The sequence below is a fragment of the Apium graveolens genome, chromosome 3 (assembly GCF_009905375.1).
Source record: "Apium graveolens cultivar Ventura chromosome 3, ASM990537v1, whole genome shotgun sequence".
Classification (NCBI taxonomy): Eukaryota; Viridiplantae; Streptophyta; class Magnoliopsida; order Apiales; family Apiaceae; genus Apium; species Apium graveolens.
Window position 1 is genome coordinate 15934317 of NC_133649.1, and position 72089 is coordinate 16006405.

General features: G+C 34.6%; 3 protein-coding genes across 4 annotated transcripts; 2 read left to right on the top strand and 1 right to left on the bottom strand.

Moving 5' to 3' along the window:
* Window positions 1-27424: 27424 nt before the first annotated feature.
* Window positions 27425-33412, top strand: LOC141711821 (uncharacterized). Its single transcript, XM_074514506.1, has 3 exons — window positions 27425-28612; window positions 29698-30384; window positions 32541-33412. Exons 1-3 carry the CDS (start codon window positions 27605-27607, stop codon window positions 33123-33125), a joined length of 2280 nt encoding a protein of 759 aa, XP_074370607.1. The 5' UTR covers window positions 27425-27604; the 3' UTR covers window positions 33126-33412.
* A 1702-nt stretch (window positions 33413-35114) lies between these two features.
* LOC141711822 (histone deacetylase 19-like) lies at window positions 35115-45785 on the bottom strand. 2 transcript variants are annotated; one of them, XM_074514508.1, is made up of 8 exons: window positions 45633-45785; window positions 43940-44475; window positions 43276-43716; window positions 42806-43036; window positions 42647-42714; window positions 42482-42539; window positions 35565-35633; window positions 35115-35488 (listed from the first exon to the last, which is right to left on the bottom strand). In XM_074514508.1, exons 2-8 carry the CDS (start codon window positions 44465-44467, stop codon window positions 35378-35380), a joined length of 1506 nt encoding a protein of 501 aa, XP_074370609.1. In that variant the 5' UTR covers window positions 44468-44475; window positions 45633-45785; the 3' UTR covers window positions 35115-35377. The 2 variants fall into 2 exon arrangements, with proteins under 2 accessions (XP_074370609.1, XP_074370608.1); XM_074514507.1 differs by having other exon boundaries at window positions 43892-44475.
* Window positions 45786-52670: 6885 nt separating this feature from the next.
* Window positions 52671-53678, top strand: LOC141711823 (putative calcium-binding protein CML19). The gene has a single exon (XM_074514509.1). It carries the CDS (start codon window positions 52776-52778, stop codon window positions 53418-53420), a length of 645 nt encoding a protein of 214 aa, XP_074370610.1. The 5' UTR covers window positions 52671-52775; the 3' UTR covers window positions 53421-53678.
* The last annotated feature ends 18411 nt before the right edge of the window (window positions 53679-72089 follow it).

Here is a 72089-nt window from a genome sequence, read left to right on the forward strand (position 1 = left end):
CATGAGTAAGAATAAGAAATTTTATATATATATATACAATTTTATATATATATATAATATTAATATTTTAGTATTTTAAATTGTATCTTTTTTTACACTTACACGGATCACTAATTTAAAGGATATGATTTTTAAATTTTATTTATACAATCTTATTATAAATTTAATATATTTATAAGTATAAAAAAATTATAAATTTATATTAAATATAATAAAATAATAAGATGAAGTTGGGGTAACCGTGATAAGAGATGCACAAAAGATCTGATAGTCCTTTTGACTGGATCTTAAGAAACCCGGGATTTGACTTTGACCGTGCCTAGTTTTTGGAAAATTTATAAGCTTTTTAATATCCTCGAGACAGGCCGCGTCGGGCTTTCTTTTATGTCCAAACCGGGTCAGTCGTGCTTTTTCGATCCCGTACTGGAGCAACTCGATTTTTTTTGGGTTTTGTTAATTTTCATTTAATTTAAGTATCATAAATTAAATGTAAAATATACTTATTATATGATCCATCAATTTAAATATTGATAATGGTTTATTCGCTATGATTTTAATGATAAATTTATTGACTTTTTCGTGTGACTAATATATATTTTATTCATGTATAATAAATTTAAATTTATATTTATATTTTAAATGACGAACTTATAAATATATAAGGGTTGCAAGTATTTTTTTTATATGTTTTACATACATATACAATTATACATATAAATGTAAATATATAATAAAAATATAATTTTATTGAGTTCGATTAGCGTTTTTATCCGGGTACAGTCAAAGCCGGGGCTTTTATAAGGGAGGGTCGGGTTTGGTCAGATTTTATCAAAAAATACAGAATCAGTTAAAAGTGTTAAGCCCGGGTTCGACCTGACTAGATCAGGTCGGGTCAAATTTTCGTACGCATGATTTTTGTACATATCTGAACATAATTTAAAAGAATAAGGAGGTTATCCAATTTTTTAATTTTTAATTTTTTATATAACTTGAAATTAAATAATTAATTAATATTTTTGGCATTAATCGCTATGTTATGATATAGAAAATACAGAATATGGTGTTGCCTATTTTTATTATTTTAATAATAATAATTAATTAGTGGGTTACATATAAATATATAAATTATATTTGCTATTTATTATATTGAGTTAAATTAAGTGATCAAATCAGAAACCTAATTAGATTTAATTTATTGTATGGACTAAATAAGTGGATACCTAATACCAGACCCAATTTAATTATAATGGAAGATTTAATTAGGCGGTATATAAAATGGGTTATAGTTCACAATATATCAAGTACGTTACACGGCTTATCTTCTACCCATCAGAGAGAGCTATTGAGAAATCCTAAGGAGTACTTGGTTGAGTAAGACAATAATCAAGAACGATATACAGATTCAGATACCATCATAATTATCGCCTTATGGATTCAAGTACGCTCCCTCCTTCCGTTTGATCTCGATAATTAGGTATGATGATTACGGTCCTTATCTCTATTTTAGAGAATTATATGTTTATAGAAATATTAGATTCTATCAATTTGCATCAGAGCTTCTTCATATCTTTTTATTGTATATAAATTTTGGGATTTATATCCGTTAATGGATTTAGAAACATAGTTTATTGGGTGCGCATATGGCTCAATTTAGCGCAAATGATATTGTCTTTTCTTGATATTTAATTAATTAACTCTTTGGTTAAATTGATGGTTTGTTGTTGAAATTCGTGAATTGACTTCCTCGACTATTGATTCACTTTGAAAGTCTTGTAAGATTATGATTCACTTTGAAGGCAGTTTATTTATTAAAGTGGTTAATCCTTATGATCATGACATTATGCTTGTTAAATTATGTCATATATGTTCACTGTGCCATGTTCTTTTCTTATTATCCGTTTAGGTTTTCTTTTGACAACTTGACAAGTGTTGGTTAAAGTATATGCCTATAATATATTATTGTAGAAGGTAATTTTTCTTTGAGTGTGACCAATTCTTGTTTTGGTTTGGATGCAACAATTTTTTTAATGCCAATATAGTACCTAGCATGCGCCACATATTTACATAATTTGATCAGGTAGAGGTAAAACCGTGGGTATGTATTAGTGAATTTAGTTATTTTTTTATTGGAAAATTATATTAACCTATTAATTTAAGTGGTCAAATATTTTAAGTTAATTGATTGAAACAATATGTCGCCAAAGTGACCTCTTTTGTGTAGATTAATTAATTTTAAAAATATTATTGTGACAATAGAATATTTAATTTTATGCAAATTTTATCGGCCCAAAGGAAGGTAACGTTTGACCAAAATTAATATATTCTTGTGATAATAAGTATGTAACAATATTAAGTTTTTTTTTCATGTGAATAATAAGTCGGTCCAAAGAAAGACATATTATTTGACGGAAATTTATTGTTAATACTTGATTATTGCGTGGAGAGTACCAATTGTAAATTAAATATTCTGTCCAAAGACTAAAATTTAATGTTGCGCTAGGTATCTTGTGATGGTGTTGCCAATATTTAAAATTTATCACATTATTATATATATTAGTTTTGAGCATTTGTCGTATATTTGTTTTCTATTTCAGTTACTGCTTTTGTTAATTCTGCTTTCGCTCAATTGAGCATGATTTCAATGTTGAATGGGATAAACTATGTCACGTGAAAAGAGAATGTTGAAATCGTTCGTGGGTGTATGGATCTCGACCTTACGCTAAGGAAAGAGAAACCAATTCCCACTACGGATGATCCCAAAACGGATCAAATTGAGAATGGGAACGCTCTAATCGCATGTGTTTGGCGATCATGAAGCGAACGATTTCAAGTGGTTTTCGGGGCTCTATTGCTGAAAGCACAAGTGCCACGAAGTTCTTCTCCGAGATTGAGCAATATTTTGCTAAGAATGAGAAAGCGGAAACGAGTAATCTTCTGTCAAAACTCGTGACCATGAAGTATAAAGGAAAGGGGAACATAAGGAAGTACATCATCGGGATGTCTAATCTTGCCGGGAAACTCAAGAAACTCAAGTTAGAACTTTCGGATGAGTTACTTGTTCACTAGGTTCTTATTTCTCTGCCTCATCAGTTTGGACACTTTGTGGTGAGTTATAATACTCAAAAGGAAAAATAGATTCTTAATGAGCTCATTTCACACTGTGTGCAAGAGGAAGATAGGGTTTTGTGAGAGAAGACTGAGAGTGCTCACTTGGCATCAAGCTCTCATGATAAGAAGAGAAAGAGAGGTAAGGATATTGCAAGTGGAAAACCCAAGCATCAGTTGTAAGAGAAGCAGGATAAGGGAACAACCTGCTACTTTTGTAAGAAGGATGGACACATGAAGAAAGAGTGTTCCAAATATGCTACTTGGCGTGTGAAGAAGTGTTCCAGTATCGAGAGAAATTTCTTTTCCTGCTTCTGTCTTTGGTAAGTTACTCTAATATTATCTTCTATATACAACATAATTTTCTTTTTCTTACAATCAATATTTGCCATATGCTGGGACAACCAATTCATTCCTAGAATCACATCAAATTCTCATAGCTCAAAGGGTATTAGGTTCACCGAAAATGAATGCCCACCGATTTCTAATTGACACCTAGGGCAAAATTGACTTACTGAAACTTTATCCTGATTGGCCACTTCTATAGTCAAGGGCTCAGCTAAATCTTCCAACATCAAGTCCATATTACTTACACACTCTTTAGATATAAAAGACTTAGACGCTCCTGAGTCAAACAAAACTTTAACAGACACGGAATTAAGAGAAAGCGTACCTGCAACCACATCCGAATCCTGAGCATTAGATTTCTTGGTCATCTTGAAGGTTCTGGCTCTTGTTGTGCTAGTTGCCAGTCCTTGAGATACACTACCTCCTACGCTGCCCTGAGTAGCCATCTTGCAGTTTCTGGCAATGTGCCCAACCTTACCACACTTAAAGCAAGTGACTCCGAGGTTTCCTGAATTACATTCTGACGCATAATGGCCTTTTTGATCACACTTAAAGGACTGGACATCCTTTCTGCATTGACCACTATTCTTCTTACCACATGACTTACATTCCACAATTGGCTTGGTTGACTGAGCTGGGGAAGAAGCAACCGAGGTGACACCGGAACTCGTCTGGGAAAAACCTTGTCTCCTGAATCTCTTGTTTCTATTCCAACCAAATTTCCTTGGGAACTTCTGACTGGACTCTTCTCGATCCACCTTATCGGCACCACTTTCAAACTTCCTCTTCTTATCACTCCTCTCCTTGGAGGCCAACTTCTGATCAATTTCAATCACTAGGGCGGCCTGAACTACAGAGGTATACATCTTGAGCTGCAAAGCCACCACTCCACTACGAACTTCAGGCTTCAATCCTTGTTGAAACCTTCTAGCTTTCTGAATCTCGGTATTCACATATCCAGGGGCTAGTCGGGCCAATTCCGTAAACTTGGCCTCATACTCAACCACACTCTTCTCTCATTGCTTCAGTTCCAAAAACTCCACTTCCAACTGACTCTGCAAACAATCCGGAAAATACTTTTCTATGAACAAATCAGTAAATCTGGCCCAAGAGACAGGGCCCTCTCCTTCTAGTGCACGCGTAGATTCTTCACCTTTGAGAAAAAAACTAGCATAATCCGTCTTAGAACCATTACTGACCTGGATGAGGGTGAAGGCTTTCTCCATTTCCTTGAGCCAAACTCTAGCAACAATCGGGTCTAATTCACCCTTAAACTCTAGGGGTTTGATTGACTGAAAGGACTTGAAACTAACAGTTTGGTTTGGCTCTCTCGGATGGGGTTGCTGTTGAAGCTGCAACTGTTGTTGGATTTGTTGGTGCTGTTGTTGTATGAATTGCTGCTGTTGTTGTTGCTGTAACAGGAATTGTTGTTGTTGCTGCTGAAATTATTCTTGCTGCTGAGCCATCTGATTAGACTGTTGGCGCAGCAAATCTAGTAATTCATCCATGGCTGGGCCCCCATCAAAGTTCCTGCTGGAGGAATTGGACGGGATATTCTTCTTGGGAGGCATTCTCCTGAAACACAACAAAAAGGTTTTATATGAAAATTGTGCCCCCGGGTAGCAATATTTTTATGCATAAGGAGAATGCTGCCACAATAAAATATTCCCTTCCTTGTTTACTTTGGGGTCCATCCACGGTGCATAACTAAATTTAACAAAACCAGCAATAAATACAATAATAACAGTAATAGTAATAACAACAGTGCAAAGAGAATGAAACCAACAACAACTATATAATAGAAAGAACTACAGTACAACAACAGTACAAATCCATCCAACAACTACAGTACAACACTAGAAATAAACTGAGTACACAACAAAATTGGTTGTCATAACAGCCTCCGCCTAATACAAGCTACAGCAACATAAAATACATACATAAAGAAAACACCTACAGAACTCCTACAACCAACTTTGAGCTCTGTATCTCACTGCAACAACTCTGATTTAACCACTGCCACTGCCACCGATAGACCCTAATTCAAATACCAACCAGTTTACTAGATCCTGATACTGAACAGCCCTGAACTCTGAGCTAATGAAACGGTCAATGGTCCGAGCTCTCTCTACAACATCTTGAGTCAATGATCACACTTGCTCCTGAATATCGAGTAAAGGGGAAGGGATTCCCTGAAAAGGCCCAACCGGTATCTGGTCAAGTTGTGCCGCTAATCTCGGGCTCTACTCTCTGATAAAAGTCTGGTTCACCGTTCGGTGAACATGGTAGGGGATTGGGGAAGATGCACCTGAAGGAATAGATGAATGGACAGGTGGTCTCGAGGTGGAAGAACTGGGACCGCACCCTGGAGGGAAATCCCTAACAGCAGACACTGACCTTTGTACCCAACGAGGACGGGCACTAGGTCCTGACATGCCTCTCGGAGCAAATGGGGAACTGGTGGGGGGAGGCATGAGAGTCTCCTGAGCTATAACATCCATAGTCATCTCAGAGTCTGAATCATCTGAATCTGACCTGTTCTCCCGAGACGGAGAACTGGAAATCACTATGGGCCACTGTCAACAATATAATTATATAGGGAAGATACAACAAGGTTAAGGCAAGTCTATTAAAATATTAATAGATGTCAAGGTAACTTCGTCGGAATCCTCGACTAACACTTAGGGTTGCTCCTCTAAATGAGTTGTTGACTCATACTTTAGGACATACTTCTAAACCTTTTCGACTCAATCCTTAACCTAAATCAGGGACTTGAACCTGTAGCTCTGATACCAACTGTGACGGCCTCAACCCCGGGATCAGGGGCTGACATCACCAAAATATAACAAAATACGAATATAAATTACTAATTAAACTTTATTTTATAAACACGACCCCAAACCAGAATCTGATACAGGTTCAAGTATTATTTAGGTTACAACACAACATCTAATTTATTCCTCAACCCGACACTCTAACTTATTACAGCAACTCATCAAACCTCAGGGTCTGATACAAGTACCTCAGAGGAGCCGGGACCGGAGGGGGTTGACACGCTACTCTGCCCTGGTCTTCTAGACATCTGCAATAAATAGATACAAAACAAGCTACAAGGGTGAGCAATCAATTGCTCAACAGTACCACTATATGAATAACAAGTAAAACAGTGTATATAAAAATGGTATTGGAACAGATATCATAACTCGTTTATGAAAAACAAGTAAAACAGGTACAAACTGGATATCAAAACTAGCATGCTCTGAAAAACAATATCATATGTAGTGTGCTGTGTAAAAATACCATAGTCCAATTTTAGTATGCTATTTTCTTTCCAAAACCACTGTCCCATTACATGAACTATAAATCATCTGTCCTGTTACGGGGACCGCAAAACCGTTTATTCCGTTACGGGAACCACTAAACCAAAATCAGATATATAACTGGATGAATCCTAGGGATAGCTGATCAGTCTATCCCACCACAATCTATTCCGGAACTCAGAGACTAGCTAGGTCTCTGCTACGCTAGACTTAGCGGTTTAAATAGGGCGCCAAACTGACTTAGCCTCTTACGCAACCCCCTGGGCCGTTACGGGCCTCTTACGCAACCATCCAATATCTGATCCGTTTTATCCAGTTTTCAAAATCAATTACACCTATCTCTTTTTAAACAGTTATCTCACATCACACATTCTAAAATCTTTCCAATTTAATCATAATCTAGAGATAGGCATTTTCAGAAGTTACTTTTTCCCCAAAACATCAGTTAGTAAAACATATTTAAACACGGGAAATACTTAACTTAAAACATTCGGTTCCAGTACGTAATTTAAATAAACAATTATTTATATCTACTGAACTGTAAAAGATTTGTTCAGGGGTACTTGCCTTGCGAAGCTTTACACTAACACTGACTTGGCTCTAAACCGACTTCAACTACTGGGTCCTTCGACTCGAACTTACAGAATCGAAACAACCTAGTTAAACAACCGGTTATGCTTGACTTATCCTCACTAGACTAATTACCCAACGATACGATTCCCGACTCCTACATTTTCACATCCTAATAATATACACGTAATAATAGTACACTTAGCAATCAGGGTTCGATTTGTATTTATTCAGATATATATACAATCGATTCGTATTTAAAAGTAATTTTAGAAAAATTTGGACAGCGACTCCTCTATTTATATACCTACTCGTCGAAACATCAATCGACGTCAATTCCCAACAAATCTAATACGAATCGGCATGCAAATATTTATTTACTTCCGATAATAATTTTTACAAATCGTTTTATTTATTTAAAATATTTAGGACTCAGATACAGGTCATCACCATCCACCGTCCGCTCGTAAAAATTCATCGCAGACGGCGGCAAAATTCTCGGGGCACCCGATTATTCAGGTTCCAACACGAAAATTTCATAAATCCATCCAACTCGAATTATTAATAATATCACAAAATCACTCAAAATAATTCCTGCAAAAAATAATTAATTAGAATAATTCGAACCAAAAATCAAGAACCACAGCAAAACAACCACACAGAACCTCACACGCGCGTCACACGCGCCACCACCAAACACACACACTGATCACACACACACATGCCTGTATATATATACAAGAACAAGCACAAACAGAACCCACCGGAAAACCGAGGGCGGCGGCCGGAATCCGCGGAACAGCGGCAGAAGAGAAAGAAAACGGAGAAGGGAAGAAGAGAGGGAAGAAAAAGAGACAAGGAGAGAGTATTACAGAGAGAGAGAGGAAGAGATTTGAGAGAGAGTCAGAGAGATTTTCGAGAGAGAGAGAGAGAGATGAAACGGGGTCAAGAACAGGGGGTGGGGTTTCTTCTTTTCTTTTTTTTTTATTAATTCAACTGTCAGCCACGTATCACAAATTAAAGGATACGTGTCAATTCATATATGAAGTTGACACGTGTCCGAATATTATCCGGGGCCGAATTTTACACTTATCGAACCGCTGCGACATTAAAACGATCCCAGAAAATCATAAAATCATCTTGAAATATTATAAAAATCCCGAAGATCACGAAACTGTAAATTTCAAAATTTTTAAACAAACTTTGGGGCGCAACAAATACCCGTATTTTAACAAATAACGAAACAACGCGCGGTGAAATTACTTCCGTAAATTTCCAAAATAATTTTAAAATTCCCAGAACATTATAAACTTAATAAAATATGAGTCTCGTAATTTTTGAAGAATTCTGAAATTAAATATGGATTTTACAAATAAACACAATCAAAAAATCATTTAAAAATAAATAATTAACAAAATGTAAATTTGTAAATTTTATAAAATCCCAAAAATAATTATTGAAATTATAAAATCTTAAAAACAATTTTAAAGGTAATCCAAATATTTTTGAAAATAAAATTTTGCCATAAAACCACTTTAAAAAGCGAAACAAAATAATATGGTTCCACAACAATCATACGAACAATCCACACAATCCAACAATCACATATAAATAATAATAAATAAAACACAGAGATCATAGTCAACATACAATTCTTTATTTAATTAATTACGTAATAATTACACATTTAAATATCACAGAAATATATGAGTCGTTATAAGGACCCTTTGCTAACTTCCTAAAAAAATGTGGAATTGTCCCTCAATACACTATTCTAGGAAAACCAAATATGAATGATGTTGCTGAGAGGAGAAACCGTACTCTTAAAGATATGGTGAGAAGTATGATAAGTCATTCTTCTTTGCCTGAGTCACTTTGGGGAGATGCACTAAAGACTGCAATTTATATCCTTAACCGGGTTCCAACTAAAGCAGTGGCCGAAACTCCGTACAAACTTTGGACTAAGAAAACACTTAGTATTAAATATTTACATGTTTTTGGTTGTCCAGCTGAGGCAAGGCCATATCGGCCAAATGAAAAGAAACTGGACTCTAGGACGATCAATTGCTATTTTGTTAGGTATCTGGAACGTACTCACGGATTTAAATTTATGATCCCGCTACTAGAACCTTCTTTGACACTGATAATGCAAGATTTTTTGAGGATGTTGATTTTGGGAGGGAAGATATAGGTAAAAGTATTGTCTTTGAAGAAGATAGTCATGATCCTATTTATGAATCTGCCGAGAGCAATGATCAGATTATGATACCTATCATTGTTCAAGGCCCTCTGGTTCAAGACAACATCGAAATTCCCCATGAGGAACCAATTGAGCAAACTCAACAACCTCATGAATCACAAGAAGTGCCACTAAGGAGATCCACTAGAGAGCGAAAGAGCGCAATTCCAGATGATTATGTTATTTTTCTACAAGAACATGAAGATGGAATTGGCATTGGGGAAGATGATCATGTAAATATTCAACAAGCCATGCAGAGTCCTAACTCTCAAAAGTGGATTGATGCCATGAATGAAGAGATGCAATCTATGAAAGATAATGACGTTTGGGATCTTGTCGAGTTGCCTAAAGGCTCAAAGCCTATTGGTTGAAAATGGGTATTTAAAATCAAAAAGGATTCGAATGGTAACATCGAAAGATATAAGGCTCCTCTAGTCGCTAAAGGATTCAATCAAAAGAAAGGTATCGACTACAATGAGACTTTCTCTCCGGTTTCTACGAAAGACTCATTTAGAATTTTTATGGCACTTGTGGCTCATTATGATCTAGAGCTACATCAGATGGACGTAAATACGGCGTTTCTCAATGTAACCAGAAAACTTTGTCATTGGAGATCCAAAGACTGTGGTTTGCAAATTAAAGAAGTCCGTCTATGGTCTCAGGCAGGCTTCTCGTGAATGGTATCACAAATTTCATCATGTAATCACTTCATATGGTTTCGAAGTAAACTTGGTGGAACATTATGTATATCACAAGTTCAATGGGAGCAAATTTATCTTTCTTCTCTTATACGTTGATGACATATTATTTTCTACTAATGATGTAGGCTTATTGCACGATACCAAGTAATTTCTCACTAGTCAATTTGAGATGAAGGACCTTGGTAATGCCTCTTTTATATTAGGAATTCAAATATGTTAGATATATTTGATAATGTCATGGCTAATATGTTTTATGTTTAGCTTTCAGATCTTACTTGAACAGGATAAATCAGTACTTAACTGTTGATTAATACTTATACTGGAAGTCAGGACTTAAGGATATCAGTACTTATGTTATCAGGAGATAATCATCAGAAGATAGATATCAGAACTTAAGTGCTGAAGGACGATCAGATAAGGACAGTAGCTGATTAAAGGAAAGAAGATCATGATAAACATAAGAAGAGATATGCATGAAGAAGGAATTCTGTAAAGAATGGAATACTTGGAAGAAAAGATATCTGATTGATATATTTTAGGAAGCAGAATTATATTACATATCAATTAGCGATTATCTTGTAACTGTGTAGTATATAAACACAGACATAGGGTTTACACTATAAGTGTTAACATTATTAGAGAAGATTATTCATTGTAACCCTAGCAGCTCTCGTGATATTTGTTCATCACTAAGAGGTAACAGTTCCATACTGTAACAGAGTTTATTGTTTCAATAAAGTTTGTTTTCTGTTACTTAAGTTCTTAAAGTTCGATTTGAGTGTACTATACACTGTATTCACCCCCTCTACAGTGTGTGTGTGACCTAACAATTGGTATCAGAGCCTATCTGTTAACATACATACAGTTAAAGATCCAAACACAATCATGTCGGACACAGAAACTCCAACTAAGCCTACCAAAACTGAGGAACCACCAAAGACACAAATTCTGAGTCGGTATGAGAGCATCAGAGTTCCCATACTGAGACCATCTGAATATCCCATATGGAAGGTAAGGATGACCATGTTCCTGGAAGCAACAGATCCAGAATACCTTGATGGAATCAAGGAAGGCCCTCACAAACCAACCAAGCTCGCTGTTGCAGTTGCAGGTGAAGCAGCAAAGACCGTACCAAAGGAGAAGAGTGATTATACTGCTGAAGACATAGCATCAATTGCTAAGGATGCTAAGGTACGACACTTACTGCATAGTGCCATTGATAATTTAATGTCAAACAGGGTAATCAACTGCAAGACTGCTAAGGAGATATGGGATGCTCTGAAAACAAGGTGTCAGGGAACTGACACAATTAAGAAGAACAGGAAAACAATACTCACTCAAGAGTATGAACACTTTGACTCAAAGACTAATGAGTCATTGAATGATTTATATGATAGATTTGTCAAACTTTTGAATGATTTGTCATTGGTTGATAAAGAGTATTATCTTGAAGATTCAAACCTTAAGTTCCTGTTAGCTCTTCCTGAATGCTGGGATTTGAAGGCAACGACAATAAGAGACAACTACAATCTTGATAAAAACAACTCTTGATGAAATCTATGGAATGCTCAAGACTCGTGAGCTGGAGATGGAACAAAGAAGCAAGAGGAAAGGAGGAAAGTCAAGGACAGTTGCTCTTAAGGCTGAAGAAGAATTCCCCAAAGCAGCTTCCTCAAAGAAAGACAAGGGTAAAGCTCTTTTCATAAAGTCTGATACTGAGTCATCAAGTTCTGAGAGTGATGATGACTCAGATTCTGAAAGCTTGCCTGAGACTGATGCTGATGAGGAGATGATGAAGCTGTGTGCTCTTATGGTGAAAGGAATCACAAAGATTGCATACAGAAAGTTCAGGAAGGGAAAGAAGTTTTCCAGGAAAGGCATAAGTTCTGATAAGAAGAATTTCAGAAGATCTGAAGGCAGAGGAGGAAAGTCTGACAGAGGAGATTACACCAATGTTAAATGCTATAACTGTGGTGAGAAAGGCCACATATCTCCTGATTGCAAGAAGGTAAAGGGTGACAAAGGCAAGGCTCTTGTCACAAAGCAGAAAAGCTGGACAGATACCTCAGACTCTGAAAGTGAGGAAAACTATGCATTGATGGCAAATGCTGATAAAGAAAGTGCTGAGAGCAGTTCTGAAGCTGCTGAAACAAAGGTACCTCAGACTACTTATGCTTTTCATACTGATGATATTAATGAGTTGAGAAGATATCTTAAAACCATGTTTGTTAGTTATAGAGATCAAACTTTAACATGTGAAAGATTAACTTCTAAAAATCTTGCACTTAAGAAAAGAAATGATTTCTTAGAAAAAGAGTTAGTCATGTTCCATCAAACTCAGAAGGATAGAGATGATGCTTTTTATGTTAGGAATGAAGTGCTAAAAATAAATGAATCTCTAAAAACTGAGTTAGAAAAGGAAAGAGAGATTATCAGGACTTGGACTAACTCTAGCAAAACAACTCAAAATTTGCTAAGTAGTGGAAACTGGAAAGAGGGCTTAGGTTATGGAGAAGATAAGAATGATAAAGGAACTGAAGAAATTAAGTCTGTTGATAAGCAAAAGCCAAAGTTAAAACCTGTTAAGTTTGTAACTGTAAAGTCTGAAAATGAAAAATCAGAAGTTACAAAGAAATTAACTTCTGACAAACTAAAACAGGAAAAGACAGCTGAAGTGAACATAGGCTTAATGACAAAGAAGCAGCTTAAGCATAAGCTGAAAGATGTTAAGAATGCAAACAAGGTAAAATCACCTAGGAAAAATAGGAATGGAAAGGAAGGTGTGAATAAAAGCAATAATTATAAACCTGTTCCTGATGCTTCTAGGAAAACATGTCATAACTGTGGAAGTTCTAACCATCTGGCTTCTTTTTGCAGGAAGAATAAGAATATTAACTCCTTACCTTCAAAGTCAGGAGTTAAGAGTCAGTCTGTTAGATACAAACCACAAAATTCTTGTTTTTATTGTGGTAGTTTATGGCATTAAAGAATACCTAATAAGAGAAGAAAGAGGTTGACCCCCTCAACCCAGGCCTACTTGGTGTCCTGCACGGTTGCTTGATGTTCTTCTGAAGTAGAAGTAGCCATTTATACTTGTAAGGAATATCATAGCTTGTACTATGATTATTATCAAATAAAACCGTCTTTGAAGAAAGTTTCCATTGTTCCTTCTAGTGTAAATTTTGATTCAAAGTCTGATAGTGTAAGTTCTGATAAGAAAAATGTTAACATAAACTCTGATGCTAAATCCGCTGCAAATGTTAACAAACTTAATAAGGCCAAAGGATCCAAGCAAGTCTGGGTCCTTAAAACTAATAATTAGTGGTCTTTGTGATTGCAGGGCAACTGGAAAAAATATTCTAGTTCTGGACAGTGGATGTTCAGGACATATGACTGGAAATAAGGCCCTGCTATCAGACTTTGTGGAGAAAGCTGGCCCAAGTGTTTCTTATGGAGATGGCAACATTGGAAAAATATTGGGATATGGCAATATCAATCTTGGAAATGTCATAATTAAACAAGTAGCTCTGGTCTCAGGACTTAAACACAACCTACTGAGTATAAGTCAAATCTGTGACAGAGGTTATCATGTTGATTTCTTTGAAGAACACTGTGAAATTGTGAGTAAATCTAAAGGCAAAGTTGTTCTGAAAGGATACAAGCGTGGTAACATTTATGAAGCTAAGCTTTCAATAAGTACTGATGGTTCTGCAATCTGGCTGATGAGTAGAGCATCAATTGAAGAAAGCTGGAATTGGCATAAGAAACTCTCTCATTTAAATTTCAACAATATAAATGAACTGGTCAAGAAAGATCTTGTGAGAGGATTGCCAAACACAGTATTTGCTCCTGATGGTCTTTGTGATTCATGTCAGAAAGCCAAACAAAGAAAATCTTCATTCAAGAGCAAGACTGAATCATCAATTCTTGAGCCTTATCATCTACTACATGTTGATCTATTTGGTCCAGTAAATGTCATGTATATTGCAAAGAAGAAGTATGCGTTGGTCATAGTGGATGAGTTCACCAGATACACATGGGTGTATTTCTTGCATACAAAAAGTGAAACTGCATCAATCTTGATTGATCATGTCAAACATCTGGATAAAATGGTCAAAGATTCTGTGAAAGTTTTAAGGAGTGATTATGGCACTGAGTTCAAGAATTTGATAATGGAAGAGTTCTGCAAAAGCCGTGGAATAAAGCAGGAATTTTCTGCTCCTGGAACTCCACAGCAAAATGGAGTTGTTGAAAGGAAGAATAGAACTCTCATTGAAGCTGCACGTACAATGCTTGAAGAAGCAAAGCTTCCAACCTATTTCTGGGCTGAAGCTGTGCAGACTGCTTATTTTACTCAAAATGCAACACTCATTAACAAGCATGGAAAAACACCATATGAGATGGTGAAGAAAAAGAAGCCAAATCTGAAATACCTTCATGTATTTGGATGCAAGTGTTTTGTTCTCAAGACTCATACTGAACAACTATCAAAGTTTGATCTAAAAGCTGATGAAGGAATCTTTGTTGGATATCCACTTTCCACAAAAGCCTTCAGAGTCTATAATTTGAGAACAAAAGTAGTCATGGAATCTATCAATGTCTCTTTTGATGACAAGAAGATTACTAGTCTTGAAGATTTCATTGACCATGATCAGCTGAGATTTGAAAATGAAGACTCAAATTCTGATACTGAAAATCCTGAAAGTCTAAGTCCTGATACTGTAAACTCTGATGGAATAAACTCTGATGTTATTGAAACTGTGGTGGCTACGGCAAGGGAAGATGCACCGATGCAGGGGGAGCATACTCAAGATCCTACCACAGCTCAAGAAATATCAGAACATACATCTGGCTCATCAAATTCTGATTTGTCAAGTTCTGATAAGCCAAGTTCTGATAGTGCTGAAAATTTAAATACTGAAGACTCCAACTCGGAGAGCATAGTTTCAGGGGGAGCATCAGAAAATGAAAATGAAGATAGCATGGATCATGGGGGAGCATCCAGTTCTAGAGAAAACCTTCCATCTGCAAGGAAGTGGACAAAATCACATACACCTGATTTGATAATTGGAAATCCTGATGCAGGTGTCAGAACTAGAATAGGTACTTCAAATGAATGTCTTTACAATTCTTTTCTCTCTCAGACTGAGCCAAAGAAAGTGGAAGAAGTTCTTCAAGATGCTGATTGGGTGCAAGAAATGCAGGAAGAGTTGAATGAATTTGAAAGAAACAAAGTCTGGACCCGAGTGCCAAGACCAAAGAATAGATCTGTTGTTGGTACAAAGTGGGTATTCAGAAACAAAACTGACAGTGATGGCATAATTACAAGGAATAAGGCAAGGCTGGTTGCAAAAGGATATTCTCAACAGGAGGGAATTGATTATGATGAAACATTTGCACCAGTTGCTAGGTTAGAAGCCATAAGGATATTCTTGGCTTATGCTGCTCACAAAAAGTTTACTGTCTTTCAAATGGATGTGAAAAGTGCTTTTCTCAATGGAGAATTGGAGGAGGAGGTATATGTTGAACAACCTCCAGGTTTTGTAAATACCAAACATCCAGATTATGTCTACAGGCTTGATAAAGCACTTTATGGACTTAAGCAAGCTCCTAGAGCATGGTATGAGACTTTAGCTCAGTTTCTTCTGGAAAGTGGATTCAACAGAGGGACAATAGACAAAACACTGTTCTACCTCAACCATGGAAAGGACTTACTTCTGGTCCAGATTTATGTTGATGATATCATTTTTGGATCTACAAATGACAAACTTTGCAAAAAGTTTGCCAAACTAATGCAGTCAAGATATCAGATGAGTATGATGGGGGAACTTAGCTATTTTCTGGGCCTTCAAGTCAAGCAGAATGAGGAATGCACTTTTATTTGTCAAACCAAGTACACCAGAAACTTGCTGAAGAAATTTGGAATGCAAGATTGTTCAAGTGCATCCACTCCAATGGCCACTGCAACAAAACTGGATAAGGATACCGGTAAATCAGTAGATATTACTGACTACAGAGGTATGATTGGCTCTCTACTCTATCTAACTGCTAGTAGACCTGATATCATGTATGCTACCTGTCTTTGTGCAAGATTTCAAGCAGATCCAAGAGAACCTCACTTAACAGCTGTAAAAAGAATCTTTAAGTATCTTAAAGGAACAGCTGCTCTGGGATTATGGTATCCTAGAGAATCAGATTTTAAACTAATAGGTTACTCAGATGCAGATTTTGCAGGTTGCAAAATTGACTGGAAAAGCACAAGTGGAAGCTGTCAATTTCTTGGAGGCAGATTGGTTTCTTGGTACAACAAGAAACAAAAGTCAATTTCCACATCAACTGCAGAAGCAGAGTATATTGCTGCAGGAAGCTGTGTGCACAGATTCTTTGGATGAAGAATCAGTTACTGGATTATGGGTTAATATATTTCAAAATCCCTATTTACTGTGATAATCAAAGTGATATTGCTATGACAGGTAATCCAGTTCAACACTCTATGACAAAGCACATCAGCATCAGGTACCACTTCATCAGGGAACATATGGATGAAGGTACAGTGGAATTGCATTTTGTTCCCACAGATCAACAACTAGCAGATATCTTCACAAAACCACTGTGTGAAGCTACTTTTACAAGATTGGTAAATAAACTTGGAATGGTTTCAGGTTCTTTCTCTAAATCTGCTTAGTCTTGTTCTGTGTTATCTGACTTTATGCTCAGTATTTACAGAATTAATCTCATTGTGTATTCTGTGCTTAATTGATAAATGTCTTTAAGTATTGACGGTTGTCTGATATATGTTTCTAAACTCTGATAAGTGATATGTCTGTTCAAGTACCTATTCAATCCTATGAGGATAACTGTGCTAGATACTGACCTAGTAGTCTTCAATAAACAAATGATTCCATGTAAGAAGTAATTATTTCAGTGGAAATCTTATGACACTAGCAAATTCTGATAATTGAGCTTAGTTAAGTTTACTTTGTATATCTTATTACTAAGTCACAAATTAGAATAATGCTACTCATCTGTTAAGTTTTGATACTAGTAAAACTGCTGAATGTACTAAGTGCTGATAAACCTCACTTATCAAAAGAAAAAGCACAAAAATCAAAGAATAAAATCAGGTACTCCTTTGAGATCTAGAGTAAAAATGTGGAAGGGACGACCCAAGTGCATTGCTGGTATTAAGTAAATATGCATTAGAAAAGCAAAATATTTTCTTGGTGACTTTTCACACTCTATGATTACTGGAGAAATACTCTGATAATAGCATAAATTCTGATAAACAGTCGTGACTCACTTACACTGAAAAGCCACTGTAAAATAGAATTTCAAAAGATGCATAAAATTAGCACAAAACAGTTGAGGTGGACTCAAGCATGAACTCATTCATCAGTAGGTTTCAGGACAATGACAACTCTTTACCAAAATTTTAGTTATGCCTTATTTCTAAGATGTACTGAAGTGACTCAGACTTTACTCTTTGTCTGTTATTTAGCTTAATGCACACACTAATCACTCCATATGAATGATGAAAATTACTGTGGTGGTCTATGTTATTTTAGATAAACAGTCATTGTGTCACTTTGCACAAATTCTGAGGACAAGTTCTAGTTACACGTTCTAATGATTAAGTTCTGAAGTCTATAACTCAGAACTTGTATGAGGATTTACTAAGATGGGCATTCCTTTTTCGAGTTAAGAAATTATGTTCTGATGACTGTTAAGTTCTGATATAAGTCTAAGTTCTGATATTACAGTCTAATGTTTTACTTGACTTATCTGTGAATAAAATTTGATGACAGTCTCAGTTATTTTGTCTCTGAGTTATTTTATCTTGTGTTGATAAATCCTGATTGATATTCTGATGACCATATAAATTTTGTTTTATATTAAGTTCTGATTCGTTTTCAGCACTTACTTATCTAATTTATCTTGGTCATTTTCATGTGATGTATTTTTAGAATATTAATGATGCAGTGAAAAATAATTCAATCAGTGATAACGGTTTTAATTTTGAATTAAAACTGTTTCTCTTGATAAATGGAACGGTTTTTCCTTGAAACTAGGCAAATGGGTAAGTAATGATTCCTATTTTCTCGAGCCCAGTAACTGTCCGTTATTACTGCATGTCTGTTAGGTGTCCAACGGTAACATTTTTGTTCAGAGTATAAGTACAACAGAGAGAAGATTTCTTTAATCTTTTATTTTCTTCATATTTTATCTCTCTCCTTACTTTTACTCTCTTTCTCTTTATTTCTCACGTTGGTTTTTCATACACATTATATCAAACACCTAACAGGCATACTTGAATCTCAATTTTTTTTTCACATGGCACCAAAGGATTTAATCATTGATGGAGCTAAGTTTGTCCCCAACAACTATGCTGCAGTTCTTGATCACACTGAAGCTCCATCTGAATTGCACTTTGTGCAAGATCTTCTTGCACATAGTGAGGTTGGGTATGCATTAACACAGCCTGAATTCTTTTCAAGCCAACAAGTTCTGAGGTTTTGGAGGACTGGACTTTTTGATGATGGTGGTCAACGTGGAACTCCCAGTATTATCTTCCAAGTGGGTGATTCATCCTTTGTAGTCACTCCTGGTACAGTACGCAGGGCTTTACATCTTCCAGAAGATTGTACTTTCTCAATTCCAGAGGACTCAGCCCTTCGGGAGTTAATGGCTGAATTGGGATATGAAAAGAGTCTGACGAAACTTGGACAGTTAAAATGGGCTAATATCAGAAGAGAATGGAGTTTCTTCTTTGATTGCATCACCAAAGCTTTTGGGAATAAATGTTCGAATTTTGATGCTATTCCAATTATGAGTCAGCACATCGGGTATGCAATTATCAATCAAACTCATTTTGATTTTGCAACTGCTTTAATTGGTTTTATTGGGGATAGGATGACAGAGGATCGAGCTGTTGTTTATTTTGCTAGATTCTGTCAACTTATTTACACTTATTGTACTGATGAACCTCATTTAGTCAGCACCCAAACCCCACCTTTTAAGGTTGCAAAATGATACTTTAATGACCTAGTAAATGCTGATACTAAGAAAACAGTGGTTAGACCATTACAGATTCCTCAGTCTGTAAAACAGATCCTAGTAAATGCTGATCCTGATACTTATAGATCTGTTTACTCTGATGTCCAACCAACTCCAAACACCCAAAATCCATCAACCTCAGTACCTACCTCTCATTCTACTCAACCTACCCTCAGAACATATCTCAAATCCTATCTCTCCACTTCACAGACTGCTCAACCTTCATCTTCAGCACCTACTGTGAAATCTTCATCTTCCAAGCCAAAGAGGACAAAGAATGTTCCTCAAACACCTCAAAAGAGAAGGAGGATTGCATTGAGAGATGAATCTGATTCTGAGGAACCGGTTCCTGCTAGAGAACCTGTTGTAACTGAAGCTGAGAAAGAGATTTCTCAGAAGGATTCTGAAATTGGGGGTTCTAGGCTTCTCAAGAGGCTTAGACGAATGACAGTTCCTGAAACTCCCAAGGAATCCAAATCAATAAGGAAGTACAAGAAACAGAGGGCACAAAGGCCAGTTTCAGATGATGAAGAGGAAGCATCTAAGGAAGGGGATCAGGAATCTCTGATCTCACAAGACAAGGAATTTGCTCCAGTCACTTCTTCTCCATCAACTCCATCTCAGGAAGCTGTATCTGACAAGGCTAACTCACCATCCGTGTCTCTTGTTGATCCAGGCACAAGTGCTGATATTGATGTTCAACACTTGGTTGTGTCTGAAGTATTTCTCTTAGAAGCTCCAACAGCAAATAATCCTTCCACAACACCTGTTACTGATGCTGTTCAAACTCCAGAGTTATCAACAACACCTTCTCTGCATCAAGATGCTGATGATCAGACTTTAGGTGAGCATCAGGATATGGCTGTTGATCAGAACTTAGTATCAGATCAACAATTAGAGGATGCTGAAGCCTCCATTACTACTCACACTGTTGTTTTATCAGAAGATACTGATTTTTTAAGTTCTGATGCTGCAAATACTGGAGATACTGGTGATGCTGCTCCAACTGTAGATGCTGATGAAGCAGGTCCTTTAGGACATACTCCTCAACAGACTCTTCCTAAGTCTGAAATGGTAAAGAAGTTTGTTACCGGGGAAGCACCAGTACCTTGGAGTGAAAATCCTGCAGGTCAGGAGTGGACTAAGAAATGGAACTCAGTTTCATGTGTTCCAACTGAAAAACATCTTGCTGAGCACTTGACTAAAGCTGATGAAATGTTAAATTCTGATGATTTTAAAACCCAGCTTAGAGTCACTGCATTGAGTACTAAACATCTACAAGGTCTTCATTCGACTACTCATGCAGAGCTACACAAGATTCAGGAGAACTTTATCAAACAGGAACAAGTTTGGAAAATTGATAAGAAAAAGTTCTTTCAACCTACCATTGACAGGATTGCTTATATTGAGAAAACTCAAGAGAAACAACAAGCTCAGATTGATGAAATTCTGACAAATCAAGCTTCTCAGCAATCGCAACTTACTGAAATCCAATCCTCAGTGGAATTACTTATCTCTCTTTTACTACCTGCTGATGCCAAAAAGGGGGAGAAGGTAATTAAGTCCAAATGCAAAACTAATAAGACACTGCAAGGAAAGGATGATGGAAATGATGATCAAGGATACTCTGGAATGGGTAGCGGTCATAGTCAAGGTAGAAGGTTTACATCAAGACAAGCTATTCACAGGACAAGTTCTGATACTGGGAAAAGAATAAATTATGTTGTTGGTAAAAGGATAAGTTCTGATGAAATTCTAGATCTTGATGAGGAAATGTCAAGACAGTTATTTCTTCAAGAAAATCCAGGAATGGACTTGGAAAGTTTAAAGGAAGAAGAAGCCAGACTTAAATCAGAGAAAGTCACATCTAAATCTGAAGCTTCTGGTAAAAAATCACTTCCAAAACTCAAAGGCATTGTGATCAAAGAAAGGACACATACTGAAGCAACATTGGCTAGATCACAACCACAGATAGATCCAAGATCCAAGGGTAAAAAAAAGGTTGGTGAACCTATCAAGGTTTATGTACCTCCTGAGGAAGAAGAAATTACTGATGAAAAGGATGATCTTGCTCTGACTTCAAGAAAAGTTCTTAAAACAACCTCTGACATGGCTCAAGTTGTTCAGAGTCAAGAAATTGTAAGTTCTGATATTCAGGAGAAGCAAGTAACCTCTGACATAGCTCAAGTTAACTTGATATCAGAAAATAGATCAAAGACACTCCTACCAGGATTCACTAAAGCAAAACAGACTCAATCTTTGAAGACTACTGCAAGTGGTTTTGAAGCAAGAGTAGTTACTGGAAAGGAAGCTAGAAATAAAACTAGATTGGGAAGTGCTGATGAAAGAAGAGTACACAACACTACCAATGATCCAACTTCCTTGAGTGAACCAGGTATTGGAGCAACTCCTGAGAGATTGAATCAACTGAAATCTGTACAGATGGTTTACCATACCTACTTGAAAGAATATGTTAGATATATTTGATAATGTCATGGCTAATATGTTTTATGTTTAGCTTTCAGATCTTACGTGAACAGGATAAATCAGTACTTAACTGTTGATCAGTACTTATACTGGAAGTCAGGACTTAAGGATATCAGTACTTATATTATCAGGAGATAATCATCAGAAGATAGATATCAGAACTTAAGTGCTGAAGGACAATCAGATAAGGACAGTAGCTGATTAAAGGAAAGAAGATCGAGATAAACATAAGAAGAGATATGCATGAAGAAGGAATTCCGTGAAGAATGGAATACTTGGAAGAAAAGATATCTGATTGATATATTTTAGGAAGCAGAATTATATTCCATATCAATTAGCGATTATCTTGTAACTGTGTAGTATATAAACACAGGCATAGGGTTTACACTATAAGTGTTATCATTATCGAAGTTATTATTCTTAATAACCCTAGCAGCTCTCGTGATATTTGTTCATCACTGAGAGGTAACAGTTCCATACTGTAACAGAGTTTATTGTTTCAATAAAGTTTGTTTTCTGTTACTTAAGTTCTTAAAGTTCGATTTGAGTGTACTATACACTGTATTCACCCCCTCTACAGTGTGTGACCTAACAGAATACATCATGTTGTATTTCATGACAGATGGTAGGGTTTATCATATAAGACAAAATGCCATTCCATTGAAGTATTTTGAAGAATTGGAGCATGTACTTTTCTTACTTCAAGTGGATGACAGAATAACAGGGACTGCTGCAAACTACTTAAAAGAACAGATTCAGAGACAGAAAAGGCTTTATTCTGTTAAGTCTGACAGCATATATGTTCCAAAGTACAGAGATCACAATGGTGATATTGTTGATATGAAGCCTAATACTGCACAGATCAGAACATATCTTGGTATTAAGGGACTTGAATTCAATCTAGAGTCTGACAAAGCTTATGTCATAAGACTAGATCAGGAGTTGAGAAAAGCAAAGATCAATGATCTCAGAGCTGCAATCTTTCAAACTGGTGAAGATACTGCAGAGCTTAAAGATGTCAAAAGGAGAATGATTGATGAACTCAGATATGCTGAGAAATGTTTGTTGAAGAACTATCTCAGAACAACTCCTGACATCAGAGAGATCAGAAAATGATGAAGCCAAGTCGAAGATCTACAACTGCTTAAATTCTGATATTTATACAGACTGAAGTTGTTATCAGAAGTTGAAATTGGTAAAAGCTTTAAGGACTGTAAGTTGTAGTTATCTAGTCTAATTCTCATGCATTTGTACTTAATGTTTTTGACATCATCAAATATCTGTTAAACTTGTATATTATGTTAATTTACAAATTGGGGGAGATTGTTAGATATATTTGATAATGTCATGGCTAATATGTTTTATGTTTAGCTTTCAGATCTTACTTGAACAGGATAAATCAGTACTTAACTGTTGATCAGTACTTATACTGGAAGTCAGGACTTAAGGATATCAGTACTTATGTTATCAGGAGATAATCATCAGAAGATAGATATCAGAACTTAAGTGCTGAAGGACGATCAGATAAGGACAGTAGCTGATTAAAGGAAAGAAGATCAAGATAAACATAAGAAGAGATATGCATGAAGAAGGAATTCTGTAAAGAATGGAATACTTGGAAGAAAAGATATCTGATTGATATATTTTAGGAAGCAGAATTATATTCCATATCAATTAGCGATTATCTTGTAACTGTGTAGTATATAAACACAGACATAGGGTTTACACTATAAGTGTTATCATTATTAGAGAAGATTATTCATTGTAACCCTAGCAGCTCTCGTGATATTTGTTCATCACTGAGAGGTAACAGTTCCATACTGTAACAGAGTTTATTGTTTCAATAAAGTTTGTTTTCTGTTACTTAAGTTCTTAAAGTTCGATTTGAGTGTACTATACACTGTATTCACCCCCTCTACAGTGTGTGTGTGACCTAACAAGATACACCGAGATCGTTCTCGGGGTATTCTTGGATTGTCACAAAAGAGCTATATCGAAATGATCCTGGAAAGGTATGGCATGAAAGATTGTGCACCAATAGATACACCCGTGTCTAAGGGAGACAAATTTAGTCTCAAACAATGTCCCAAAAAGTAGAAAAAACACCCAAAAAACTACCAACCCATAAAGTACCCCACACACAAAAAACAAGCACGCATTACAAAAATAAACCCAAAAGTCAGCATGCATTGCAGAAAAGAAAAACACTTTAAGTCAAGAGAAAAGGTAAAACATCACTTACTGATTTGAAGATGTTGCTCTACTGAAATGGGGTGATCTGGGAAACGGAGTTGACACTATCCGCCTTGAAGAAACTGGAGAGTATGTTTATTGGTGGTGTTTGGATGTAAAAGTGAAAATAAAAAAGTGTCTGTGAAGTATATATATAAGTGCCCCAAAACCCAAATGTTTGCTTGCCAAAAATCTTCCCTGGGCGTTCTGAAATCAACGGTCCAGATGGAGACGGTTGGGATTCGACGGTCATGATGTGACCATAAAAAGACATGGATGACAACTGTATCCTTTATAAGGCTCCCAGTTACCCACAATGTTGCCAGGTGGTCGGATGAACCCATGGAGAGACAGAAGGAGCGTCCTAGGTTTCAACCGAAAATGGGCCGAGATTGATGTCTGTCGACCGACCGATGGACCGGACGAAAGACAGGAATATGTTAGCTACAAGCCCAATAATTCCCAACGAACGAAGGTCCATCGAGCATCTAAGCCATTGGGCCGAAGGCCCACGTTGTTCATGGACCGAAGGACCAATTAGCCTTTGACAAGCCATTCATCAATGCAGAATCGAAATGGCTACCCCTATATCACTCTTCCAACGTTCATTCGGATTCTTATCATAACGGAGGAACATTAATTATAGGTTTGAGTATAAATATCCGAAGAAATGTAAGAAACCGAACAACTCAATACACTCTCAAACTCTATTTGTATTTTTGTATCTTCAAACCTATTATACATCCAGATTACTTATTGTCACACCGGAGGTGAATCGGGAGTACAATCCCTCGCATTCTCTTTCTTTTCAGGTTCAAGCCGAAGGCTTCTTAACGACCGAAGATTATTCTTACATCCCAAACAATCTGAACGTAACAAGCCATATCGTCGGTAAACGGATAGGCCTCGAATTCAAAATTCTTTAAAATGGTAGTTGCTCCAAACAAGACAAAGAACTCTCCGCAAGGTCCAATAATAACAAGTGAGGGGTCTGGATGCCATTCATCCAACTCGAACGGATATCAAAAAGTGCGTGACAACCAGGATAAAACAAATGTGTTTATACGGGAGGGCTAAACAAAGCATTGTCTTAAAAGTACCATACTTAAATGATTTTACATCTGCCCGGCTTTGAGTATTATATGAGTTGAACATATAAACAAGAACAACTTCAAACATAAATCCTGAAGACCGCAATTGTTCATACACACTCCTAAGAATTGCGGTTAAGTCTGGGGTAAACCTTTCTTCATTCAAGTACAAAGCAACTACCTTGTCTTCCAAGTCACAGACTTTTATCTACCAATACAAGTAATAATAAATCAATAACTAACAAAAAATAGCTACATATATATTATATGATTGTAGTTTGAGGGAAAATAAAAAGATAATTACCTTATCACCTATATTGTTGATCAGATTATTTCTTTTTTTAGCAAAGAAGGTCTCTTAAATTAACTTGATGTCTTGTTTTATATGAAATAACTTTCATCTGTTTTTTTCTTCTATTTCTTCCTTTGCATCCTCTTCGGTTTCTGTCGTCGATCCTTCCTTCGTATCGTTGTTAAACTAATATCTTCTTCTCCGGGAATCAGAATCGAAGTTTGTAATTGGTTCACGAATATGCATTTAAGTATATAGAACTTTAGATAGAATATAATGTTACACTGTATGTTGAAATCTACATCAAAAAAATGAAAAAAAAATGTACTATTGATACAAATAATTCAATTTAATTTTATGATTTGATTCGAACTTAATAGATACCCTAGCCCGGGGATATTCACGTTAGTTAATATTTATATATTTTTATTTATATTATATATAAGTTTGGTGAAGGTAAAAGGTCGATACATGAGTAAGGAAAAGAAACTTTATATATATATAATATTAATATTTTAGGATTTTAAATTATATCTTTTTTTACACTTACACAGATCACTAATTTAAAGGTTATGATTTTTTAAATTTTACTTATACAATTTTATTATAAATTTAATATATTTATAAGTATAAAAAAATTATAAATTTATATTAAATATAATAAAATAATAAGATGAAGTTAGGGTAACCGTGATAAGAGATGTACACAAGATCCGATAGTCATTTTGATTGGATCTTAAAAAATCCGGGATTTGAGTTTGACCGTGCCTGATTTTTGGAAAATATATAAGCTTTTTAATATTCTCGAGACAGACCGCGTCAGGCTTTCTTTTGTGTCCAAACCGGGTCAGTCGTGCTTTTTCGATCCCGAATTGGAGCGACTCAATTTTTTTGGGTTTTGTTAATTTTCATTTATTTTAAGTATCATAAATTAAATATAAAATATACTTATTATATGATCCACCAACTTAAATATTGATGATGGTTTATTCACTATTATTTTAATGATAAATTTATTGACTTTTTCGTGTGATTAATATATATTTTATTCATGTATAATAAATCTAAATTTATATTTATATTTTAAACAACGAACTTATAAATATATGAGTGTTTCAAGTATTTTTTTTATATGTTTAAAGTGTAAATACATATATATACAATTATACATATATATGTAAATATATAATAAAAATATAATTTTATTGAATTCAATTAGCGTTTTTATTCGGGTAGAGTCAAAGCTGGGGCTTTTATAAGGAAGGGTCGGGTTTGGTCAGATTTTATCAAAAACTAAAGAATCGGTTAAAAGTGTTAAGCCCGGGTAACTGGATTGGGTCGGGTCAAATTTTCGTACGCGTTATTTTTGTACACTAGTTTATAACCCGTACTTTGCACATGGGGATCTCAAAAATTATTTAATAAAATAAATAAATAAATTTATAATTCAAATTGAATAATATGATTATCAAAGATTAAATTTTCTATATAATAAGTGTATTGCATCTACATATGATGATAAATTTAAGAACTATTTTCGTCACATATGTTATTTTTATGTTATATATTTTATGAGATTATTTCTATAAATAGATCTGTTAAAATTTAAACTTTATTTCAAATTTGTATTAAAAACTTACCATAAGTAACACAATTCATATTTAAAAATTGTATCGTAAAGTTGCTATAATTAAAATGGGTCATAATAAGTACATGGATCTTTTATAAACCTAATATGGATACCAAACCTAAAAATAGATAGTCCATTGGGTTAAATTAAAGTTAAAAATCATATCCTAACCAAAATATAGATACCAAACCTTAGAAAATGGTTATCTAACAATTTATAATATATAGATATAGATATCTGACCGTAATTTAAAAGAATAAGGAGATTATTCAATTTTTTAATTTTTGATTTTTTATATAACTTGAAATTAAATAATTTAATTAATATTTTTGACATTCATCGCTATGTAATGATATAGAAAATACAGAACATGGTGCTGACTGCCTGCTGAGAGTGGCCTGATCCATAGCTATCCTCTGATCACCCCAACAAACAAACAAAAGCTTCAAACTTTCATCAGCAATGAATCAAACACTTTAACAACATTACTGAACTCAACCAGAACTAAATCAAAATTATAATTATAATCGGAGCAATGGACTCAGACGAAATGGATTCATTATTCGAAGGCATGGTGCTATTCGATCCCACTCAACCCTCTCAACCTTCTACTTCAACTATTAACAATATCTCCGACAATTCTAACCATCTACCGGAGCAACCTCCGTCATCGCCGGCCGCCGATGTATCTCAGCCTCTCGACGAGAACTTATTCTCCGATCTCACTCTCGTTACTCCGCAGATTCACCGAACCCTTGCTCCGCCGTCTCCGGTTGTTTCTACTGCGCCGATTACTTCTAAACCGATTGCTCGTCAGACTTCTAGTACGAGGAAGAAGAAACGAGCTGCTGGATTGCGGATCGGATATAAGAAAGATGAGATTGACTCGGTTGCTGACTCGGTTGTTAACTCGGTTGTTGCAATTCCGTCTACTCCGGTGGTGGAGGAAGTTAGGGTTAGTGAAGTTGAGAAGCGTGATCAGGAAGTTGAGTTGAAAGTGAGGATGGTTGATGATGATGATGATGATATTGGTAATGATTTGGTTCGAGACGATGCGGAGAAGCTTGATATTGGTGATGATTTGGTTCGAGATGATGCGGAGAAGATTGATGTTGGTGTAATTGGAGACGAGGAAGATAGGGAGAGGGATAATTGTTCGATTGAAGTGAGATTTGAGCGAATTAGGAGTGATATTACGGATAATTTGAGGCGTGTTAGGGAACAAGTGGATTCCGTTTCTGGGAAGAGGAAGGAGAGTATTAGGAGGAGGCGAAATGCTGCCGAGGATTTGAGGTTGGCATCTGCCAAGTATAGGGAATTGGAGAGGCAGTTGGAGGAAGCTTGTGAGGCTGAGGATTTCGAGACGGCTGATAGGCTTAGTGATGCTCTTGCTTCTGCGGATTCTGACAAGGAAAGGTTGGCGGTTGCATTGAGAGATGCGGATGCCGAGTGTGATGCAGTTGATGTTAAGATGCAGGGAGTTGTTGATCTTCAGATTGCGGCTGAGGAGGAATGTGCGTCTTTGCTGCAAAGGTTCTCTATGGTGAGTACTTTAGGGATCTTTTGTTTTGCTATTTAAATTTAAATCAAGGTCTTTAAACCTTTTTTTTTTTGAACTAGGATTTTTAAGAAGATGTTAATTTGTGTGATCTTTAACCTTTTGGAAGGAGAACCAAGAGTTTTTTAGATTCTAGTTTTTACAAGGATTGTTGCCATTTTTGCTGAATCATCTTACTCAGAAAGTATTTTTTTTCTGGCAAATTGTTCTTCAAAACAAAAAGAGAAATGTTGTTGCTTAGGTAAAAACAAGTTTTTTGTATTGTATTTAGCCCAATGACATTTCATTTAGTAATTTGTGAGCTCACTCGCTCAGCACAGACGGAATGTGAACAAATATAATAATAAAAGAAGAAAGCATCACAGTATGGTATTTGAACACGTGTTTTGTCATTATATAGCTTTCTTGTAGTTCCGCTTCTTGCTCTAAAAATGCATAAAGACTTGTTGGAAATCGCCAGCCGGTTGGGCCAATTACATAAAAAAATGTTCCATGTGGTATGGTATGGAAATCGCCAGCCGGTTGGGCCAATTACATAAAAAAATGTTCCATGTGGTATGGTATTTGAACACGTGTTTTGCTATTATATCGAGAACGTAAAAAAAAATTCCAGTTGTGTCTTGTGAGTGCTTGTTTCATGAAATATACAAATTAGGATTCATGCAAGCCAACAGCTGTTATCAAGAGTAACTCGATTAGAACTAAAACTATTTGCTAAACATTGATCATGATGATACCTACATCTCATATGGTACATCAGTCTTCAATACCAGTGCCATAAATCTTTGAAGTTTAAATAACACTATGCATCTGGAAAATAACAATTAAGTGTTCCCTGTGGAGAATAACGTCATTAAATCTCCATCAATGAAAAGTATGAATGAATCCACAAAGTTATTTTAGGGGGTAAAACTATGCAGTCTCAAATTATTATCTACTATAATGTATCATGTAATAATGCCCTGACAAATTTTATGGACAGCATGCTCTTACATCTAAATTATCCAACTTAGATTCCTTTTACAAAACTGAAATGAGATATCTGAATTGATGCTCTCTCTTTCTGTTAGGATGCCGCAAAAGATGCCGATTTGGTCCTAAGGAATGCAGAGCTTACGTCTGCAAAAGAAACAAACAAATGGGATTCATCAGTTGAGTTGGCTGAAGTCAAAAGGATGGAACTGGATGCCGAATCATTTATTGTGAATGAGGCAAGGCTGGCACTAAATGATTCTGTTGATCATTTAGTTGAGGATGATAAGAGGGAAATAGAAATTCTTCATAGAAAGAAAGAAGAACTGGCAGATGAACTGGAAAGACTTCTTGCTTTAGTGAAACAAAAAGAGTCCGAATTAAAAGAAAATGAATCTAGCATTGAAATAGTTGAAAAAAGAATTGCCAATGCAGTCTCTAGCTTTCAGGAGGCTCAGTCAAGCATCAATGCAAAGTATAACAATTTGCAATCCGAGCTGTCACAAATGGAGTTGCAAAGTGAAGCATTGTCTAGAAAAAAGGAGGAGGTTAATGAATGCTTATCTCAGGAACAAGACAGGGCAGTGAAGATTCAAAACCTTGCCAAGACCTCTGCTGATGAAGCAACCTTATACCAAGAAGTTTCTGGGTTGCGGAAAAATTTGATACAATTTATTTTGAGCACTAGGGAACATAAACTAATGCTTGCCAAGACAGGGGACAAACTTACTGAAGATGTGCAAATGCTTAAACAAGATATATCAAATGAAAGAGCTTCTCTTCAGGTTAGTTCTGCTGATTGCTTTTGACGTAGCAGTTAGATTTTTTTCTTTCCCATGCACAGTATATATATTTACATATATCTTTTCAAGAGCCTCGTCCAATTTGCTTCTTCTTTTCAGTTAATATTTATGTTAATTTAAAATCAATTACTGATTTTCTCAAGTACATATCACCTGTTTCACGGTAAGAGTGCTTTGTGTAAAGATACTGTAACATCAATCATCTAGTGCATCAATAGATGCTGATCCTATCTTGTACTGCAGAATTGAACTTTTACTTCATAAGAATTTTTTATGGATGATAGGGACCTTCTAGCTGGTTGCCTTAAGTGGTAGTAGGCATCATAAGGGGTACAAAGGGTAAGGAAAGCAACCAAATCGATGGATTTCTGTTTTCACCTGTTTATTTTGTTCACAAAAATGGCCCAAAAACTAATGACTAATCATGTTTAATTAAAGGGTCCTGGTCCCTGACTTGTGTTTGTTAGGGACATTTTAATTAACATACTGTGCCAAAGCCTTTGGATCAACACTCCAACGACCAGGATTAAAAAAAAAAGGTTTACCCTTTCCGCACTCGGGATTAAAAAGAATATTACCTTTTCCGCGCTTATTTTCCACAGTAAGGTAGCTCACCGCGCTATTTTCCGCGGAAAGGTGAAATTACTTATTTGCCCTTAAAACAATTTGTGGTTTTTTTTCCCTGACATGGAAAGAAGTGTCTTGGATCAGGACCTTCAATGGCTTCAATATGGCAGAATTGTAAAAATCATTTATTGATATAAGTGAATTTGTAAATTGGTTAAAGCTTCGCACTCCAATAACCTTACCTCAAGCTCATGAGAGTGATGGATTCACAGTCTACTCGAATATTTCCTTATAGCAATGGCTGAGTGTTATTCAAGTGGTAAGCAGTCTTTTCCATAATTAAGAGAACATGCAATGAGTTCCTTAACCAATACATGCATGGTAGAAGTCCATTTAAAATGGGCCTAATGGCCTATTAGAGCAAGTCCAATGCTAAAGCTAAAATGGCCATAGCTATTGCTATAATTTGAGACCAAAAAGTGCATTTTAGTTTCAAAATAGGACTTTAACTCCAGTGCTAGCTCTATTATACAACTAAATATTTCCACATTTAGTAAAATTCTCTCTCTCTCCCTCCCTCCCTCTCTCTCCCTCTCCCTCCCTCCAAGGCTTATTTTAAATAATGAATTTTAAGAAATTCTCTCTCTCTCTCTCTCTCTCTATCTCTCTCTCTCTCCAAGGCTTATTTTAAATAATGAATTCTAAGAAAATCTCTCTCTCTCTCTCTCTCTCTCTCTTTCTCTCTCTCTCTCTCTCTCTATGCATTGAAGTAGATTTTTTTTCATTTTGATGCTATATTATAGCTATAAGACCAACTATAACTATGCATTGGACTTGCTCTGAGTAAAACAAATTAATTGATTCTCATCACGCATATTTGCCACGTATCTTGGATTGATACAACTGGGACTAATATCAGAATTAAATTGAATATGGGAATGGCGTAATAGTAGCTCTTCTATAATACTAATTCAGATATTGGCTCTTATTGTGTTCCCAAAAAAAAAATCCGGGAAAAGAGGGGAAAGAGGGAATGGAAAGGCCATGTTTACCCTAAAAGTCTAGATTAGTGTCTGTGCTAGATTTGTTCTTACTTCCTTTTAATATTTATGCAAGTAGTAAATGCAAGACTTAAATCAGGAGTTCAACCGGGGATCGTGTAAGATTCAGGTTGGCATATGAGTAATAATATCAAGAAATAAAGAAGATGATATGTACAGAAAACTATATTTACACTCTTTCATAAAAAACTGCCCTTTTCCTTAAAAATAAAGCAGATACCTATTCAAGCAACTGATGATGCTATATTGCCATCAGCCTTAGTATTCTATTAAAGTATATTCATGCTAGTTGCTGATTATATTATTGCTACATCTCGGTAATTTTTTTGTCCCTGTGGAAATTTTTTACATTATAAGTCGAATTAATGCTGAATAGCATATTGGCATATTAGTGAGCCCTTTTGTGGTTGCTATGAAAAAACTCTTTCCAGACTTCTGGTTTTATTCTACAAATCCTACCTATATATAGTGGCAAGATTTTTTATGATTGCCCTGTTTCACTATGTTTAGGAGTTATCTACAACAAAAACAAGCATCCAGCAGGAAATTGAATCCCTTAAGCAGAGGCTTCTGTTCATAGACAAAAGAATCCCAGAGCTTGAAGCAGAAAAGAAAGTCGCTGCTAGTGTAAGAAATTTCAAGGAAGCGGCACGGCTAGCTGCTGAGGTGAAGGTACTGTGTGTTGAAAAGGAAGGTATACAAACTAAAATGGAGGGGGCTTTGTCAGAGATTGGGAAGTTCGAGGGAGAGATTGTAGAAACTGTTAACAGATTGCAGGATACCGAAGTTCATCTTTTGTCCAAGGAAAAAGAATTGGCAATGACTAGATTTCAGATTCTACTGCTAATTGCTGGTGCTGCCACTTCTGAAAGGTCAGCTGCCTTGCAGTTGGGTGATGTTGAAGAAGCTGAAATCCTATTTGGGGAAGCTGAGGTTGCTGAATCTGAAGCAAGGAAACTTCAGTCAACTTACGGTTTTAAAGATGCCGAGTTTGATGATCTTCCGAAACACTTCATATCCATGGAACTTGTGTCCAATCTTGGCGGGGAAAAGTTAGTCGAGTTAGCAGCAACTTCACACATTCCAGCACCTTGATCGATAAATAAAACAGAGATATGAGCACTCAGCCCAGTTGGATATTTGTATCTATTACTTCCTTTTCTTTTGGTGGTGCAATTGATTTTGTTAGATATTCAAGAATTGCAGGGGGTTTTTTGGTGGCAGTCTGAATTAATTTAAATTCTTTGGAAATAGGAAAACGTGTAATCAACACTATATATTATACATGCCCTCTTAATGAATCACAAATCAATTGTTAGAATAGGCATAAGACCAGCAGGTATTATACGGAATGTTTCTATATCATATACCCTTGAAGCCTTTGAGTTTTGAGTTTTTCAATTTTACACACAAATTTTTTATGCTCAAGTTGTGCTAGGTCGGTCCACATACTCCATAGGTGCAACATGGAAAGGTGAAGATTTCTATTAAAGAATTAGGTATCAAGAATTTTCTCCTATCCTAAAGTAGTAAAGTACCAGATTAACCTTTGTTTGATATTCGAAGTATAAAATTCCGAGATGATATTTGACACTTTGATCCCGTGTTCTGTCACTAGTCTCACTACTCAGTACTCACTAATCTACTTGTCATCCCAATCCCATATAAAATGCAAAATGTGCCGTGAAAAGCAGGTACATTGGACTGAAACTGGCGAGGGAATTTAAGAAGCTTTTTAACTCAATCGTAACTTCTCCCCGACTGCTGTAGGTACCGATAGGACTAAACGATTAACAGTGTTAACAAAGGACTTTGGGTGGGGGTTGGGGTTCTTGCTGTGTCAGCCCCAAATTTCTCAAGAAAATAACGAATTTAAAGATTAAAGATTAAATTATGTGATAATAACCGAAGTACGACTCATTTTATAAAGCATACTCCAAAATTACAAGATACATGTAAATTATTTTATATAAATGATATGTACCGAAATATAATATTCCGTGAAAGAAGGGTTTAATTTCTTTAATACAACAAGTTTATCATCCAACGGAAGAGTTTCAAAAGTATAAGACCTTACATAAATTATATGTATCGAAATATAATATCCAGTGAAGGTGGGGTTTGGTTTCTTTCATACAATAAGGTCTCGTTTGATTTGATGTAACCCAACTATGTAAGGGAATAAAAAAAAGTTACAATGTTTGGTTTGGTTGGCTGAATTTCAAATTAGGCAAGAAAACTCCAAGTTCCGGGATTTTTGTAATTAGCACAAAATATTGGAATTTAGTTATCACGGTCCATCATGATCATCACTCATCACAAGTTATATAGCTATTCAATATAAAAATATTAACTACTTATCAAAATTTAACTACGTAATTTATAGTTGCATAGTAATAAATCAAACACGGGTCTTTTAATTACTTAGAAATTTGTAATTGTAACTTAGTTACGGGGAAGTTAAAATTCTTATATAACCACATAATTTACGAAACAAACAAGGCCTAAGTTTATCATCTAACGGAAAAACATGCACTGATGCTTTCAAAACTTTAGATAATAAAATCTTAAAGCCTCGCAAGAAAACGGGTGGTGACCCTAAATATCACTTGGGGGTTAAAAATGACCTTAAATGTCACTTCAAAACAGTACATCGTGTAACGTTTATGCAAAAGACATAAAACGGTACTCCGTGTAACGTTTTGGCATTTTGATTTTTTTTATGCGCAAAACGGTAGATAAACTACCGTTTTGGTACAAAACGCTATATGATATACCGTTTTGAGTCAAAACGCTATTTTAACTAACGTTTTGCACATTATAAAAAATTAAAAAATAAAAAATAAAGTACCAAAACGGCACACTATGTACATTTTTGCATTAAAAAAATAAAACGTAAGACGAAGTACCGTTTTAAGTTTTAAGTGACATTTTGAGCCAGTATTTTCAAAAGTGATATTTTGGACTATTTAATACTCAAAAATGACATTTTGGTACATTGTTCCAAGAAAACACCCACAATAAAAAATAATATTCTCAAAACATAATCTACTAATAAATAAATAGATATGGACGACTAAACAGTGGACCAAAATCGTGTGCCTCATACTTGCCCAATTTGAATTAATGTATAGAAGCGTTTTCCATCAGATAGTGTCACCGGCTTCAGAATTAATATCAGTCAACCTCTATAGCTATCATGATCTATAGCAGCACAATTTTAAAAGGCATGGTCATTCCATTCCCGAATGGTAAAGTAACAGTTACATAGTAAGCACATGCCAAGTAAACCACTAGACTTTACAAGACATTACATTTTAGCTATATTTCAACAAGAACTTTCCACACTACGAATCCATATCAGTACGTCCATCAGATTGTTTGCTTGAGTTTCCTTGTTCTGAATTAATATGCAATCCATCCATCGATACTGAAATTGGATTTGAGGCCTGATAAAGCTGATTAAAAAAAGGTGACATGTTAGAATCACTGTGAGGTTGGCTAAGAAAACTTATTTTTATTGTTTTCTTTGACCTTCAATGATGCAGTCTCTGTGAATGTCGTGTCCATATTCTTTGCATGTTCCCCTTCCCTTGCAGCCGCCTAAATGAAACAGAAAGTCTCATAATTAGTGCCGTAAAAACCAGTTTTTTTATTAAATATATATGTTTATGTAGGTCTACTGATTTAATAATACAAGTACTAAAAATGATATTTATAAAAAAGAAAGTGTATATAATTTGAAACGTTTAGTTGTTTTCTTTACTTGGTCAAAACCTGTTACTAATAGATAAGAAATGAGTTAAACTTTAAAAATACAGATATGAGTTAGTTTTGAAAATAGTGGAAGGTGATACTGATAAGTACGCGTTAACTTAGGAGTTAAGTACATTTGTAAATAAATAGATGTAATTTAGTTCATTTGTTTCTTGCACAGCTCTCTTCTTTCTCAGGTACTTTTCTTTTCTCTCGATTTTCTTTTGAACGTGTGTGTTTTAGGTTACTCATTGTTGTACTGTATTCATTTATGTAATGGTCAAGTTATTTTTAATACTTAATATATTGGCTTGTTGATTTATATATTTTATTATACATTGATAATTTGTTAAATACTTAATGCTCTGTTTAAAAGTAGTGTTTAAAAGTAGTCTTTAATTTTAAAAAGAATGATTTGTGAAAAGAAATATTATGTACATGTGATATTTCTGGTTAACTCCTTTTATATGATTTTGTTAAATTATGTTGTTAACGTGATAAATGTGAAAAATAGTTAATTATGTGTATTATTTTTATAAAAGATTGTTAATATGTAACTGTTTATTTATTTTATGAGATATTATTATTAGTGTTTTTATTATTATGTTAATGACATATGTGATGATTTTATTCTCTTTTATAAGTCTCTGTTTTTTGTTAGTTTTATTTTTATAAATTGATCAATCATTTATTCATTCTAGAAATTTTTAATTATATGTACATACATGTTTATTTATTTAATTTTTATTTTTACTTATGTGTGTTTTTAGAAAATGGTATTAATTGACTTGTATAATTTTTTTAAAAACTCATTTAGTAAATTTTTGTTAGTATAATATTTCATTATATTTAGTTTTTTTATATATTATCTTGTTGCCTGGTTTTGTATTGCAACACATGTTATTTTATAATGTTGGTTGATTTTGTATTGCAGCTCTCTGTATATGTTGTTTTTATTGCCTGGTTTTTGTTTTAGAGTCCTTATTTTGTGAATATATAATTTTATATATATTATCTTTTGCCTGGTTTTTGTTTTAGAGTTCTTTTTTGTGTATATAATTTTATATATATATTATCTTTTGCCTGGTTTGTGTATTCGAGTGTATGAGGATAATTAATTATGTTTGTTTTTACTAATAACTACATAAGTTGGATTTCTCTGCGTGAAGTGATAAATTGTTAAAGTGGTTGTCAGTGTCAAGGTAAGTTAACTCTTCACACTCTTATTTTTATTTTGAAAATTGTTAAAGTGGTTGTCAGTGTCAAGGTAAGTTAACTCTTCACACTCTTATTTTTATTTTGAAATCTGTTAAATATTTTTTGCACTGCTTTTATTTTAACAACTATGGATCAAGTAATTGTTTTAAACATAAGAATTCTCAGTGAGCTCTGACCTATGAAACATTTAGTAATTGCGTATAGTTCCGGAACTAGATTTTGATACCTTACTAGGGCGTGCCTTGCACAGTTTATGATACCTTAGTAAGGGTCGCATTATTGACAGTTGTGAACCTATGATACTGTGTCACCAGATATTTGTGACCTTAGCAAGCTGTGGAATTTATTTATGTTATATGTAAACTTTGGATTTTGAGCAATGATTTTGGCTTTATAAAAACTATGAACTCCTTGGTCCACTAGTGTCGAATTGTTTTCTTGCTGGGCTGTTTGGCTCATGACTTAAAATTTTTCAGGTGCTAAACTTCTGGGATGGACAAGGAAATGCATTTGGCTTGAGCTTATTGTAATAATATTTTAGTGATAGTGTCTTATCTTAGAGCTGCGTCTCTCTGTATTTGTCTTTATTTCAGCTATATGATACTATTTTTGAGTTGGATTTCGGAATTTTGTTTGCTTATGTGAGACTTGTTTTAAGTATGAATAAAGTTTGATATCTAAGTATAGTTGTTGTATAAAAAGTTGGGGTATTACAGTTGGTATTCAGAGCTTAGGTTAACTTCCTGTAGACTGCCTTTTAGGCTTGACCTGTGAGTTATGAATTTTGCTGCGTATATTTTAAAGATACTAATTAATTTATTGTCTTAGAATTTTGTAGATGGCAGATGAATATGTTGAGGTTGAAATGTCTGACATCGAGGATCCCGTTGATAGTTCACCACTACCATCATCAAACTATGACCCTAGCTCAGATAGTGATGATTCTGTCAACAACTTTGAACATGCTTCTGATAGTGAGGAATCAATTCACGAAAATCCCGGAGAGATCATTAATGAGCATTCTAAAAAGACTGACCTTGAAATGGAGATAGAAAGTCTCCGAGCTGATTTAGAGGAGGCACACTTGAGAGTAGAGAGAGCAGAGCACCGACTATTAGTATTACGAGAAAATGTGTTAGGAGGATGTGAAAGATTTCGCAATTCTTCATTGAGGGGTAGATGTGTTAGTAAGAGGGATAAGAAGTACGTTAAGAGTTTCGCAAAACAGGTGCAGGTAGAAGTGAGAAGGAATGTTGCAGCGATAGGGAATGTTTTGAGGGAAGGAGGTTATTATGAGTATCCACCATCAGCAAGTTCCTCCCCTTCAGATAACTACTCATCTGATTAGTGTCCTTGTTAGTGAATCTTAAGTTATATCTAGTGGAAAACATCTATAATAAAGATGACTGTCGTTTTGAATTTCTATGGTTGAAAAAAAAAACTTGTACCATTTTGAGGTTTCTATTAATATGATGTGTTTTAATTTATATATGTGTGACATAAATCTTGTATATTATATCGTTATTCCAAGATTGAGTATTGAATAAATTATGTAGGAATCATGCCTCGTCAGAGAAGTAACAATGATGAAGGTGCGCACATGATGACTCAATTGGCAGAAACATTGGCGACATTGGTAGGGAACCAGCAAAATGGACCTAGGAGCTTGATATCTGAATTTAAGAGGCCAACTCCTCCAGTTTTTGAAGGATCTACAAATCCTTCAGAAGTGGATAAGTGGCTACAAGAGATTGAGAAGATTTTTGAGTTACTAGGAAGTACGGACGATCAGAAGGTTAATTTGGCAAGCTACCAACTCCAAGGAAGTGCTTACGACTGGTGGCTAATGGAGAAAAGACGCGTTGAAAATAATGAAGAAGAGGCTTCCGGAGCATACACTTGGGAAACTTTTAAGGAGTCATTTAAGGACAAGTATTTTCCCAGGACGGTACGAGCTAAGTTGGAGCGCGATTTTATAAGGTTGGAACAAGGAGAAAAGCAAACTGTCTCGGAGTATGAGGCTGAATTCGCCCGTTTGGCTAAGTATGTGCCAACTTTGGTGGCGGACGAGATTAGTAGGGCACGTAGATTTAAGGAAGGATTACGCAATGAGATTAAGAGGCATGTGGCTGCCTTTGAGCTAAACAGCTACAAGATGGTGTTGAACAAGGCTTTAGTAGTCGAGAGGGGGCTAGTGGGAGACGAAGGAAAGAAAGACTCTGAGGCTAAGAAGAGATGTGAGCCTACAGATGGATTTAACGAGAATGATCCCCCGAGAAAGTTCAATAATCGAGGAAATGGTGGAAATTTTTCTCGAAACGCTTCAGGGAACAAGGTGACATGTTCAAGGTGCGGCAAAAATCACTTGGATAAAGACTGTCGTTGGAACACGGGAGCTTGTTTTAGTTGTGGAGAGAAGGGACATAAGATTTCTGAATGTGCAAAGCGTGATCCAAATCGTAACAAAGACAATACAAATAAGGCCACTTTGGCATCTCTTATTGGACCAAATTACAGACGGGTGTATCAACATACACCTAAGCAAGATTGAGGTACGCGATCAATTTCTTTCAATGATTATGTGTTACACTTTGATTTATGTTTTGTTAAAATTTGGGGACAAATTTTTTTTAAGGAGGGTAGAATGTAAAAACCAGTTTTTTTATTAAATATATATGTTTATGTAAGTCTAGTGATTTAATAATACAAGTACTAAAAATGATATTTATAAAAAAAAAGTGTATATAATTTGAAACGTTTAGTTATTTTCTTTACTTGGTCAAAACCTGTTACTAATAGATAAGATATGAGTTAAACTTTAAAAATACAGATATGAGTTAGTTTTGAAAATAGTGGAAGGTGATACTGATAAGTACGCATTAACTTAGGAGTTAAGTACGTTACATTTGTAAATAAATAGATGTAATTTAGTTCATTTGTTTCTTGCACAGCTCTCTTCTTTCTCAGGTACTTTTCTTTTCTCTCCATTTTCTTTTGAACGTGTGTGATTTAGGTTACTCATTGTTGTATTGTATTCATTTATGTAATGGTCAAGTTATTTTTAATACTTAATATATGTGCTTGTTGATTTATATATTTTATTATATATTGATATTTTGTTAAATACTTAATGCTCTGTTTAAAAGTAGTCTTTAATTTTAAAAAGAATGATTTGTGAAAAGAAATATTATGTACATGTGATATTTCTGGTTAACTCCTTTTATATGATTTTGTTAAATTATGTTGTTAACGTGATAAATGTGAAAAATAGTTAATTATGTGTATTATTTTTATAAAAGATTGTTAATATGTAACTGTTTATTTATTTTATGAGATATTATTATTAGTATTTTTATTATTATTTTATGACATATGTGATGATTTTATTCTCTTTTATAAGTCTCTGTTTTTGTTAGTTTTATTTTTATAAATTGATCAATCATTTATTCATTCTAGAAATTTTTAATTATATGTACATACATGTTTATTTATTTAATTTTTATTTTTACTTTTGTGTGTTTTTAGAAAATGGTAGTAATTGACTTGTATAATTTTTTAAAAAACTCATTTAGTAAATTCTTGTTAGTATAATATTTCATTATATTTAGTTTTTTTTATATTATCTTGTTGCCTGATTTTGTATTGCAACACATGTTATTTTATAATATTGGTTGATTTTGTATTGCAGCTCTCTGTATATGTTGTTTTTATTGCCTGGTTTTTGTTTTAGAGTCCTTATTTTGTGAATATATAATTTTATATATATTATCTTTTGCCTGGTTTTTGTTTTAGAGTTCTTTTTTGTGTATATAATTTTATATATATATATTATCTTTTGCCTGGTTTGTGTATTCGAGTGTATGAGGATAATTAATTATGTTTGTTTTTAATAATAACTACATAGGTTGGATTTCTCTGCGTGAAGTGATAAATTGTTAAAGTGGTTGTCAGTGTCAAGGTAAGTTAACTCTTCACACTCTTATTTTTATTTTGAAATCTGTTAAATATTTTTTGCACTGCTTTTATTTTAACAACTATGGATCAAGTAATTGTTTTAGACATAAGAATTCTCAGTGAGCTCTGACCTATGAAACATTTAGTAATTGCGTATAGTTCCGGAACTAGATTTTGATACCTTACTAGGGCGTGTCTTGCACAGTTTATGATACCTTAGTAAGGGGCGCATTATTGACAGTTGTGAACCTATGATACTGTGTCACCAGGTATTTGTGACCTTAGCAAGCTGTGGAATTTATTTATGTTATATGTAAACTTTGGATTTTGAGCAATGATTTTGGCTTTATAAAAACTATGAACTCCTTGGTCCACTTGTGTCGAATTGTTTTCTTGCTGGGTTGTTTGGCTCATGACTTACAATTTTTCAGGTGCTAAACTTCTGGGATGGACAAGGAAATGCATTTGGCTTGAGCTTATTGTAATAATATTTTAGTGATAGTGTCTTATCTTAGAGCTGTGTCTCTCTGTATTTGTCTTTATTTCAGCTATATGATACTATTTTTGAGTTGGATTTCGGAATCTTGTTTGCTTATGTGAGACTTGTTTTAAGTATGAATAAAGTTTGATATCTAAGTATAGTTGTTGTATAAAAAGTTGGGGTATTACAAGTGCAGTAAAAAAAAAGTAATGGAATACTTTGATCCCCCAATTCTTATGGATATATGATTAACAATAATGGCAACGACAGACACTATGCATCAAGTACCCACTTATACTTTAACTTTAAGAGACAAGAGGGACTGCTTCTTCTGTTCTTTAAACAATTGCTTTCCGCAATTAAATAAAGCATGTGATATAGTTATTCCATTTAACAGCTATAATCTTAACCAGAAAACCTAATAGAGAAAACTAGAGTTACCAAAAAAATCTTAACAACCTAATAGAGAAAACTAGAGTTACCAAAAAAATCCCAAATGTATTGGTGTCAAGTTATAATTTGGGAGTCTTCCTCATATATTTAGTGGACCCCTCATGTATACATATCGACACCAAAAATTATAACTTGTCATGTCTCATTTGGGAACAATTTTGGAAAAATTGGGATCTCTAGCATTGCTCGTCTCAATAAATTTACCGTAATCGGGTAAAGTTCTCAGTAAATTTACCGTGACTGGGTAAAATATAACTATGGAGATTTGATGGCATATGTGGCTGGACTTTACAAATTAAGCGATGTAAAACTATAACAAACAAACTCCGCCTCTTAGACAGACAGGTGAATCACACAACGGATAATCAATATAACCTGATTCCAAACATATACAAAGCATCCTAGACTCCTAGTACTGTCCATGTGTGTCTCTCTCTTTTTCCTCCACTAAGTATCTAGGATGCAAATTTTGCATACAAGTATAAAATGTTATGTCTGGTTTCACTTCAAATTTAGGAGCAAAATTTTATATTCTAAGCATTCACATTTATTAGAATTCTTTCTGTGTAATAAAATGAACAAAACATACCGCGTCTATGTGCTCAGGTTCCAATATTTCCCTCTTCACTCTTCCAGAAAAAGGCTTACTATACCACAATAAATATAAAAGGTATGATTAGAAAATATTCAACCAAATTGATTGTATAACATATAACACAAGGACAGGTAAATAATTGAAATGTATAAAATGTACCGTTCATCATCAACATCCATGTCATCCTTCCGCTCCCACCTTTCAATTGCATCTTGGTCTTCATCAGCCTAGAATTCAAAAGAACTCCAGTAAAATTCACTCTATTTATAATTTGATAAACCAAAGAACAGTAAGAGCTAAGAAGAAGCAGAAACAAACCTCTGGAAACTCGGTATCAGGTGGGCGCTCCTGGAATGGGACACTTGGTGCATGCTGAAGCTTCGAGAGATTATCAAGAAGCTTTGCTTTTATGTCATCCAATACCTGACGAGAGTTCTTATTTTCCATGTTACTTGGAGCTACATGAAGAGTATAGTCTGGACCAAAGTACTCGTAATACTCGTGTTGTGGCATCTTATCCTCAAGCTCTGTTCCAAGGGCGACTCCAGTCTGTTCATCCATTAATAAATAAAGACATGTGTTTGATGAAGGTAAACTTAAACTAATTGCCTCAAGAAACCAGTGCTATATTTTTGTCCCTACCGGTTTTAAGCCAAAATACAAAAAAAAACCCGAAGGCTAGAATAAAGGCAAAACTTTCACTTATGTTTATTTAGAACTTTAAGTAAATATCACTACCCTCAAGAAAATGCATAAACTGCATGATGCTTAAAAAGAACAAAAATTACCTCATAACACCAACAACGGGCAACGTTTCGTATAGTGTAGCCACCTCCACCAAGCAAAAGTAGTGGCACATTAAAAGACCGCATATATCTCACGCACTCCGCATGGCCTTTGATTGATAGATTAAAGCAACCTAACCTGTCTCCGGATAGAGAGTCTGCACCACACTGTAAAATTACAGCACCAGGCCTGTAAACTTCCATCACCTTACCCATAATAGGTTTGAACAGGGACTGGTAGCTTTCATCCTCAATTCCATCATCTAACGGGACATTAAGAGAGTAGTATTTTCCAGAAGCATGACCTATATCCCGTACATCACCTGTACCAGGAAAATAATCTCCGAATTTGTGAAATGAAACCGTCATCACCCTGTCAGTAGCATAAAAGGCCTCCTCAACACCATCACCGTGATGAATATCAATGTCAACGTACAAAACACGCTGCAATATAAGTAGCAAGTGTAAAGAGCGAGTATATGAACCTCAGAACCTTAAAAGGTAAACGAAATGATGAACTAAATTAGCAAGTTATATAGCCAAGTAATTAACAAATAGATTTAGTGATGCATTTAGAAAGTCTAATAAATAGTGAATACTGATATAGATATTATCTAACCTGGAGCACATGAACACAAATAAAAGAATAATATTCCATTACACCAACCTCGTGCACTTTTAGAAGTTCTAGAATAGCAAGCACAATGTCATTCACATAGCAGAACCCAGAAGCTTCACATTTTTTTGCATGGTGAAGTCCACCAGCCCAGTTTATAGCAATATCACAATTTCCATGGTTTAATTTAACAGCACCACCAACAGAGCCCCCAGCATAAGTTTGACAGTAGGAATAGAGACCATCGAAGACAGGGCAGTCTTCCCCAACATTAAACCTTTTCAGCTGCCTTGCTTGATCTTGCTGTGTTTCAGGAGTGATTCCCCTCAAGAAAGACACATAATCATCAGCGTGAAACCTGCAAAGATCCTTGTCTCTAGCAGGAATGGGCTTGAGAACCTGCATGTCTCGCAGTAAACCATAGTGAGCCAGAAGAGCATGTGTCATACGGATTCTGTGCGGCTTCATTGGATGACCTTGCCCATAATAATAATTGCCAACTTCTGGATCATAGAAATAGAACACTTTTCTTTTCACCCCATCTGGGCCAGATGATAAAGAATTACCTCCAGTTTCCATCACCCAATCTAAGTAAATACAAATTCAGAAAAAGAAAAGGTATTAACAAAGCATTAAGTGCATAACTGAAGCATAAAAGTTCATGTTTCTTACAGAAATCTTAAAATTCGAGATTTGTTTCACTTTATATGATAGTAACTAGTGTAACTCAATTAATACACTTTATTACTTAAAACTTTTGATAAACACTATCAAGATTGGAATAGATGCAATTGACTAATCAATAAGAAACCCTAGTGAATATATATCATATCTGTTATTAAAATTTCTTGTACATAAGAGAGAAATTTTATGCATTCATTTAATTAACATGTGGTTCCAAGACAAAAATCATTTCTGATCAGAAATGTTCTGTCACAATAATATTTTTTAATTGGGGCAATAGCTCGAAAAAGAACTTATCTTATCTTTCATTTCGCCAGGGAATCTAATTGGCAGGAGCTAATTTAACTCTGGGGTAGTATAAGAGCACCTCCTAACTTCAAAGCACCCTTTCACCATTAGCAGGATCATTTAGGCGTGTTTTGTATTAATTTTGGCTTCTTAAAATAATTCCCGATTATTTATGTGTCTTGGTCCTTTGTGGATAAGCTGCTTATCAGGGTTTTCAAATCCTAAATAAGCATTGTGATCCCCTAATATTTAAAAAATAGCTTATTAAATTGAATTATAGAGTTGAGAAGTTCTCTCTCTATTATGAGTTGCTATCCATTAGATTTAACCCCACCGCAATTGGGAAATATCGGGGGAGAATCTTTCTACTATATCTCCGTACGAACTACTGTCCTGCACTCCTACATCACTAACACCATAATAATCGAATTAATTTAGATAAAGCCTAACAGAATTCAAGACTAAAACTTTATGAACTAAAAGAACACAGCAACAGCATACAAGAACAAAATTGTAATCTGATAGCTACTAAAAGACTTGTAAACAAATATTATAAATAATGGGGTTATAACAAAAACGATGCAAAAAAGTAAATTATAAATTTCTGCGCAGAGGGACCGTATGAAATTTCAACGGTAACAAAAAAAGGGCACAATATTCATATGGGATAAATACAAAGAGATAAGTTAGAAACATATGTGTGTTAATGTGGGCGTAAAAAACAATATAACAGAAGATTATGTAAGAAGGCAAAGAGTTTGGTTCCTCGTACCTGAGCTGACGATGAAGCAGTGAAAGAAAGTATATGTCCTGATGTTTCCAGGAGAAATAAAACAAAATAATATAAAAATTTGACAAGAAAATTTAGGGAAGCAGTGTATTTAAAGACAGGGGCATGGGCTTTTTGTTTTGGACTGCTGGACCGCTAGACACCCCAAATACTCGGTGTTAAATTTTCACATATAAAAATAGTGTAAATATTGGTAATATTATGTTTACGCCGAATATTTGGAATCTCTTCAAATGTCGATTACATGATAGGTTGAGAATTTCTCTTTTCTACCGTTATGAAACTTCAGAATCAGAATATGAATTGGAATTTAAAGATTCGATATTTGCCTAACATTCTGTACAGAAAGAATTTAATTTTTTTATATATAAAAATTAAATATTGACATTAATTATGAAACGCGTTAAACGACAAATAAATTACTCAACTGTAACCCCATTTACAAAAGAGTTATCAAATTCAAACACTCTGCAAGAAAATTTAGGGAAGCAGTGTATTTAAAGCCGGTGATGGGCTTTTAGTTTGGATTGCTAGACCACCATACAGCCCAAAATACCCGGTATTAAATTTTCGAATATAGAGTATATTTTGTACATGTTAATAAATAGTAAATACTAGGGTGATCATGAAAATCCGAAAATCGGGTTATCCGAATTTCTGATACGATATCCGATTTAAAAAATTCGATATTTAAGATATTCGATCCGAATAATTCAGGCCGGATATCCGATTCGGTTTTTTATATAGATTCGGATTCAGATCTAAATCACAACTTTTGGTAAAACCGGATATCCGGTTCCGATCCGGGTTTTACTTTTTCTTAATAAAAAATAAATTATATATATAAATACATGATAAATTATATTTATATTAGATTTTTTTTAAAAGGGATTATGACTGTTTATCTCGGGGACTTTCAAAGTTTCGGGTTAATATATAATTGACTCATTGTTCCTTCATTATATCATCAACAAATTTGATATAAGTGTGTAATATCAATATTAACAAGTTTACATTGATCATACTTGCAAATTTGATATAAGTGATAGTAAAAAATAATAATTTATTTTTAGCAAAAAAAAAAAAAATAATAATAATTTATGTTTGACGAGTATTCTAAAAATTAGATAACAACAAATATAAGTGTGCAATAAGAAATATATTTATGTTGATCATGTTCACTAATTTACAATCGATGTTTATATTAAATTAATTTACGTGTCATCATTTTTTTCAAATAATATTATGTTGATAAACATATAGTTTCATGCATCATTAATTTCACAACTCGAATATGTATTACTTATTCCGTAAATGTAAATTTTCTGAAAAAATAGAAGTTTTAAATGGATCCGGATAATTCGATTTCCAATCCGATTTAATCGGATATCCAAAAATTTGGATATCTAGTTAAATCGAATTCGGATACGGAATATAATGTTAGCGATCTGAAAAATCGGATATTCGATTTGAATTTTAAAACTAGTAATATAGCTCGTACTTCGCACACGGGACTAATATACAAAATTTAATTTGAATAAATATTATTAGTTTTAGAGTTTAACATTGCACTTTTATAATATTAATAACAAAATTATATAAATTTAATATTAGTAGAATGCAAGTTAAAAAAGAGAAAAGTGGGTCGAGGATAATCACAGTAAACTCCCCTAAAGTTTTAATGTTCCTCTGTACATTTTTAATGATATTTATGTAAATATCAATTTTTTATTCCGAATTTGCAAATTTATCATCGTGCATTTGTACGAGATTATGTATAATCTCAGGATATTATGAACTCATTCTCAAGTACATGATTTTCAAAAAAATATGACACTAATTTTAAAAAGGATATATGCTAGAAACACTAAAAGATTACTTACAATATTTTTTCATTATTTTATTTAAAAAATGATAAATTAAAAAAAATGTAGAAAGTATATTAAAAATACTAAATATAGCATGTGCTCTATGCATGGAATTTTTTAGTTATACAAAATACTAATTTAAGTTTTTATTGTCACGTTTATTGTTAAATTATGGAGATGGGTATTTTTAATGACGTATAGATTTTTCTTCAAAGAAATTGTATTATTTTTAAATGAAATATCCACATTTTGTTAAGTTCGTTGTTATGAAAAATGTCATTTATAGAAACTTTCTAGTAAATATTAAATATAATTGTAGACATGTGTCATTCGATATTTTGTTTTAGATTAAATAAAATTTATAAATTATAAAAAAAAATTATAACTATAAATTGTAAGTTATTATGCTTAATTTGAAAAATTATTTAAATTGCTAACTCTACACAAAATTTAATTAATATTGTATATTAAATTTATTTGGTTATTTTCCTTTTCATGTTGTGTATTATTTAATTTTGACATCGTGTATTGAATCGTTTTAAGTCATATAAGGAAATTTCTATTATTTGATATTTTTTAGCATTATATTTTCATCAAGTTTTGAAATTTGAGATAAACATCCACATTTATAATCATCATTAAAAAATATTAAAAAATATTAAAAAATTTATAGTAGAGGACAATATTAAATTTGTAGATTTTATAATTATTATAGCCAGGAAATACAAAAGTTGTCCATACATAACCAAAACTAGTTTTATAGCATGTGTAATGAACGTGCATGCTCTAAATTGTGCTATTTGAATCTGTTTTCACTATAATTATTGACAATATGTCTATGTTATTATGAATAATTTATTTGTTTATGCATATGAGTACGAGTGATTGATGTATGTTTGTATTGGTGAATTCGCAAGTAATAAATTATGTTAGTATATATTTTTGACCACTTCATAATTAAATGGTGGTTGTAATCATATGAATTAGTTTGTTCAACAAATCCTCTAATGATGTTAACAACCTATGAGACAGTGGGAGTATATGATATATGTCACATAATTATTAATAATGAAGTATAAATCATACATATGTGTATAAAAAAATTATTTTATTTTTTATTTCATATAATTTAATACTCCCTCCGTCCCGCACAAATATTTATATTTGGGTTGGGCACGAAATTTAAGAAAAATGATAAAGTAATAGTGGAAAGTTAAAAAAATGAGTAAAATAGTTGGACCGATTAATATTATATTTATAAAGTGAGTATAATAGAGATAAGTAGTTGATGTAGTTATTTTAAAAATTATAAAAACTTTACTATTTTTGAAAAATTTTGAAATGTAAACAATTGGAAGGACATCCCAAAAAGGAAAGTATAAACAAATGGGAGGGTCAAAGGTAGTATAATATTTGATCATTTCATTGTGTTGGAGGACAATGTTAAATTGGTGAGAAATAATAATATATTATGAGTATATATATATGTATATATGTGTGTGTGCGCGTGTATATATGTATATATATACGAGGACGATGCTAAATTGATGACAAATAAGAATATATGAGTATGTATGTAAGTTTATGTATGTGTGTGTATGTGTATGAATGCATATATATATATATATATATATTATATGCATACATGTATTAATTTGTATATACATGTATATTGCACGTATTTATTAATTTATATATATGTATATATTTATGTGTGTGTATAAGTGATAAATAGGTTTTATATAAGTGCTCGAATAATGTTATATATAAGTGAGAAATTGTTTATTTTTTTTTTTTTTTGCTAAATAGAAATTGTTTACTTAAATGAAATGAAATAAATATTTTTTAAATACAATTATCTTAATTTATGAATTTTAAATTAAAAATATTTAAAATCATATATTTTAAAACTGAAGTTAATATTAAAGTAAAATTTCAATATAAGTTGAAAAATTAGATTGTTCTTAACCTTTAATTTATCAATTTGTAAATTATAATATCAAATTAAAATTTTAATTTAAAAACTCTAATCAATAAGTTGTTAGAAATTTAATTATAAATAATAAGCCGACTTATAAACATACTGAGACGGGCCCTAATTAATGAAGAAGCTATGTAATACGGTAGGTATATATGGAAAATAATAATTTGATGCAAGTATTTCGATTTTATTTTTTATGTCTAGAGGGGTGCATGTCAGATAGGCGACGTATGATTTGGTTCAGAGTGCTCCCCGCCCACAATTAGTACAGTTTAGTTTCAGAACAATTGACATGCACTTCGTAATATTTTATTTGCAACTTACAAGATAGGTCAGGCGATTATAAAATGTAGTTGTAGACTTGTAGTAGTACATATATTTGGAGCGCATTTTCAGTTTAGGAAATTTACACGCAAATCATACGGTTTCAACGATATATCTCCGGGGTAGTTACAACTTACAAGTCGTTTGACTCGCAACATAAACTAGTTTTATAAGAAATTGAAGCGTTGAACAGCTGGCCGGTTACCGTACGTTGTTTTAGTATTTGTTCTACGTATTTTACAACATTACTCATTTTGGCCTTTGGGTTCCTGCGATTCTTTGCCGATATTAATAGAAATAATAAATAATATAGGCTCGTGATTGAATTAGGTATTAATGTAAAGATATCGAAGTTTTAAAAATTATTTTCAAAAATACCTTGCAGTCTTATATGTAATTTCAAGCATCAACTTTATATATAACTTTGATTGTATATTTAAAAATATGGATATTTTTGATAAATTTCTCAATATATCTTGTTTAAAAATGTGTTTTAATTTTATTATTATTTTAGAACTAGGAATTTAAAATTAAAAAAAAATATTTATAAAAAAATGAATTTAGTGGTAAAAAACGGACTGCATAGAATAAGAAATTTGTTTCTTTTTTTTTTTGAGAAACACGAACTTTTGTTCAAGTACGAGCTTTTAATTTTTAGCTTGACATTACAGTTAAATTCAAAATTTCGCAATGATCAAACTCCGAAAGGGGATGATCAGTTGATCGCCATGACCCTGAATGCGTCCGAAATTGATAAATATGGATTATTTTATTCAACCTCAGAAAATTAATGAAAAGCGTGGTGAAGGGTGAAGATTAATCCAAAGAAATTTAATTGAAATAATAGTTCGACCTCATCTTCTAAATTGTACGTGTAATACAAGAACTATCCTGTCAGAAAAGAAAAAGACAACAAGGAATACACAATTAACTCCATTAATGTCTAGAGAATAGAACTCTAAACCATTACCCGGACATAGACTATAAAGACAAGGTTTATCGTAAATACAAAACTTAACTGACCACTGCCTTATTTGACATGCCAATGCCTACGTGTCAATACTATACCAGTGAGTTGTTTTCGGGCAGGAGCATATGGACTCCTCAAAGAGAGTACGAAACAAAAAAATAAATTACGGTTCCTTAAGTCAATTTTTCTTAATTGAAATCAAAAGTATTTTTTTTATATACTAGTTTACAACAACGTGCCCTGCACAAATTTTTCTAATATTATGTAATTTTAAAAGTATACGTTGAATTAGAATTTTTATGATGCGAAATCCTCTTATTCAATTTTTTATATTATTATATAAGATTTGATAATAATTATATATATATTTGATTTTTTTTATTTAGAGGTATTTCAATTTAGGAAAAAAACAATATTACTAATTAAAATATTTAGTTTTATTGTCAATTTTACGTGTATTTAAGAAATTTATTTATTTATTCATTTAAACGATAATTTTTAACCCGGGTCAATAGTAAGCGATTACTATTGACCCGATTACTATATTCTATTTACAATACCTACTTATCGCCACTGTTATAGAATTCGGCCGATTTTTCAAAAATCGCCGATAAATCGGTCAAAAATATTTGTCCGATTTAACCGATTTTCGATAAATCGCCGATAAATCATCCAATTTTGTAAAAATCGTCCAATAAGTCACAAATCGGTACCTCAACTGAATAGTTCCGATTTTCAAAATCTATAACACTGCTTATCGTATATAATCAGGATATAATTATGTTTATTAATTTGAAATAGTAAAAATAAATAAATTAAAGTTCAAACAAATGATAAAAATTCCGAGTAATTTTGTTTGATTTTATTTCGACTTTATCTCGAGTGCTACAAATCAGATTTTGACGACTTTACAGCCCACACGAAACTTACTAAGTAATGTTTAATTCAGTGATGGTTTAAAAATTTTGTCCAACAACTATTATCCAGAAATTAAAGGAAAAAATAATTACGAATTTTCGCATTATTTTTCTATTCAGTTTAGGATGCCATTTTTTGTATAAATTATTGAAAAGATAGGATATTTTATTCAATTTAAAATATATACTTATAGTCGGAATGAGAATATTCCTTTATTTAAGATTTAATGATTATGGTGTTCTCTTTTATGATCCAAACGAGTGATATTATTTTGACGGTACAAAAACCATAACGTCCATATATTTGGATAAAATCTCCTTTATGTATATTATAAAATAAGTATGTAATAATAAAAAAATTGCAATAATTTACGAAAATAAGCTTAAATTTGTATTTTTAGTAAAAGAATATTTTTATTTTGACTTTTAACCTTTATGCACTCATCTAAACTTAAAATTCTCTCATTGTATAGTTAAATAAATATTCTCAATTTTTTTTGAAAAAATAAACTTATACCATAATTAAAAAAATAATTTTTATAAAATGATCAGTCTAACTATTTGATAATTATTTTTTTAATTACGTGAAAAAATAAACTATAAATAAAAAAATAGAAGGAGGCCGTATAGTTCGTTTTTTCTTAAAATAGAAGCCATGGTGGGGCAAGCTAGATTAAAAAAAAAACAAAAAAAAACTGAAAGTCGACCTAATTAAAAAGAAATAAGAAAGTAACATAATGCTAACAACATGGCACAAAATTAATGAAGGCAGGCACTAGAAAAAGGAATCCACAACTGCAAAACACATCCCCATCGCAATTTCCAAGAAGCTGCTACGTAGAGACAAAGTTGTTTCTTGTACGCGCAACCAACTCCTTCACGATTTTCTACGTACACTTTTCTCACACATATCGAATGACATACCAAAGTACCATACCAATCCCCTATTTATACTTCCCCTCCTCCATCTATTCTTCAACTTATAACATCCAAAACATAAATCTGTTTATCTACTTTTAAACTATAAAACACCAGTTTTCGTAAACATAATACATACATCGTATAATGTCGTCTCCAAGAATTTCTTCGGCTACCTCATCGTCCTCGTCTTCTCCTATTAACGACAAGAGTAAGTTAGCCAAACAATCCTCTACTTCAGCTTTTAAACGTCTATGTCAAAAATTGTCACCTAAACAATCACCGAGAAACAGCGTTTCTTCGCCATCATCAATAAAATCATTGCCTGCTAGTCCCGATCATATTAATCATGCTTCCACGTCATCAAAACCCTTCAACGAGGAGTTAGTACAACGTGTGTTTAACTACTTTGACGAGGACGAGGATGGGAAGATAACACCTTCTGAGCTACGTACATGCATGACGGCGGTGGGTGGGCGAGAGATGACTCTTGCGGAGGCCGAGATGGCGGTGCAGACAGCTGACTCTGACGGCGATGGGATGCTAGGGTTAGAAGACTTCTCGAAGCTTCTAGAAGGAAGTTGTGGAACTGAGGAGGACGAATTGAGAGAGGCGTTTGGGCTGTACGCGGCAGAAGGGACGAGTAGCATAACTGCAAAGAGTTTGAAGAGGATGCTGAGTCGACTCGGACAGTCTACCTCAGTTGACAACTGTAAGGTTATGATTCGTAAGTTTGACCTTAATGGCGATGGTGTTCTTAACTTTGACGAGTTTAGGGTTATGATGCATTGATTTTACTACTTTGATCGAGACTTAATCTTGGCCGTCTATTACCTTAGCCTCCTTCCTCTCATCCGACGACTTACATTACAAGCCATCGATTTATTCGTTCGTTCGTTGTATATACATTACGAATTATTTTTAACTTCATTGTTTACACGAGAACTAGAATATTACATTGCAATATTGCATTACTTTGTATAACAAGAGTATCAGGATTCTTAATCGCGTGTACTTCAATTTTAACGTTATACTTGACTTGTTTCTCAATTCATGGATGACTATTTTGATTCAAGAATTTTTAGCACCTATTATTATATATTTTTCTGAAGAATAATATGTCAAAAGCGTATCTGTCCGGTGTGATGAGATTTTAAAAATATTTGATGATATGATATGATTTTGGTAGATTAGTTTTTTAACATATTGAGGCGGTTAAACAGAAATCGTTCAAATACATTTTTACTATAAATATAAATTATATAATTTTTTTCAAAAATTATCAATAAATTAAAAATTGATAACTCAATCGATTTATTATAATTTTTAAAATTTGTAATTATGATAATAATATCATTGATAATTTGAGGTCGTTGGGGTTCATCTATGAACTATATAACTTTTGTTCATTTTATATTTATTGGTTGATTTTTAAAAAATATAAATGATGAAATTGTGGGAGAAATATTATATTTCAAATTAATTTTACAATTTCTTTTTTGTTTATAAAGTTAAAACAATATCAAAAAACATATTTTAACAATCTCAAAAAATATATTTTATATATGATGCTATTTAATCTTAAATAAGTTATTCTAATTTTTATTTGATACTAACTAACAATATTTTATTCGTTCTTAAAAATTAAAAATTAATATTTAATTCTGTAAATTATAGTTTGTTAATCACTTATATTATAATTTTTTTTTGCAATTGGTATAACAACTTAAAATAATATATACTCATATTATACTTATAAACTATATAATAAAATAAATGAAATATCAATCTTACTAGTTATCACTGTTAAATAGTTATTATTTAATTAAAAAAATTACAAATACTGTTAAAAGTTATATCTGTATTAGTTATTAGAGATAATATGTATAAGGGGATCTTATCCCAAATTTTTGTTAGTTATGGTCCATGTACAACCAATTTAATATGGACGCTTAGATCTTTAAACAAATTGATCATAACCGTTGTATCAAAAATAAAGTAATATTATATAATCAACTATAAGTAGGATTCTAAATTGAATAGAATTTCCTACCTGATAGGGATAAATAAATCCTGACTGTGTAATTAAATATTATTTGGGCTGCTAGGCCCAATAAGAAGATGTATGACATTCAGACCAAAAAGGTTAACACATTGATCAGGCCTGATGGACCAGATCAGGCCTGATGGAACAAAGAAGGCCCAAAAACCCTGAATATTAATTAATTTCGTAATTAATTAATAAGGGAAAAATCAGCTTTTGAGAAGAGTCCCAATAAGAACATAAATCCTTGCAGATTAGCCTCTAAGGGACCTAGAAGGATAAGAAATCAGTTTCCTACTATTTAGAACTCCAAAGTCCATTCTAATTCTGAGACTTGACTACCAAGTCTCCTATACCAAGTACAATTCAAGGACCACCAACATCTATATAAGTGGCCTCACCCCACAAATCAGAACTACATTTTTTGGCTTGATTCTCTAATTCACAGAGATACGTAGGCATCTCGTAAAGGCAGAATTAAGCTACGAAACACGAGAGCAGCCATTAAAGGCCTTGAGCTCCCGAACCTTAGTAATAAATACAGCAAATAATAACCTTAGTTTTTTATCCATAATATTTGGCACCGTCTGTGGGACGATACAACAACAACCATGGCGAGAACACGGAGAACAGTTAAAGCCCTTGAAGGAGGAACACCAACGGGGACAACCCAAGTGATTTCGTCAACTGTGGAGGTACCTCCTCATTCAACCCATGCAACCACGCAAGGAGAAGCCCAAATAGGGGCAACTGAACCTCAGCCACAAGGGACGATTCCCTCGGCTACTCAAGATACGAATCCTCAAGTTCAACAACTACATGCACCTGTGAATTCTCGACCCATCGGGTACGAATATTCAACGGTTGCGACTACTAACCCCCCCTTATGCGATGCCCCTTTACCCCGAGATTGGAGGAAGTGGACATGCTGGACGGAGTGAAGCACGAGGGCGATCGCCTCCATATATACGAGGTTTGGCTCCTATCCCTGAGGATCAAGAATTTTCTGGTCCTTACACTGAGAGAGACTCCGAATCTTCGGATGATGAAATAGCCCCAAGAAGGAGACGTGATGGCAAAGAGCCGATAGCTGATGGTAGTCAACGTCCTCAAAGCACCCAAGGGACGAATCCCCAAGAAGTGCAGGAAAGGATTAGGGCTCACGAGGCTGAGATTCAAAGGCTGAGGCGCGACTTGGAGGCGCATCAGACCACCAGACCCCCAGTACATCCTAGGGGGAGAAATCCTCCTCCTATCATAGACCTGGATGGTCCAGTACAGAGAAAGGCTGTTGCCCCAAGGGCTGACCTAAGCAATCTTCTTCCCCTTGGAGATCCTGATGACCCTACTCCTCCCTTCACTGAAGATATAATGAATGCCCATATCTTAAGGAAGTTCAAGATGCCAACTATAAAAGCTTATGATGGCACGGGAGATCCCGCTAATCATGTCAGGACATTCTCTAATGCACTGTTGTTGCAGCCCGTGAATGATGCTATTAAGTGTCGGGCCTTTCCTCAAACCCTGTCGGGTATGGCTCAAAGGTGGTATAGTCGTTTTCCCCCGAACTCTATTGGGTCGTTCAGAGAATTAAGTCAGGCTTTTATTAAGCAATTCATCAGCGGGAGAGTACATGAGAAAAGTTCAGCATCTCTTATGAGCATTGTGCAGGGAACAAAGGAATCCTTGAGAGACTACCTGAATCGTTTCACAAAGGATGCTTTAAAAGTCCCAGACCTTGATGATAAGGTAGCCATGATAGCACTGCAACAAGGAACTAGGGATGAGTGTTTCAAGATGTCCTTAGCCAAACACCCCCCTGAAAGCATGTTGCAGCTCCATGATAGGGCAGGGAAGTACATCAAGGTGGAAGAGAGTATGAGGAAGACCGTAGTGAGTAATGAGCCCACTGGAGGCAAGAAGTGGAAAACTGATCTAGAGTATATCGCTAAGGACAAGTATCCTAGAACCGAGCAAAACCCTGATTCAACCCCCAAGAAGGGAGTACCTGGGCAAAAGTTCACTGAATACACTAAGCTGAATGCTCCTAGAAGCCAGATCTTGATGGAAATCGAGAAAGATAGAGATATTCGTTGGCCTAAGCCCTTGAAGGCTGATCCTGCAAAGCTAGATAAAAGCAAGTATTGCAGATTTCTCAAAGATGTTGGTCATGACACCGATGAGTGTAGACAGCTGAAAGATGAAATTGAGTTCCTCATTCGAAAAGGAAGATTGAACAAATACACTGGAGAAGGAGGGGATAGGAATAATAATGGAAGAAAGAACTTTGAAGATCGTAGGAGGGACCAAGATGATCAGGGGCGGAATCCCCAGCCTAGGGGACCTGTGATAAATACAATCTTCGGAGGACCACGACCCCGAGGGCCTGTGATAAACACAATCTTTGGAGGACCAACTGCGGCTGGGTTATCCAAGAACTCCAGGAAATCGTATGCCCGAGAAGTTATGCATATTGTCGGGGAAGCCCCGAAGAGGGCCAGGACAGGAGTAACAATGTCTTTTGATGATTCTGATCTGGAGGGTGTGAAATTTCCCCATGACGATCCGTTGGTTATAACCCCGATAATAGGGAACAACCCAGTGAGAAGGGTCCTTGTGGATAATGCAGTGGATATCTTGCTCCATGACACCTTTTTTAGGATGGGATATAATGACTCCCAATTGACCCCAACCGACATGCCAATATATGGGTTTGTGGGAGTGGAGTGCCCCGTAGAAGGGATAATCAAGTTGCCAACAACCATAGGACAAGAACCAAGGCAAGCAACTCAGATTTTGGACTTCGTGGTGGTGAAGGCTAGTTCGACTTACAACGCTATCATGGGAAGAACAGGGATACACGCCTTCAAGGCAGTCCCTTCTTCCTACCATTCAGTTATGAAGTTTCCTACCCGGGATGGGATCGGAGAAGAGAGATGAGACCAAAAAATGGCTAGAAGCTGTTATGTGGCCTCTTTGAGGGCAGATGGAGTTGGGGGGCAGGTTCTTCCTATTGAAGATCTGGATATCCGAGAGAATGATGAGAAAAGAGGAAAGCCAGCAGAAGACTTGGTTTTAATTCCTTTAGCCCCCGAAGATCCTGAGAAGGTGACTTTTATTGGAGCAACGCTCGAGGAGCCCCTTAGAGGGAAGTTGGTGAAATTTTTGTAAGAAAATAGTGACATATTTGCATGTTCAGCAGCTGATATGCCAGGCATAGACCCGGAACTGATTACTCACAAGCTGAATGTGGACCCAAATCGGAAGACAGTGAAATAAAAGAAAAAAAGTTTTGCTCCAGAATGGCAAGAAGCTATAAAACAGGAAGTGGAGAAGCTCTTAGAGGCTGGTTTCATTGAGGAGATTCAATTTCCAGAATGGTTAGCAAACCTTGTAATGGTGAAAAGGCTAATGGAAAATGGAGGATGTGTGTGGACTTCACTGATCTAAATGATGCATGTCCTAAGGACTATTTCCCGTTACCAAGGATCGATACTTTGATAGACGCCACTGCTGGGCATGAAATGCTGAGCTTCATGGATGGATTTAGTGGATACAATCAGATTAAGATGCACAAGGATGACATTCCAAAGGTATCATTCATCACTGACTTTGGTGTTTATTGTTATCTTGTTATGGCATTTGGTCTTAAGAATGCAGGAGCCACCTATCAAAGGTTGGTAAATAAAATTTTTAAGGATCTTATTGGAAAGACTATGGAAGTTTATGTTGATGACATGTTAGTCAAGAGTCTAGTAAAGACTGATTATATAACCCATTTGAGGTCCTGAGGTACCACAAGATGATGTTAACTCCTACAAAATGTGCTTTCAGAGTAGGATCTGGGAAATTTTTGGGATTGATGGTCTCCAAGAGAGGGATCGAGGCCAACCCTGATAAAATAAAGGCAATCCTGGACATGGAACCACCAAAAACTGTCAAGGATGTTCAGAAGCTCACAAGAAGGGTTGCTGCGCTGGGACGATTCATCTCCAAGTCAGGAGAAAACTGCTTGTCATTCTTCAAGTCACTAGAAAACATTAAGGACTTTGTATGGAGTGAGGAAAACCAGAAGGCTTTCGAGGAGTTAAAGAAATATATGGCCCAGGCCCTGTTGTTGGCCAAACCAGCTTTGAATGAAGTTTTATACTTGTACTTGGCCGTTTCAGAGAGTGCTTTGAGCGCTGTGTTGGTTAAGGAGGAACTGAAAATCCAGAAACTCGTATACTATGTCAGCAAAATTCTGCATGGAGCTGAGTTGAATTACTCAACTATTGAGAAATTTGCTCTAGCCTTGGTAATGGTTTCAAGAAAGTTACGTCCTTACTTTCAGGCTCATCAAATTGAGGTGCTAACAAATCAGCCCCTGAGAAATATTATTCATAGTCCCAAGGCTAGGGGAGATTGATTAAGTGGGCAATAGAGCTGGGAGAATTCGACATCAAGTATAAGCCACGAACGGCAATAAGAGCCCAGGCATTAGCTGACTTCGTGGTGGAATGTACCATACCCAACCAAGAAGTCGGGGGGCAGGAAGATACTATACCTCAAGACAAGGAAGTTGATAAGGGGGATAAAGAAAAGGATGATAAAGAGAAAGAATATTGGGTTCTCTATTTTGATGGAGCATCAAAAATAAATTCAAGTGGAGCAGGTTTGGTTTTACGAAGCCCTGATGGGTTCTTAATTAAGTATGCCATGAAGTTAGACTTCCCAACCACAAACAATGAGGCAGAATATGAAGCTCTGATAGCTGGCCTCGACCTAGCAGGAACACTTAGAGTCAAGAACTTAGAAGTCCATGGAGATTCGAAGCTGATCGTATCCCAGGTAAAGGGAGAGTTTGAAACAAGGGATGATACGATGGTTAAGTATGTCCGCCTAGTAAGGGCTCTGATGACCCAATTCGATGAATGCCATGTTGAGCACATTCCAAGGGAGGAAAATGCTAAGGCAAATGCATTGTCAAAGTTTGCTTCATCTGAGATAGAAGAAAGTTCTGGAAGTGTATACTTTCGCATTTTGAAAACACGAAGCATTGATGTTAAGCTTGTGGCTCCTATAGGCCTGGGGACATCATGGATGGATCCCATTAAGGCTCACATTCAAACCGTTTGGTTGCCAAACGATGCTACTGAAGCATGAAAATTGGTTGTTCGAGCACTAAGGTACTCTTTGATAGATGGGATTCTGTATAAAAGATCTTTCGTGATTCCTTACTTAAGGTGTCTCAGGCCCGATGAGGAACGCTTGGCTCTTGAAGAAGTACATGAAGGTATTTGTGGGCAACACTTGGGGGGCAGGGCCTTAGCTCATAAGATAACTCGTTTAGGCTTCTACTAGCCAGAAATGATGGCTGATGCCAAAGAATATGTGAAGAAGTGTGACCGCTGTAAGAAGCATGCACCAGTCGTTAGACAACCCTCGAGATGCTGACCTCCATCAACTCGTCCATTCCCTTTTCTATGTGGGGAATAGATATACTGGGGCCTTTCCCCATGGCCACGACACAAAGAAAGTTCCTGATTATAGCCATTGACTATTTTACTAAGTGGATTGAAGTCAAGCCTTTGGCCAAAATCACAACTAAACAAGTTGCACAATTCCTGTGGGAAAATATTATGTGCCGGTATGGAATTCCCCGCATCCTAGTCACTGACAATGGAACACAATTCAACAATGAAGAATTTAAGAAGTATTGTGAGGAGAATGAAATTGAGTTACGATTCACCTCTGTGGCTCACCCGCAAGCCAATGGGCAAGCGAAAGTGGCGAATCGAATAATCCTGGATGGACTAAAGAAGAGGATCGAGAAGTCAAGAAATAACTGGGTGGATGAAATACTCCCAATACTATGGGCCTATAGGACTACCTGTAGAGTCACGACTGAAACAACTCCCTTCATGTTAGCATATGGTGCAGAAGCAGTTGTTCCTATAGAGATGTCACATTCCTTCCCCAGGATTCAAGCTTTCAATGCTGAGCAAAATGAAGAAGAGCAAATGTTAGCCCTGGATCTAATTGATGAAGTACGAGATGAGGCACATGCGAAGATAGTGGAATATCAGAAAAAAGCTTCATTCTACTACAACCTAAGGGTTAAAGAAAGGTTCTTCAAATAAGGTGACTTAGTCTTGAGGAAAGTGGAAGCTTCTGGCGTAGGGCAGAAAGGTAAGCTTGCCCCAAATTGGGAAGGGCCATACAAAGTCAAGAGCGTTCAGGGTAGATGAACCTACAAGCTGGAGACTATGGATGGTTTTGAAGTCCCGAGAACTTGGCATGCCCAAAACCTGAAGGTTTACTATGTGTAAAACATTGAAAGTACGATTCTCACTTGTCAGAACGACAAGTAGGTTTAAAAGCACCTTGAAGCTTTGCTTGCTTAGGATTTTTTCTATATAGAAGATATGTTTAGATTTTATCAGGGTCGAACCCATGTCATGTAAGGTATCAAGAATACCAAGTTATAATATAAAGCCTTCGACTTAATCTTATCCTATTAGATCGATGCATTGTGAAGGATAAAACCAAGTTATAAACTTGAGTTTGAAAAATTGAAAGAAAGAATACAATGATACTTAGGCAAAATACAACTGAAAATAATAAAAGTCAAATACAAAGTTCAATATTGTGTAAGAAAGAAGAAATGCATAAACACTTAGGCCTTGGAAGGTTGGGATTCTTCGGAACTACTACCCGAAGTCTCCTCGGATGTCTCTTCAATCGGTCCCTCGGAATTCTCCTCGGAAGTCTTCGCAGAGGTTCCCTCGGAACTATCTTCGGGCGCTTTGGATGCTACAGAAGACGCTGGTTTAGGAGACGCTGGCTTTGGAGGCTCTTCTACCCTGGCCTTCTTTATAACGGGCTCAGGCTCCTCCTCGGAAGAAGATTCCTCCTCTTCAGAGATGGATTCAAGCTCCTTCCTTTTTTGGCCTTGACTCCCCGACGGGCCATCCTTAATCAGATCAACAAGTTTATCTGAAATGCCCCCAAGTGCTGTAACTCGCACATGACAAGGGAAGGAAGACTGTTCAAGGACTTCTGGAAACTCGTCCTGGATAGCCTCCACAGCGGCATCCCGGCCTTCTTTGTAGCTGACTAGAGGAAAAAGGGCATCATGCTCCACCATTAGATCCTTGAATTCCTGGGTATCCATCCAGCCATCAAAGGATTTGTCCTTTTGAGCCTTGAGGATAACATTTTCAGCCCGGGTCATTTCCAGGTCAGAAGTTGATGAGGCGAGTTGGGCTTCAAGGGCCTCTATTCTTTGGTTGGCCTCCTCCAGCTTCTTGTTCGCATCCTCTAGGCCAACTTTCCAAGCCTTGTCTTGGTGAATCTCCCCTTGAAAATGGGTGTTCGCCTACAAGATATGAAGCAAAAGTAAGAAATAAAAAAAAACTATGAATGCCAAAGGAAAAAAACGTACCTTCGCCAAAGCCTGAGCTCCGAAAAGCTCGTTAGCCTCCAAGTCCTGTTGAAGGACAAAGTCTTGATAGTCAACATGGGAAATGGAATGCATAGACCATTCCTTGGCAAGCGCTGTGTTGCCAACAATCGAATCCTTGCCCCGGATTCCCCAAGCGGGTTGGAAGAAAGCCCCTGGTATTTGTTAGGTACGTAAAAGTTGGCTGGGGCCTTCTTCGCCTGGTTCCTTCGCCTGGAGTAGAAACTCTGGGAAACGATCCCCGAGGCGCGGGTCTTTGAAGACCTTCCCAGCACGTTTCATCCTGCTTGTCTCCAGGTCTTTAGGCTTTGTAGCCTCCTCAATCTTCTCAGCCACTGCAACAAATAATGAAAGTGAGTTGAGAAATTAGCAAGGTAAAAAATAGAAGAAACGAAGACAACTAGAGAAGGAAGGAAACATACTCTTTTTAGGAACGGGAGAAAGGCCGTGTTATACAAGAACGGTCTCCCTGATAAGATCCCAAGAATGGGAAGTCCCATTATCTTGAGTAAGGAGGTTGAAAGCTCTGGTCTCCTCCTCAGATAAAACTATATCATTAGGGCTCCCATCTACGGCTAGCCCAAAAGACGAGCGAAATAGGGTGCCCCAATCGCCACCCTCCCAAACGACGTACAGAAAATCTTTCTTCCACCCCAAATTGTTTTCAGGGATGGACTTCCCGTTCACTATGTGGGGAACGGTTGGGCGCTGGTTCAATGAAACCCACCCCGGATTCTTGTCAGGGCTGTTCTTGAACTGAAAAATCTTTCTGAAAACAGCAACAGAGGTAGGGACATTGTGCTTGGTGCATTACGACAGGTAGCAGAGAATCAACCTCCAAGAGTTTGGAGGGAGTTGGCAAGGGCTGATGCCCACATCAGCTAGCAAAACAGGGATAAAGGGGTGAAAAGGGAGTCTGATACATGCCCTTAGAGTGTCCCTGTAGACGCATAGTGCGTCCTTCCTCCACTGACAGGCCCTGTCGGCCGGACCCGTAAGAACTAGCTTGAAAGGTTCTTTGATTTTGAAGCAACCACTCAAGTTGTCCAGTTCCTTTGGATCCCGCAAGGCGCTGATATGGTCGTGCGCGTCCAAATACGCATCAGCCGGATACTCGTCTCCTCGGGTGTTGATCATATCGATCAAGGAAGTGTACCTTGATCGAATGGGAAATTCATTGGACTTTCTGGCCACGTTCATCTTGGCCAAACAAGTCAGTTTCTTATCAGCCATCTGAAAAAAAAGAGGGGCATATAAGAAGACAATTTTAAACACAAACTATGCAAAAACAAGCACAAGAAGAAAAAGGGAAAAGGGTTTACCTGAAGTAATGTTGCTAAAAGAGGTCGGCTTGCTAAATGGAGGCTTTGGGGCTTTAAATACTCCGACCAACAGTTATTTCTTTGAGATCCTTAACCGAAGAAAAAAGGAGAATTTAGAAATGAGAAAGTGAGGAGCAATTGACTCTACTCACTCCTTTATATATAGGAGAAAAAGTGAAGTTGAAGGGACAAAAAACCCAGTAAGGATAAAGGCCCAAATAAGAAAGCCCAGAAATGGAACGTTCCAGAAAACTCCAAGGAATTCCAAAGAAAATAAATAAAAATTCCCGAGAATTCTAGAGAGTTCTAGAGAAGGTGTTTTAATATATTAAAGCCCAGATTAATATGGAAGAGGCCCAATGGGAGGCCCAAATCCAATTAGGATTTGGAAAAATAGAAGGCCTAAATCCAATTAAGATTTGGAAAAATAGAAGGCCCAAATCCAATTAGGATTTAGAAAAATACAGGTCCAAATCAAAGCCCTAAAAAAGATAAGGCCCAATCCAAATTGAATGAGAAGGAGGCCCAATCAGACCAGGATTGAGGTCGAATTCCAGGTCGTGAATTCTGTTCGAATTCTTTCGAACAGACACCCGAAAATTACAGGTATAACAGAACATGATTGAGTTCAAAAGCCAGGTAAATAAGACTAGGGTTGAGGTCGAATTCCAGGTCGTAAATTCTGTTCGAATTCTTTCGAACAGACACCCGAAAATTACGGGTATAATAGAGCAGGATTGAGGTCGAAAGCCAGACCAGGATTGAGGTCGAATTCCTGAATCAAGCACAATATTTTTTCGAGAATAAGTGCAGAAACCTAGACTAAAATCCAGGTCGAAGGATCAACTAGGATCCTGGTCGAAATCCAGGTCGTGTATCCTAGTCGAAACCTTTCGACCAGGAAACAAATCTTGACTAAGATCTAGGTCGAAATCCAGGTCGTGAATCCTAGTCGAAACCAGACGACCAGGAAGCAAAGAAAGACATAAATTTCGACCAAAATCCAGGTCGAAGATTCGACTAGGATCCTGGTCGAAATCCAGGTCGTGGATCCTAGTCGAAGTCCTTCGACCAGGATTAAAAGGCTGGCCCAAAATTCGACTAGGATACAGGTCGAAATTTCGACTAGGTTCCTGGTCGAAAAAGGGCTGAAAATTTGAAAATATTTGTGAAAAATTGCAGAAAATTTGGAAAAATCTCGGAAAAAGGGAAAATTCCTGAAAAATACCAGAAAAATCCTAAAAATAGGGAGAAGGTAAGAAAATAAAAAGGGAAGTTTTAAACGACCCTGAAGCCACGTACAAGGCAAATCGTTGTAAACGTGTAGGTCGCTCCACACTTTACGCAAAACGATACCCTGAAAGGGAATGAACGAACTTAACTTTTGCGAAATCTTATACGGTTTCCCAAAAGTTGGGGGGCAAATGATAGGGAGAAATAAATCCTGACTGTGTAATTAAATATTATTTGGGCTGCTAGGCTCAATAAGAAGATGTATGACATTCAGACCAAAAAGGTTAACACGTTGATCAGGCCTGATGGACCAGACCAGGCCTGATGGAACAAAGAAGGCCAAAAAACCCTGAATATTAATTAATTTCGTAATTAATTAATAAGGAAAAAATCAGCTATTGAGAAGAGTCCCAATAAGGACATAAATCCTTGCAGATTAGCCTCTAAGGGGCCTAGAAGGATAAGGAATCAGTTTCCTACTATTTAGAACTCCAAAGTCCATTCTAATTCTGAGACTTGGCTACCAAGTCTCCTATACCAAGTCCAATTCAAGGACCACCAACATCTATATAAGGGGCCTCACCCCACAAATCAGAACTACGTTTTTTGGCTTGATTCTCTAATTCACAGAGATACGTAGGCATCTCGTAAAGGCAAAATTAAGCTACGAAACATGAGAGCAGCCATTAAAGGCCTTGAGCTCCCGAACTTTAGTAATAAATACAAAAAATAATAACCTTAGTTTTTTATCCATAACACTACCCCTTCAATGATTTAAACCAAAAAAAGTAGGTATCGTAAACTGAATATAATAATAATGCAAAATTTGTACCAAATTTTTAAATCATCGCTGAATTATACATTACTTCGTGACCTTCACATATATTGTAAAATTGTCAAAATCTGATTTATAAAACTCAAGATAGAGCTGAAATAAAATCAAACTAAACTCAGTATTTTTTTTATTTGTTTGAATTTTAATTTAAATTTTTAAAGTATTTCAAATTAAAAAATATTTGTCAAATAAAACATCCGAAATATTCAAAATTTGGTAGTTAGTTAGTCAGAATCGTATTTGAATTTATATAGTACTTGGGTCAATGCAATACCATGATTGCTTTTGTATCTCTGTTATTCACGATATTTTTTTCAAAACTTAAATAAATATAATTCGTTCGTTAATGTAATGGAATTGAAATAAGACAAAATAATAACATTATTCATCTTTCCTAAAACAAAATTACAGTATTGATCTAGGTTAAAATAAATTTAAAATCAAACGAAGTATAATCAGTTGAATTTAATTGGTGTATTGGATTTCAGGCTAAAGCACAATAATAACTACCATGAATTCAGGTAAAAAAAATATTATATTATTGAACTCGTAATTCGTCGATCGGAATAATAACGTCAGGTTAAAATAAAATAATATTTACTATTCATCCATGCTAAAAATTTATGAAACTTATTCACGGTAAAATAGAATAAAATAAAAATGAAATAAAATTCGACTAACTAAAAAAATAAAAAAATAGTATTCTTCTGAGTTAAACAAAATTATATATTTATTAGGCTTTAAATAAAAATTTAATTAAATTAAATTAAATATAATTAGTTGGATTTGATCAGTATAATCATCTCGGGATATTTATTTTAAAATAAAACTAAATGTGATTTGTATACTATTAAATCGGGATAAAAATTATGGTTTAAATCAAAAAATAATTATATTTGATGAACACGCATGAAAATAATAATAATACTATATATTTCAATTTAATATATATTATTTTCAAATTTAAATACCTCTAAACAGAAAAATTAAATTATATCTTTATTATATAATATGCATAATGAGGATTTTTTTTTATAATTATGGTTCATGTATTTCTAATTTAATATGGTTCGTTAGATCATTTTACAAATATATGTCCATATGAATAATTATTATCAAAACACATCATATAAATTTTTTTGAATAAACAAATTTTGCATCTTAAAAACTGCAACTCCATATATTTACATAAAAAATTGTATAATATTAAAAAAAATTTATGTTTGTCACGGGTTTTAAACTAGTATAATAAAGCATTTAAATAACTTTTTTCAAATAAAGTTTGATTACATCAATGACTCAAAAATATTTAAATTAAGCTGAATTCTTACAAATTTTATTAAATTAAAAAAAATTATTTCAGTATTGAACCAAAAAATCAATATCAAAAATGATTTTTCAGATTGTCTAACTTAACCAATTCCTGATTTCAAACTCATTTCAATCTCATAAATCAAACAACCTTAAAAATCATGAAATTTAAGAAAAGTAATTGCAGGGAAGCGTAGCTTAAGACATAATTCGTATAATTGTGATATATTATTAAATAATAATATAATTAAATTATAATTGGAGAGAAAGAAAAAAAATAAGAGCACAGAGATATATAAAAAGGAGGGAAATCATTTTTTTATTGATAGATTTAAAACAAGTCATACATAACGGTGCCTTAGAAATATGGTTTGAAAAGGTTATCATAGTGATATAAGATATTATAGTGATATAATAAGAGAAAGCTTGGTGACCTTATAATTGGCTTATAAATATTATAAAGGGTTTGGGGTTTTTAAAGGTCAGAGTAGAGAACTTTTCTATTAGTGTGCCCTAAAATTACATTTATCGAATATTTTTCTACGATTTAACCATACGGATGTGAAGATTAAGTCAAAATATAATTGTAAAAAAAATTCATGCAAATTCAAGTGGTATAACATTGATTTTATAATGATTCTATTTTCTTATATAATATTAACGGTATAGATTAAACGATTATTTTTTGTTATAAAAAGTGGTTGATCCAAATAATAAAATTATTCAAAAATTTGCATACTTACTTATTTTTATAAAATATTTATATCCGTACAGTTGGATTTTAAATTTGATATTTAAAATTGTGAAGTTAATATGCACTAAAAGAAAACTTTTATATTGCGATTTTTAGATCCTGTTTTCACTATTATAAAATATAGTGTTCTACTTATTTTGTTATTTTCAGCCCTATAATAATAATAATAATAATAATAAATAAATAAATAATATATTTGAAATGTAATAATGGAGGGAAGAGAGTTGATAGGGAAAAATCATGTAACAACTTTTTATTAATAAAAATGAAATAGAGTTTCACTAGAATAGCTTTAAAAATAGGGCATTTGATACGTGTTCTGGCCACATTTAGGATATTGTTGAAGCAATCTTTTTGTCCATTGTCTTCAATTTGGATTTAGTACATCTTATAAGGCATGTCTTCTCTAAGAGTATCTCCCATAGTCTCTTAAGTCCCTTTCAAATATATTATAAAATATCGACTCTTATCAATTTAATGTGCATTCAACTCCAACAACACTCTTTATATCCACTCTTTAAATAGTATTTTAATATTAAAATATCTTTATTAATGAGAAGTACATTACAAAGTGGAGAGAGAAAGTGGGTGGTTGTATTATTTTAAAAGTAAGTTCAATAATATGCTAGTAAGAGCATCTCCAAGACTCCTAACTCACTCTTTATAAATAATATAAATTATTAACTCTTAGTGATTTAATATGTACCCATCTCCAACAATACTCTTTAAATTAACTCCTTAATCTATATTTTTTTATTAAAAATATTTTGAATTCACAAAAGAACAAAAGTAAATTGTGAGAGAAAGATAGTGGGATTAAAAATATATAATTAATAATAGTTAAGAGTGTAACTATGCTCTTAAAGTTGAGGAGAGAGAAGATGCTCTTAGTGATATAAAGAGCCACTAGGAGTCTCTTGGAACAGTAATTTGTTTTTTTTTTATCGTAGGTAACCCGCAGCCGCTACCCTTCGGGTGCGCACTGGGTAAACCCTACGGGCTCACGCCTCAAATTTTTAGTTAAGAGTTAGAGTAAAGAGGCTATTAGAGATGCTCTAACTTCTTTATAAATATTATAAAATATTAATTCTTAGAGTAAGTTCAACAGTGTTCTAAAAGGTTCCTTATAAATATTATAAAATATTAACCCTTGGTGATTTAAGACATGATTTTGAATTTCAATTCCAATAATGTTCCTTATTTTGGTTCCTTATTATTATTATAATAATAAATTTAAATGAGATATGAAAGGAAGAGAGAGAAAAGAACTAAAAAGCAGAAAGAGTTATCAATTTTTTATTGAATAAAATGATATAAGATATGACTTGTGATTCCTTACAGGTAAGGTATGAGAGAAGTGTCTTAGTGATATAAGAAACCACCAATACACTGTTGGAGTGCAATTTTATGTCATATTCCTTATATTTGGAATTAAGACCTGTTTAAGGAAGCTATTGGACTTGCTCTTAGCAAGTTAAGACACGATTTTATTTTTCAACTCCAACAATAATCGTTAAACACGTCTCTTATAATAATAATAATAATAATAATAATAATAATAATAATAATAATAATAATAATAATAATAATAATAATAATAAACTTGAAAATATATGGGCAAAAAATAGAAGAAAGATAGACAAAAATGTAGAAGAATGAGCGAGAATCAAATTTTTTTATTAATAAAAGCGATATAAGGGAGGGCTAGTAGTTCTTTAAAGATAATGTATGAAGGTGATATCTTAGTGATTTAAAAAACACAAAGATACTTTTGGAGCATAAATTTGTGCCAAATTCCTTATGATTGGACTTGTTAGGTCCCGTATGAGGGCTATGTTAAGCTAGAAGGGGGATTGAATAGCTTAATTACCAATTTAAAATTTATTATGGCGTTTTAAAATAATTTTATCCCTATTTAAAACTTTACCGAGTGGTTATGCAGTTTATATGTGTGGAAAATATTGTGTAAGGAAAGAAAATACCACACGACGATTTTATCCTGGTTCGCGATGGCACAACCTCTAATAGATCCGCCCACCCCTACTCTAGTCCCCGAACTCCTCTCCCGGACTCGGGATTTTCCCTTAATATAAACTCACTCCTTTAGTAGGCGGAAAAGCCTTTACACCCTCACAAATATTTGTTTTTGTGCGTAACACAAAGGTCACCTCCTCAAAATAAATGCAATTCCTACACAACTTATCTTAGACAATAACTCCCCGTTATCTCTTCAAAGTTGATGTAGATCCCTTGTGTGGACTTGGCTTCCTTAGCTTTCACCGGTCTCGGATCTTAGTATCCGGTCTTGGGTCTTTCCTCTTCTTCACGGTGCAAATACGACTAACTCCCCGCTAGTGCGTATGAGACTTGGGTCTTATAACGAAGATCACCTCACGTCACCTCACCTCACTGCGAAACTAATAAGACAATCCACAAAACACAAAGTATAGAGAAAATATGTGTTGAACTAGTATGTTACGGTACTAGCCCAAAAGATAGTATAATATTCAAACAAGAATATTAATACTCTATATGTATACTTGACTTCAGATATAAAATGTTATATCAAGTATACTTTTGATTACTCCGTCTCCATGGATTATATGTTAATCGAAGTAATATAAGAAGTCCTTTATATGTATAATCAATATGGATTATGACTTCTTTGATCTTCAAGCTCAATACGTATACTTAACTCGGAATATATATTTATATGTCAAGTATACTTATGATTACTCCATCTTTGTAAAATATATGTTTATCGGAGTAATAAGAAGTCTTGTATATATGTATAAGCATTATGGCTTATGACTTCTTTTGTATTCTTCTTCTTTCGATTATGTATTTATGGATCGAAGAATACTTTGGTTACAATCTCGGAATTGTACCTATCCTTTTAAGCTCTTAGGCTTATTGATTTAGTATACTTATGATTTGACGATATGTGGTCAAAGTATACCTTTAACTTCAAGCAACTTTATAGGTTCTATGATTCTTAGCCAAGGTCCAAATAATAGAAGTGCAAGTAATTGGATTTGAATTTGTGCTTTTGAAGTTTAGGTGGATGATTACGAAGTTTACTATTGATGGACTTATAATCCCCCGGAACACTGAAGATGCTAGAAGGGGTTATAAGTGATACATTTCGTAATGATACTATATACACGAACTATGCGTTGACCAAGATCGAGATAAATGAAATGCAAAGTAATTGGTCAACTCGTGTGATTAAATCTACCTTTGAAGCTTAGATGAATAATTACGAAGTTTTTATATATCGAATAAAACCCCCACGGAACACTAAGGTGCTAGAAGGGATTATACGATATCTTTCATAATTGGACTATATACACGAACTATGCGTTGACCAGGATCCAAATAATAGAAGTACGAGTAATTGGCCAGATTTAATCCGTCTCTTATATTTGATAAAATTACGAAGATCACTATTGATCGATTTATAATCTCTCGGAACACTAGAGATGTTAGCGAGATTATAAAACGATATCTTTCGTAATTATACTATATTCACGAAATATGTTGGTCAAGGTCAAGATAAATAAAATGCAAGTAATTGGCCAACTCGTGATGTCAAATATGAAATCTCACTCGTGAGGAGTTATTTAGAGATTTATGAAATCTCACTCGTGAGGAGTAATTTAGAGATTTAAGTACTTGTATATTATAGATCTTCTTCGTTTTGAGTTTCGGTTTGAAGATCAAGTACTTATTCGAATTTTGAGTTCGAATCTTCTTTCTCTTTTCTTAGATAACCTTCTTTATAGGAGATCTTGTATTAGAGCTTGATATGAAGTAGAGAAATTAAGTACAAAGCTCAAAATAATGAAAACCAAAGAAGAAGCTAAAAACTCACCACTTTTGGAAAACGGTCGAAAAAGTTTGCCGGAAACATTCGCCGGAGGTTCGGTCGGATTTTGGCACTATGGACGAACTTGGGCAGCCCTTCGGGAGGCCGGAAAGTGGTGGTGGATGAGCTCATTTGGCGAGAACAATCTTGGTTGGGTGAAGCTAAGCTTGGATATCAAAAACCTTAAGTATATGTGTATATATTTAAGAGAGTGAAGGTTTTTGAGAAGAAGCGTGTGTATATAATTTGAAAGAGATGAAGAGGGGAACTTCTTAAAAAATTCCCAACAGGTATTTGGCTCTTTCGCTTAGTTAAAATGGGTTGGGGTGGAGGTTTATTTATAGAGGAAGTTGGGTGGAATGAATGGTTGAGATGTGAGAAGGAATGGATGGTGGATGGAGTGTATCACATGAATTGATGACATGGCAAGTAGGTTGTGTTTCTTTGAAAGTGGGAAGGAAGCACAAGATAGGATCTATTCAAATCTCAGCTGATATATATATATATATATATATATATATATTAAATATATATTTTTCTTTTCTTTTAATCATTATTTAATTACTTTAATTAATGATTAAGCACCATTAATTATGACCACCCAAAAACTATTAAATAAATATCATAAAAAATATGATAATTACCTAAAT

What these genes read in the sequence shown, in the direction of transcription:
- LOC141711822 (XM_074514507.1), bottom strand. Translation starts at nt 44,467, where the DNA reads ATGGAAACTGGAGGTAATTCTTTATCATCTGGCCCAGATGGGGTGAAA. An exon ending in CCCGTTGTTGGTGTTATGAG is followed by an intron (nt 43,037 to 43,275) that starts GTAATTTTTGTT and finishes ATGGATGAACAG; the next exon opens with ACTGGAGTCGCCCTTGGAAC. An exon ending in CTGATACCGAGTTTCCAGAG is followed by an intron (nt 42,715 to 42,805) that starts GTTTGTTTCTGC and finishes TTTGAATTCTAG; the next exon opens with GCTGATGAAGACCAAGATGC.
- LOC141711821 (XM_074514506.1), top strand. Translation starts at nt 27,605, where the DNA reads ATGGACTCAGACGAAATGGATTCATTATTCGAAGGCATGGTGCTATTC. An exon ending in TGCTGCAAAGGTTCTCTATG is followed by an intron (nt 28,613 to 29,697) that starts GTGAGTACTTTA and finishes TCTTTCTGTTAG; the next exon opens with GATGCCGCAAAAGATGCCGA. An exon ending in ATGAAAGAGCTTCTCTTCAG is followed by an intron (nt 30,385 to 32,540) that starts GTTAGTTCTGCT and finishes CACTATGTTTAG; the next exon opens with GAGTTATCTACAACAAAAAC.
- LOC141711823 (XM_074514509.1), top strand. Translation starts at nt 52,776, where the DNA reads ATGTCGTCTCCAAGAATTTCTTCGGCTACCTCATCGTCCTCGTCTTCT.